The sequence below is a fragment of the Protobothrops mucrosquamatus genome, unplaced genomic scaffold (assembly GCF_001527695.2).
Source record: "Protobothrops mucrosquamatus isolate PMUCROS unplaced genomic scaffold, P.Mucros_1.0 scaffold315, whole genome shotgun sequence".
Taxonomy (NCBI): Eukaryota; Metazoa; Chordata; class Lepidosauria; order Squamata; family Viperidae; genus Protobothrops; species Protobothrops mucrosquamatus.
Window position 1 is genome coordinate 470794 of NW_015386655.1, and position 71618 is coordinate 542411.

Consider the following 71618-nt stretch of genomic DNA (forward strand, 5'->3'; position numbering starts at 1 on the left):
GCTTGTATTTAGTTTCTAGGTGCAGAGTGTCCACTAGCTACCTAGCTTGGTTGAGGAGTTCAGGGAACATTTTAACCACAAGTATACATCCCTGTCTTGAGTCTGAAAAAGTATAACCAACGCTAAACAGGATGGTGACTGCGGAATTCAGCTTTCTGAAGATGTTAAGTTGGAAATTCTTAATGCCTCTTATTGGGTGCTGGGAACTCCATGGAGCGGTGCTTGAGGTTGTCTCAGAAAATGAAATAGAGGCTTGACTAGATTACTAGCACCTCGGAGTCGCTCTGCAGTGGTGAATGGAGCACCGCAGTGGTTCCTCTTCCTTACTAAGAAAGACTGCAGAATAAACCATGCAAAATTTCAGCCTTAGATATCTTGAGTGCTGACCATCTGCACTAAACTAGGAGAAGGTCTTTCTTGCTCTAATCAATGTTTTGTCTTTCTTTTTTTCCCTTCAGGCAAGTTGTGAAGGCCAAAAGGATAAGAAGGATGAGTGATTCAATTGGATTGCCTAGTCTCCATCCTGTTCCTTCTTCTTGTACATTTGTCTCTTTCTGGCGGTGGGACCTAACTGAACCCTCTGTTTTATCCACTCCTGCCCCTGTCCCAAACATCCTCCCTCCCCCCCCACCAGATGCTGCTATAGCTTTTGAGCAGACAGTGGTCTTTATTGCGCCTGCTGGCAAGAGACGACTGATGCCTGTCACTGTATCCCTGGGAGACTTTCCAGGAGGTGGGGTGGGGTAGAGAAGGGGCAAGGGCAAAAGGAGAATCCATTGAGGCTGAACCAGCAGCATGTCTTGGTGCTCTGCTGGGGAGGCTACCTGGCTATTTCAGCATGCACTCTTAACAGAGTCTGCCTCTTTCAGCTGCATTTGTATTGCCATGCACTGGCCATTCCTCTGCACCATTCCAGGCTGAAGAGTTCATTTTGAGTTGAGTTTATGTGCCTGAATGAAAAGGGGAAAGATTGGCCGTATGTCCATACCTCTCTATTATTTTTTTTTAATATGCGAAATAAGGTGACTGTACAAAGCTTCTCATTAAATCTTTGGAACAGTATTCTTGGTGTGTTCTGTTGGGGGAGGGGGGGGAGTTGACTTTCCACTCCCTAAAAAGTGTTTTGCCTTGTGGGTATGAAGGTGTGTTTTGAGAGGAAAACTGTGGGGGCCACTGGGTTTTTGGCCTGCTCTTCCTGGCTAAACTCAAACCACCCCTGTTGACTGCCTTGGAGGTAAAAAGAGTCTGCCTTCCTCCTCCCTATCATTCCCGCAGCCTTGGCCACATTGTTTGTGTTGTCAACTTTAACTCAACATCTGGGTCTTGTCCAGGTTACATTTGTGGTTTGGTTCTTGATCCTTTGCTACTTGGCCTTCCAGCCGTTTATCATGCCCCAGAGCCACAAGGGCTACTGTGTATAGTCTTTGGCTAGGTGCCCTCCTAAGTGACAAGGTTGCCTGTATGCAAAGAAAAGCAGTTCAGTCCCAGACTAATAAGAGCAGAACTCTAGAAGTTCTGGCAAAGGGGGAATAAAAAGGGGGAACTGGCAAAATCTGGGGTGGGATGGGAGTGGAGATAATTGCTGTTGAGGGATTTAACTAAGGCCATAATAGAAAGAGTTTGAGGGAGAGGAAAAATACAAACTCACTCAGGAATACACTGTCTCCCATATAGGTGAGGTAGGACTTCAAGGCTTCTGAATGTGGCATGAAAGACCTGTAGAACTCCTTTACGGCAACAAACAACAAGGTGTGCTGGGAGGGTGGTATAAAACTTTTGTTCTGTTCCGCTTCCTGACAAGGACAAAACAAAGTACTGTTTGGCTGTTTCCCAGTAGTATTGCCTAAAGCAGTTTCTCAACCTTTGCAACTTTAAGAGGTGTGGACTTCAATTCCCAGAATTCCAAGATTGAGAAATACTGGCCTAGAGCAGGAACATGGTACACGGGACCACTTCCCCAATCTCATTCTCTTCAGCTAGCCAATCTGGAAGGCATCGGAATCTGTAGGATTTGTAAAAGAGAGCAATTCTCAACTTGTATAACTTAATGGGCAGAGACTTCCTATTGAAAGTTTGGAGCATTTTTGGAAGCATTTCTCTAAGATGTTCTCCCAAGAAGTGACTCCATTTATATAACCCTACGTAAATGATCTAATATAAAAAGTATGTTGTAGGAGGAACCTCAACTGAGTCTCTTATCAGGGTCAGAGAGAAATAAAAGGAAAGAGGGATGAGACTTGAGAAATAACTGGTGATGGGGTGAGTTGTAGGGAAATGAAAAAGCCTGCTGGAAAAAGTATATGGTCATGATGCTAAAATTTAGTGGCAACCTGCTTTTCCAACCATTTTGAGCAAACACATGAAACAAAAGTAATAGCACAGTAACATTTACTCTTCCACAGTTCCCAATAGTTAGGCTGAACATTCTGCTTTTGCCTTGCCTAATGCTAGGCCCTCCAGGGACTTCTGCTGCTGAAGATGATAAAAGATATCCCCCAAGGGCTACTAAAAGTTGTCCATCTTCGTTTTAGATGAGTATGATAGATCCACTGATTGCCCTGATGAATCACTTGGACGGCCATATATTCAGATTCCTCCTACCCAAAAAGCAAGGGAAAATATGAAAGCTTTTTCCTAACTGTTTCCCTTCTGCATTTATGGGTCCGCCCAGGCAGGTTGAGGGCTTGAAGCCATATATAACTGTAACTCCTCCAGGATGAACGGTTTTATTTTTGTCCCATCCAATTCTGGAAGCTTTTATGATGAGGGGTCCTTGATGCTCTCTGAGCTTTTGTGATGACTTTAAAAGTACAGTCATAATCATGCCTTCAGCTGCGTCTTTGGGGGAAAACCCCCGCTCTCCCATAGAGTTTTTATGGTACAGAAGTTCTAGAGCTATGATTCCCCGAGAGTGCCGTTTATGTTTGGCATGCTTCATTCTGCAATATTTCAGATGGTATTTTCAAAAATCAGTAGATGGGATGCATTTATTCATAGCAAATATGTAAGGCAACAGCTGTACTGCCTGGGGATTTGGAGGTATGTAGGTAGGTCCTAATACATCTGGAGTTTCAGTAAGGCTAAAGTTAAGAATTAAGATACAAGAAGTCAAAGGGCTGCCCTTGACTTTAAGCCCAAGGGGGTTGTAGTTGACGTCTGAAACAAGTGACAGAAGATTAGTTTGACTTGTCTTCTTTAAAGGGATATTATTCTACCTCTATATAGAAGTCAAGTATTAACCATGTTGACTTGTAAGGGGGTGTACTGGTATCTCCTAGACGTCATCTGAACCTAAGCATCTTGAGGGCAGTTGGTCAGGATTCCTGAGTGCTAGTCCTCATTGTCTTTGTTTTGTGTTGTCGAACCTCCGTCGCAGGAGGATTTCGGCAGAAAGGAATTTCCCTACCTTTGCTGCATTTTCATAATACCAAGTGCCCCAAGGACCTGTTCTAATTCACTCTCCTGCAAACGCAGGGTTGGTTTAACGAGTAACTTCCACTTGCAGGAGGTGGTAGCCCTAAGGCTGAGCACAGCAGCACTGCAGGAGAGCTACCTAGTCTTCCAAAACATACAACTCCAGTGGAAAGTTTTGGGGACTCTCTCCTCGTTCTGACTCCATCTGTGTGCAAGTTGATCTGTTTTCCCAGGCTCTGCCAGGTGATTTATCATGGCACAAGCAATAGCCCAGCCAGAAGTCACAAACCTTAAAATCTCTTCCTGGCGAAACAGGAGAGTATTCTCAATTGCATGCTTGTTCTTTCTCTGTAAGAGGAGGATCCTGGCTTGCAGCCCTGGGAACAAGGAGATTCACTCTGCTTTTTCACACCACAGGAGGTGTGTTTTGCCCTCTCTGAGGAATGGATGTATTAAGGAGCATATTCTATGGGAGTGGACATTTAAAAAATAATCCTGTTTCTGTTTACCTTTGGCCCTTCCTGCCCTCAAAATAACTGGTCTGCAATTATGGCTTCTGAGCTCTCTTCGTTCTTTTTGTCTCCTCATTTTTGCATCCACAAGGGTGACCTTAGCCTGCCTTTTCCTCCATCCATCCCCATTGCTGCTTTCTCCATTTGTTTTGCAGTTACCTCTTCTCCCCTTACTGATTCACAAACATAAACCACATGATGTTTACGGCAAAAACATGCTAAGGAACAAACTGATCGGTCCTGCTTCTTTGTCCCAATATTAGAAATAGGAGGAGGGACTCCACATCTGCAACTCCTGGAAGGCCAGAAGATTGAACCCTGGCTCATTGTGTGTTGAAGAGCTGGAGAAGCTGCCTTTCTGTTGGAACAGTTTGTGCCTGGCACAAAGACTGCAAGCAGCAAAGGGGCTGGGGATTGATACCAGCCTGGGTCAGCAGCTGCAGATCTCTTAGTGCTGGCAGCTCCCTTGGCCTTCAGCAAGAATGTCTGCAGGCTTCTGTTGCGCTCTCCCTGGGTGGTAGGTTGTGGGTGACCTGCGTGATCAGCTCGAGCACCAAACTGAAGAATGGCACAATGTGGAGCTGGGAGATGTAGTTTTTGTGACATGGATCCAGTGCTTTTTTTCTTTAAAAAAAAAAAAAAAGGTGCCGGAACTCACACACGTCATACAACCTGCCTTGCCTACCCTACAGGGTTCCATCCAAAAAAGGTGCCGGAACTCCGTTCTGGGTGTTCTATGAGAAAAAAAGCCCTGCATAGATCTGTTGGGAAAGTTACAGAATCAGCTACCCCCTACTAAATAATGGAGAAAAACTATGGGCTTTATCTTGTGCTCAAACTTGAGACTGCACTATGTTGGAAGAAAAAGGTAGAAGGCATTCGGTTTAAGATCTTCATCACAGTAGTAGGCAAAGCAATGGAGCTTACATTTCAGTGTGCAATTGATTTCGCTTTGCAAGAGAACGATGTAAGACCCATTTACCACGATCTGGGCATATAATGATTTTAAAACAAAAAGATGGGAATAAAATGCAAGATCTAAACATCATTCTAAACCCCACATGACCAAGAAGCTAAAGCTAGCACAATTTTAAAAAGTGCCATTAGAATGAAAAATTAAAAACTAGAAAAATGGCAGGAATTTAATTAATAAAAACAAGTTGGAGCATTGCAAGAAGTAGTGATTAGAATATATTAATGTCTTGACTAAACTGGTAAGGGTTCCAACCTTGCAACAAAGCCAAGAATTCAAACTTGTCATGCTTCTGGGTCTCCAGCTAAGATGTTGATGCTGATTTATAAATCTGGCTAGGCACAGACAAGAAAAATTCCCTGGGAAGTGCATTCAGAAATAGAGGAACACCATGGCGCCAACTCCTGTTTCACAACTTGAAAATGAAGGATGCCCTGAAGTCAAGCTGTTGAAGCAGAACCAAGACTTGGGTAAAGGCAACCAAATCAAAGGGGAGGAATAAATGTTGGCGGTCCAAGATCTGTTCCAAACATGGAAGTTTTGTTGTAAATCCAAACTAGCCTCAGTTGTTTTTCTACCTGCCATATTAGTGGGCTGTATGTCAGGGCTATTATTAGACTTGCATTTAGACTATTGCATAAACAGATTATGTTAGGGTTGGAAGGATAATTCTTAAATAGCTATGAAGTCACACTTCATGTGACCTAAGCCCTAAGAACACACATTCTTCATGCATGGATTTGTTACTGCCTCATCACAGTTCTGGCAATATCTTAGATTTCTCTGGAGTTTCCCCCCCCCTCCCCTTTGCCTGATCTGGAGGAAAATGGGTGAAATAGCAATAAAACTAGTCAGAGGTTCTCTTATTGAACAAATGGAGTATGACTCTGAATGTTTCTTATAAATCAAACATATTTCTGGGAAGCTGGAGTAAAGGAAGACCGGAAAGCTCTGGGATCAGAAATTCCTTGGGTACTAGTGGATAAATATTGATGCTTTTTGGAGATTCAAAATAACTATGACATGGTGAACAAACAGTTATACTGGATCTCTTTCCAAAAGTTTCTACCTGTGTTTTTTTTTAAAAAAGTATGCAAACATTCGACAAATTTTGTTTCTATTTCATAAAGGGGTTTATATTCTCGTCCCCAAGCCTCCAAAACCAGAATTCTCTAGATCAGCGTTTCCCAACCTTTTCTATACCCCGCACCCCTAGAACACTTCTGATATATTCTCGCACCCCTTACAAAAATAATACCCGGTTATGCATTTGCACTATAATTTTGAAACTTCTAAACCCAAGTTTTCGCACCCTCTGGAATATTGTCTTGCACCCCCCAGCGGGTGCAAGGACCCCTGGTTGGGAACCCCTACTCTAGATCCAAATGTGACACTCACAAATACCTTGGATTTCAACTCCACGGTCACAGATTGCGGAAGTTGAAGTCCAAGACATCTGGAGCACCTGAGTCTGGCAGAAGTTGGTCTGTCTTATATTCTGAACAGCTCAACCTGTGAGCATTCCAAGACATGATGGCTGATCAGCGTTGGTTTCCTAGGTAAATGCAGAAGGAATGAACAAGAGTTAGCTAAGATGCAGCCTGTGTGCAGTCACCAAGAGCCATTGTTTAATGTCTAACCTAATAAACAGCCTTCAACACATTGATTATCTCTGTATTTATGGCGAATATTTTTAAAATCCAAGCTAGTGCCTATCATATCTTACAGTTTTACAGCTTAATGATATGCCAAGTGACTTTTGCCCTTTGACAGTCGTGATCCTTCTGAACGATATTTCGTAGGCCAAGTGTTAGATAATTTTATCTCTTAAACCAGGATCCCCTGGTGGGGAGGGCCGAGGATTTTGCACAATATCTGAATGATAAAAGTCGCTCGGATCCGGGAGGGGTTGGACTCCGACTGGGTGCCCCAGGGGGAGGTGGAGAGAGCAGGTCCTGAGATGATTATATGGGAGGAGTTTGACTCTGTGGCTCCCGAGGATGTGGACAGGATCCTGGGGAGGCTGAATGCGACCACATGTTTATTGGATCCGTGCCCCTCCTGGCTGGTACTGGCAGCTCGGGAGGGTACACGAGCCTGGCTCCAGGGAATTATAAACGCTTCTTTACGGGAGGGTGTCTTCCCCGCGACCTTAAAGGAGGCGGTGNACATCCCTACATATACGTAGCAATAAATATTAAATATTGTCCATCTTGAATATATAACGGAAGGAGGAAGCTTGAGAGTTCGCAAGGTTAATGCTGTATGGAATGAAACTCTGGCTGAATCTGGATGTTCTGCTTCGGATACCACGAAGCCTCCTCCCAGAAGGTAACAAGGAAAACAAGTCGTGAAGAGGATGTGTAGTGTCCCAGATAATCTTACGGACCCTGCTCAAGCAGCGCTTCCGTGCTATGTCCTGGATGGGAGGGAGGGAACTGCCAATGATCTTTTCGGCCATTCCCACCACTCTCTGCACCGCCTTCCTGTCTGAAGCAGTGATGCCTCCAAACCAGACTGTGATGCTGTATGACAGGATGCTCTCGATTGTCCCCCTGTAGAAAGTGGTCAAGACAAGGGAAGGAAGATGTGCTTTTCTTATGCGGCGCAGAAAATGCAGGCGCTGCTGGGCCCGCTTCACCAGTTTCTCACTGTTGAGCGACCAAGTCATCCTACTCATTAGCTGCACACCCAGGAATTTGATGCTGGTAACCATCTCCACAGGTGAATCATTTATGCACAGAGAAGTGTGGCTGTGCCTGCCTTTTCTGAAATCAACAATGATCTCTTTGTTTTTTCCGGTATTTAAAACTAGGCTGTTTTCCTTACACCAGTTCACCAACCCTTCAACCTCCTTGCGGTAAGCTTCCACCTTGTCAAGAAAAGCAAGCTGGTGAACCGGGCAAACTGCAAAACGTCTTATCAAAATGTTACATCCAACTAAGATCACTATTTGAAAGTGTGGGAGAACTGTCAGGTCTTCAAGGCCCTTCAAAACTTCAGCAGATTGAGGCCTGTCTGGATCTCAGAGGGAACCTCATTCCGCAGGGCAGACAAGCAAAAGAAGATGATAGATGACCCAGTTTAATTGAAGGAATCCAGAGCGTGTCAACCCTGTCAGCTCAAGTCAGCCAAGTAGATCCACGGAAGATAGGTGGTCCCTCAACTAACTGGGTCCTATGCCATGTAGGGCCTTATAGGTCATAAACAATACCTTGAATTGCACCTGGAAACAAATGTGTGATCAGCTTGTGAAGCAGAGATGTCATGCAAGCAACCAAAGGGATGCCCATAATTGCCTTTACCAATATATTTTGGACCAGTTGAAGCTTCCAGGTGATCTCCAAAGGCAGCTTCATGTAGAATGTACTGTATTGCAGTTTCTGAGTTGTGAAGTAACCAGGACATGAGTGACCGAAAGGCCTCCTGATCCAGAAAAGGTGTGCATCAGAATAAGCTGGAGGTTTTTAAGAAGAGACTGGACAGTCACTTATCTGAAACAGTATAGGTTCTCCTGCTTGAGCAGGGGGCTGGACTTGAAGACCTCCAAGGTCCCTTCCAGCTCTATTCTAATTCAAAGCTGTGAGAAGGCTGTCCTGGCCATAGCTGCCACTTGCTCATTAAGCAGAAAGAGTGAGCCCAGGAAGATCCTCAGACTCTGCATTACTCTTGAATGGGGAATTCAACCCCATCCAATGTCAAAGATGGAATGTCCAGCCAAGCCCACGTAGCCTCTAGGCACTAGGACGGGATCTTGATAGTCTCATTTGACACCAACTAAGGAAGAACGAAAAATTGGTTGCTATCATGGTATATTAGCTTTTTACATGTGCTGTTTTGTCATTCACATTCAATGGCATCTCCTTTCCACCCCACCCTTGGAGCGGAGATGTTTAAGATGGAACCTCTAGAATCGGACAAGTGCACTATTTGCCATTTATGCTGCAGAGTTTTTATTATGTAGAAAATGGAGTCTGATTACTCAAACAAAAATATGAGTCACCCTGGATGGTACTGAATGGCTCTGAAAACATTTATTGTTCCAAATTTTAAAATGCCTTCTTGTATAATTACGATCAATTACTTAGGCTTGCCACCAAATAAAAATGCTAGCTTTTTCATGTTGTGCTTTATATTCTGAGCCCCAAGGTATGCCAAAATTAAAAAAAGAAAGAAATCAAAACTCTCAAAGCTCCTATCTAAGCAGGACATCCTCTGTTGCCTCCAAAAACCACACCGTATTGAGTGCTGCCTTCAAAATAAAAGTGAAAAAATGGACATAAAAAAATTGTCCCACTTAAATCTTCGATAGTTTATGGGAAGGGAAATTGTGTCTCCCCTGACGTTGCTGAGCTGCAAATGTCAATGCTATTCACCAGCGGCTGCCAAAATTGAAGATTAGCATTAGATTTTCCAAGGCGCCTGAAGGCAGGACAAGAAGCAACGGATGTAAACTAATCAAGGAGAGAAGCAACCTAGAACTAAGGAAAAACTTCCTGACAGTTAGAACAATTAACCAGTGGAATAACCTGCCTCCAGAAGCAGTGAATGCTCCAACACTGGAGGTTTTTAAGAAGAGACTGGACAGCCATTTGTCTGAAATGGTATAGGGTTTCCTGCCTGAGCAGGGGGTTGGACTAGATGACCTCCAAGGTCCCTTCCAACTTTTTTNTGGGCTGGGCCAGCTGGTGGCCGGCCTGCTCCGTCTCTGCCGCTTGCCAGCTACGCCTCGGCCGGCGCAGGGGGCGGAACCACGCATGCGCGGCGCTCCCGGGCAGGGAAAGTCCTCGACTTACGACCGGTTGGGTAGTCCTCGACTTACGACCGGTTTAGTCCTCGACTTACGACCGGTTTAGTCCTCGACTTACGACTGGTTTAGTCCTCGACTTACGACCGGTTGGGGTCGCGGCATTAAAAAGGTTGAGAACCACTAACATAGCTAGTAATTCCAAGGATGTGGCTTGGTAGAGACAGATGGTTTGTCACTAGCCAGGTTTGTCTAGAAAGTTTGTCTTCACTGACACTTGGGGATGTTTATTCCTCCTTGAGGTTCTGCTAAATTCTGAAGCGAAAACCCAGGTGGTTTTGTCTGGCTTTGCAGGGTAGCAACCTAAATATATATGCTCTATGGAGATATTATTTGGGCCGTATACTGTGTATATACACATGTGCACATGTTCCGCTCCTTAGTTCTGTTTCCTCTCAAGGAGGGCACCAACCCACGGGGATCTGCTCTAACACTCTGTGCCTTTGTTTGCAGAACAGACAGCCATTTGGAACCAGAACTGATCTGATCTCTGCTTGCTTTTTCTCGCTCCATGCTGAGCCATAAATTTAACTCCACTGGCTGAGGTCGGTGAGCCACCAGCTAGTCAGCTTCATTTTGTGCAAAGCCATCCAATTTTGCTCATTTTGCACCAGCTCCCACCAAGCATGCTGTTTGGTAAGCCCCAATATTCCTGTGAAGGAAATGCCAGCGTTCAAATTTTTAGGTAGGAGCCAAAGGGCCAGTCCTGAGGCTTATATATGTCACACATGTAATAGGACCTGCCAGTTTCTAAAGCAAGTGGATCTTGATATTATATACTGGTAACAATAATCAGTCATGCTGTGGGATGATCCTCCTATACGGATAGGTCGCAATTAGTGCAAGTTCAAATAATATAATATTTGGTTTAGTGCAAATTGTAAATTGATATCAGGTCATGTTTAACGTGACCCCAAATTCAGTTAACATGAGGCTAGTGTGTGTGCATTTGATAATGCATGCACAGTCATACTGGGAGTTCAATTCAATTCAATTTATTACAGCCAAAGGCCACACATAGATATTGGGAGTTTAAGATGCTGCTAATCTTGGTGTGTGCAAAAGGGAGAAAAGAAAGATTCCATCAGAGGAAAACAGTACGAGTTTAAAATAGAAGAATACTTGTTATTACATTAGAGCAAAAATTTGATGATACTGAATGACATGAATGTGGTCATGGCAACACAAGAAAAGGAGATGTAGGACTGCCTGAGTCTACGATAGATTTTTTTTTTATTTTGCTCTCTGTGATTTCATTAAACATACATTTATATTATTTTTATCCTTATTATAATATTTAATAAACAAAATGTATGTTTAAAAATTTTTCATTGTCTATTTCTGTTAAGCTGGAACCAGTTGCCCTATTTTCCATAGAAATATCACTTCAACTAGCTTTAATTGGAATAATGCATTCCTTTCACAGGATTCATTAACTACACTAACTGAAACCTACTTGTGTTCCAGAGACAACCCTTTGGGGGCAACATTTCTTATCCTGCCAGGTACTTAATTTTTCAAGTTTTCACCTTGGTTTGGGAACAGACTGCAGGACTGTTTTACTGACTTTGCAGATAAAAGAAGAGCAAGTTCCTCTCAGCCGATCTCTAGCACAGACTACTTCTCTGCCCTGGGCATAAGATCCCCTTCTCTTTGCATTAGTATCTGGCTGCATCTGTCAGAAACAGAGGCAGGTAAAGTGGGTTGTGACTCTACCATCCATTTTTTGGCTTCTGTCTGCTACTTTTAAGAGCAAAACAAAGATGGCGCTGACTGTTAAGACAATGTCGAGGCATTGTTAGCTAGGTTACTTTTGAGTAGAAAAATATTGAGTAAATTATGCAAAATATAAAAGTGAGTTCATGACGTTTTAGCAGGAGCCTTGAAATCTAAAGGTCAGTAGTGAAAACTAACTTCTCATGATAGCCTGATTTCACCATGGAAACCATGATGCAATTTTAGTTCTATAATATTTGGTGTAAGAGTTTTGCATTAGTGGTTTTGCATTAGGGACCCTTTGCTCAGCTGGGTTGCTGGCAAAGCACCACATGTGATCAAATGTTTATAGTTTTCAACTGCAAAAGAAATCCTGGTTGTTTCCTGTCATTCTCAGGTAAATTGTAATGGCAAACAAATATTTGGAATTATTATTTCTGTGACAATGTCAATCCACAAACAGAAACAGGAAAACGTGGACCTCCCATGCCTACCTCATAGAGAGGTTGTGAAGTTAAGGATATTCACTGTACCTGAAGTTAGTCGCACCTCCAGTTTCTCAACAATAGCTGGGTTTCGTTTTCAACACGTCCAGGATCCTTCCAGGAAATGTTGTGATGGCTGCAGGTCTGTGCCTGCCCATCGTTGCACATATTCATTTCCATAATGAACTATTGCTGTAGAACTTGGCGGCTTTAAGGTATGTGGACTTCAACTCCCAGAATTCCCCAGCCAGCCTGTGTTGCCAAGGTTGAGAGGAAGAGAAGCCGAAATTGCCCTTTCCTTCTGCCCTTCTCCCAGCCCAGCCACGCTTCATAAACAAAGACACATTCTTCTGGGTGGAAGGTCAAGGTGGCTCCTTTTATTGCTATGTTCCATGATACAGCGACCATACCCATACGCACACGCGCACACATACTGTACATGAAAAGTAATTACAGACAATATATAACCCGCAGTTGATTACAGAGGAATGGGATTTGAAGATGTTTTGCAACATCACCTGGCACTGAGCTAATACTGGCAATTGGGATTAAAGCTGCAATGTTGGAAGACTGGGACATGTGTGTGTATGTGTGTGTACGTGTATGCATGCCCTGATGTGTGTGATGCATGTAATCTTCCAGGGCACATTTGGCCTTGAGCAGAGGCTGATGATTGCATTTCTCCCTCCATTTGCAAAGTGGAGAAAAGAATGCAGCAATGTGTTTGAATGGCAGCAGCTGGTGGTCTGGAAATCCTTTGCTTTGGACCAGTGACTATGGGGCAAGTCTTTTGCACATGGATGCTGGTGGAAGTGGTCAGAAATCTCCAAGTTACATTTTATTTTACTGCTGGAACTAATATTTCTTGAGTGCCTTTCATCGGAATGTTCTATGCTGTTTCATTTCTTCTATCCAAATTGAAGATTCGACGGTACTGGATTCTTGGCTATGTTTTCCAGCCCTGGCTGGCAAATTAATACAGGGAAGATGAAAAAGGTGTAGAAATCTGTACCAAGATGATCTGTACCAATCACTGCCTGAGAAATCACCCAGGCAGTGATTTCTCAGGCAAAGGCAACAAACAGAAGACTACTGAGATCACTGACCGAGGCCTACAAATTCCTTGTCAATCATTATTTGAAGAAGGCAACTAAGGGTATGGGCTCATCAGGGTTTGTTTTGCTCTGGGACAAAACCGTCATGGCCTCGTTTTGGCAAACTCTGTCAGTAGCCAACGGCCTTTGATAAATCAATTGAAATCTTGCTGGCTTTCATTTCTCCATCAGTATTGTAACCTAGGACACCATTCTGGTTTGTGGCTTGTTTGGGATGAGACGTGTGTACTGACTGCCTCTGGGCGAGGTGGCCAGGCAGTGCTACTTGGGGAGGCAAATGTGGGGATGAGATGAGGGAGGAGGAAAGGACTGGTCAGAGATGTGAACAACCCAGTGAAAAATCTGAGCCTCACAATCTAGAGCCTCACTGCTAACTCAGCTGGATGGAAAGATGAAAAATGGAGCAGGAAAAGGTGGTGGGTGGTGGGAGAAGCCCTGCATGAAGGCAAAGTTTTCTGGGCAGGCACAGGTCGAAATCATTAAGCAGCATCCATTGCTCCCTCCTCCTGCTTCTTCCCACCCTCCTTTCCTAGAAATGCCTAGTTGCTGCAGGCAGCAAAGGTGTTAGAAAGGGCAAAGATTTGTGAACTACGACACTTAGCAAATCAGCACCCAAAGCAATCTCTGCCATCGAGCTGACACATTCACAATGGGACTAGAGTCTGCGGGGCAGAAATGTCCAAGGAAGCAGTTAAGGTGTGAACAGCTGGTCTTGGACACTGATTATTATTATTATTTCTGTCGAGGCAACATGGCCTCATCTTGTGGACACTTCGTGGGTCTTCCTATCATCTCTTTCCTGCAGAGCCCCTTCATCAATTAATATTTTCTTTAGCACACAATGTGCCTCGTTGTCAATATTTTAAAAAATGTTTTTAAGGATGAAGGCAAATTCTAAAAAAAAAAAAAAAAGGATGGCAAAGGAGACAGTAGCTCTTGTGTGCAAAAGGATGAAAGAGGCTTTTTGTTACTGAGTCAACAAGAAGGAGAAATAGTCCTGCAAAGGTTAACTTCGGGGAGGGATGTGAAACTGGCTGACAACAACATGCTTTTTAAAGAGGATTTTAGTTACTGTGTTCTATATTAATAGGAAATGGAAGGAAAATGTACTGAAAAATGGCCTCCCAGTCTTAATACTGAGTCACAAATTTATTTTTGCTTACAAGGTAATGCGGTTCTCAAAAACGACACCTATATGGAGATCTTGGTAATAGCACACTATATTTAAATCGAATCAATCAAAAGAGTCAGTGATCTGTTGGAGGCAGCTGGAAGAAACTTGGGCAAGAACTCCAATGAAAATGCCCATTTTCTCAAAGGGATAAACTGAGGAAGAATTCAGATGGAATAGACATGTCTAATACATTAGCTACATAGCCCCAAAATGACCAAAGGAGTATAAAAACCCCCACAATGCAATTTTTTTTTTAAAAAAAGAAAACAATGTGAAAGAAACACATGCAGCTTGCTTGCAGATTGTCACATTTAACAACTGCATGTGATGCACTAAACTCTGAACAAAGCATTATAAAAAATAGGTTTGTTTATTAGATGTGATGCTATACCGGCATCTTGCATAGTGTTTCTGACTTGCAAATAAACAAAATTAATTTAAGGAGTTCTGCTGAATTTGATCTGGTATCCATGCAGCCCAAGCATTTTGTTTGTAATGGCAACCAGCTCAGAAGCTTTCTAGGGACTCACAAATCAAGCATGAGAGTCTTCCTCCATAGGTTTCCACGGCAGATGATATTCAAAGATACACAATAACTGGCTATGGAGGCTCTATTTAGCTTTTCAGGCAGGCATTTTGTCATGCCTGGCTTGGTGATTGACAGTTGTTCTGTGAAGCAGCAGGTAAACACATCAGAAGCCTTAAAACTGATCACACCAGAAAACAGTATTAGGTACAGACAATACAAACTACATGCAGCGGATGAAATGAATCACACAATTCTTAAGTTAATGCAGATCAGTTCAACCCTCCCTGCCAGATCTTGTTCATTTTTCCCAAATCGCTGCTTATTTGTTATATGATCATCCCATATACTAATCCTACAGTTTCAAAAACATCCAATTCCCTATTTCATGAGGTTGGATTGTTATTTTAAACAAATATAGACAAAATATTCATATCTTTTGTCACAAAATAAAATTCTGTAATTTCTTTCTTATTCATCCTTTTTTGTACAATCTGCAGAAATATATGAAAATTAAATATTTCTATTTCCTGTATAAGTGCTTCTTTTTAAAAATAGACAAGTACGAAGCTCTCTACAACAGTTAAGGATCTGTTTCTTTTGGATATTTAGATATGTGAATAAATGTATATTTACACAACACATTTTTTCTTTCTTAGAAAATGTGCAAATAAAAAAACTAGTGAAGATTTATTGGGAGTTGCATAAAGCATTACAACAGCCTTCCTGAATTTGGTGCTTTCAACAAAGAGGCTGTTCCCAGCCAGCACAATTGTTGACTGTAGTGGCTTAGAAACTTGGGGTGATGTCCATCACATCTGTCAAAGGGCACCAAGTTGGCAAAGGATGGCATAAAGCAATGTTTTTAAACTTGGCATCTTTAAGAGGTGTGGACTTCAACTTCCTGAATTCCACAGTCAGAATGGGTCAACATCTCCTAAAATGGCCAAATTTGAAAAACACTGGCACAGAGGGGCACCAATGATTTGATGCCAAAGAAAGGTGGGGGATCCGTGGCCTTTCAAATGTTCTTAGACTTCAAATTCCATCAGTTTCACAATATACTGTCAAGGATGATGGGAACTGTAGTCTAATAACACCTGCATATCCATGGCTGTTCTGCTTTTGACATGGAAGCAGACTTTGGCAAGATTTATTCAGGCAGCCAAGGCCGTTGGGTTCTAATTCTGGCTACAGACCCCACAGGACCCCTGGACTCTTTTCCTAATACATCTATGGAGAAATATTATGAGCCTTCTCTCCCCAACGCCCCCCAATCCAGAAGGTAATTCCTGCAAATTTTAAGTGCCGCTGCTGCACCATTTCACAAAGTAGGTTTTAATGCTTTTGGAAGCTATGGGTTGATGAGGCAGCACAATGGCAACACAGGAGGCACTTTAAACATTGGAACCAAATAGTGTTGTCTATCTCGGTGGGGAGGGGGAGAGAGGATCTGTAAAATGAAAGACATATCAGGGAAGGGCTATGTGTTTTCTCCAGAAGCAGGGCCTGGGTTACAGTACATGATCCCTCTCCTGTATTCTCATTTGGGGCAAATTTGTAATACTATGAAACTCATAACACTGCAAAACTCATTATGTATTCTTAACACAAAGGGTTCCTGTGGTTCAAGTTATTTGGTTGGTTTGACACCTGGTTTGGCAAGGGATGGGAAGGTTAGGGAGAGAAAGGCTTTTAGTCCCATTGCCCAGTATTGATAAAGACAGGCCAAGAAGGCTGCCATTTTGGCATGAGGGTGGTGGTATCACCCTCCTAGATCTGGGGGGGCAGGAAAAAGGAGAGATGCTGCTTTAGTGTAAGAGGGACAGAGCTGAGAACAGAGTCCCCAATGCTAATTGCAATTGCTCTTTATGTCTCCCTGCTGGCTGTTGTAGTAGGCACCCAGGGATCTGGGTTTTGAGCAGCTCCCTTTTAAAGCCTTCCTATTTCTGCTAAGTGCCAGACTCTGCTTCCTTGACAAAACCAGAGACAGGGGCCAGATACATAGCCCTCTCTAACCTGATCAAGCCTCCTCCCCACACTTAAGCAAGGAATAAAAGTGCAGTGCTCTGGATCCCAAAGCAGTCGTCCACTGAATGGGAAGGAATCTGTGTTCCATGCTTTTGGCTAAAGATATATATATATATACACAACGAGATATATATATATATATATATATCGTTGTGTATGTGTGTGTGTGTATATACATATATATACACATACACACACACACACACATATATATAATTTATAATGTATATAGAAATTTAAAATATTTCATCTTTTAAAAAACAACTTTTTTTATAAAATGTAAATCTAAGGCTCTCTTTCCCCCCTCCCCCCTTCCCCCCCCCCCCCCCTTATGGCCTTTAGTACTCCAACTAGTTAATCCACCTCTCAGCCGTTCTGGTGCTTGAGAGGAAAAAGGTGGAGATGGATAAAGAATCCCTAATACCTTTTCCCCACAGGTAGGGAGCACTTCCCCCCCCCCCAACTTCACAGATGGCATCCTTTCCCTGCCTCCTACATTGGCAGACCAGGGCAGAGTGGCACGGAGACAGGGCCTCTCTTGCAGCGGGGGGAGCATTGGTCACATGACACTCTCAAAGATGACAATTTTCGCACCCCCATCCAGGACAGGGGAGAGGCTGGTCAGAGCATCCGTTTCGGGCACCTTGTACTCTAGATGATGCAATCCCCAGATTGGCTGAGTGAGATGGTGCCAGCGCTGTAAAGGAGCAGAGGAAGAGAAGTGGGGATCAGACCAAACTTTAAAAATACCATTTTCCTCCAACTCAATTTTGCTTTCACCTCCTCCCAGCATACGAGACACACCTCATCCTTGTGATTCATTCGTTATCAACCCCACATTCTCTTTCTTTCCCTCTCTTTTTCAAACACACTCAAGGATTAATGCTTTCAGCTATATTGCTGATATCTTTTTATATTTAATGTCCCCCCCCCATATAGTAGCCCATTATTTTCCCAGTTGCAATGTATGGCTGTGAAAGTTGGACCATAAGAAAGGCTGAGCGACAAAGAACTGAGGCCTTTGAACTATGGTGCTGGAGAAAACTCCTGCGAGTCCCCTGGACTGCAAGGCGATCAAACCGGTCAGTCCTAGAGGAGATCAACCCTGACTGCTCTTTAGAAGGCCAGATCCTGAAGTTGAAACTCAAGTACTTTGGCCACCTAATGAGAAGGAAGGACTCACTGGAGAAGGGCCTAATGCTGGGAAAGATTGAGGGCAATAGAAGAAGGGGACGACAGAGAATGAGGTGGCTGGATGGAGTCACTGAAGCAGTAGGCATGAGCTTAAATGGACAGGAAGGCCTGGAGGAATGTTGTCCATGGGGTTGCGATGGGTCGGACACGACTTCGCAACTAAAAACAACAACAAATTATTTTTAAAATGCACTATTGATAAATTTCTTTCAAGGCAATCCTACTCATCTTCTCAGAATCTGTGATGGCCCCAAATCCCTGCCAAGATCACCTGGGCTGGAGGGAAAGGACAGCATCCAGCCTGTTGTAGGGGGTCAGAGAAGGTTCTCCCATTTCTACCCATAGAGAGAAACGAGAGGAAAAGCATTCTTGTCAACTGAGAGATTTTCCACCCTGTCAAGAATGGGATGGATGACAGTATTGGACTCCTCCTCCAGATCACTGCCTCCCTTTTCCTCAGTGCTGCTGAGACAGGCAATTTTGTGGGGGAAAGGGAAAGGGGAGCCAATATTTCAGCAGGGCAGAAATGTCTCCCCCCCACACACACACACAACACTTCTGTCCATAAAACAAGTACTTAACTTACACCCATTCATTTAGTGACCATTTACACCCATTCATTTAGTGACCATTCAAAGTTAAAACAACACTGAAAAAAGTGACATGATAGGTTTTCACTTATGACCATTACAGCATCCCCATGGTCACATGATCAAAATTTATGCGCTTGGCAACTGGCATGTATTTATCACAGTTGCCGTGTCCTGGGGTCATGTGATCACCAGTTGTAACCTTCTCAGTCAGCTTCCAACAAGCCAAGTCAATGGGGGAAGCCGGATTTGCTTAACGACCACATGATTCACTTAACAACTTCAGTGATTCGCTTAACAACTGTGGCAAAATTGGTCATAAAATGAGGCACAACTCAACTGCCTCGCTTAGCAAGAGAAATTTGGGGACCAACTGTGGTTGTAAGTTTAGAACTAGCTGTAAAAGATGGCCTGGAGGGCCCTCACACCTAGAAACAGAGCCCCAGCAGCCCAACTAACAACGGCAACAGTCAAAGAGGGTCTGGGCACCAGGGGACTACGCCAAGGGAGAGAAGAGGTGGCTGCTACCTAGCTTCCTTGTGGTCAGCTTGGGCAAATGCTAGTGTAAGCATTGCAATGCCTGCCACATTCTCAGCTCTGACAGGTGGGAATGCCAAGGCTGAGGGTCCTAGGTGCGGTGTCAGCACACATGCCTACAATCCTGCCGTTCCTAATGCTCCCATCCATATGTCTGGTGCAGATGACAGCCAGGGGGCAGCAGTAGCAAACTCTGCTTCCTGCTATTGTTTCCTGGAAGACCCTTTGAGGTAGAAAGGGTCTCCCCAGCCATGCATAGAGGTTCAGCCCCAGGATCTACATCCCATCCTTCTGTTCTTGTGATGTGGGGGAGAGCCTCACCTCAGCCAGCGTTCCCTTGGCACGGATGAATTTGTAGAGGGCAATAAGAGGGACACACAGCATGGAAGATAGTGCAAAGCCCCAGCCAATGGCTTCTCCCCACCAGGGGTAGACATAGCTGTTGTTGTAGATCAATGGCTTGTAGTAGGCAACGTTGAAGAAAAAAATACCCTGGAAAAGAGTTACCAATGGGTTAAAATATACTAGTTCTTCCTCTTCCCCATTTGTAGCCCTACAGCAGTTGAATCCCAGATATGAAAAAGTGACTTATACTTGCTTAACCTCTTTTTCTTTTTTTGCTTCCTTTGAAGAGAAAGAACCTCTCTCTTTGGTCCTTTTGGGACATCTTAAGCCAGGGATGTCAAACTCGCCACATCACATGACGCGTCACGACATATCGTGACTTTTCCCCCCTTGCTGGAGCTGGGGTGGGTGCGGCTTCTGGGTGACGCATCTGGCCCATGGGCCGGCAGTTTGACACCCCTGTCTTAAACATTCTCAGAGAAACAATATTTCTACAGCTGTCTTCCCCCAACTTTGTGCCCTCTAAGTGTGCTGAATTCCAATCCCCAGAAGTCCTAGTAAGCCTGACAAAAATAATCCACACTGTTCGACTTCTTTATTTTGTAGGCCATGCTGCCTGCCATCATCACAGCTATTTCTACCTCAGCAGCTGCTTCTGACAGCAGCAGCATTTTTTTGGAAATGAGGGAGGAACAGGATGCTGGCAGATGCTCTCTGGAGAGGCTAGTAGCGCATGCGTGCTGGCATTTTGAATGAGAATGCATCTGGATATGTAGGCCCACTTTGGTATTCTGGGGAAAGCAATGGGCCTTATACCTGATTTGCAGGGCAGCTTGCAGGCTGAGTAGGCACTGGGCTAAGATACCAAAGTTTAGGAGGTATCAATGCTTGCCATTCCTTCTGAATGGTTCTAAAAAAGCACATCTTCACATCGGTGGTTAGTCAAAGGGGCCTAGGGGCACCATATACCTTTGAGCTGGCACATCTGTTTTAATTATTATTATTATTAGCAAGCCAAAGGAAGGGAAATAGCCCCAAGAGCTTTTTTTAGCTTTAAAGGGGCATGGATGTGGTCATTAAAGAAAAGCCATGTAAAGGAATTAAGAATGATCTTGGGAAAGATAGGAGGAAGCCATTAAGGGGAAAGGAAGGAATGAGTAATTAAAGGGGGTGAGGTGGGGGTTTGGAGAAGAGATTACACAATCCTGGGACAGATGACTGGGCCCAACCTTGAGAGGCTTCAGAAAGGCAGTAAAATAGTGTAAAAGAAATGGCTCTTTCCCCAGCATCTGGGGTCAGACTAGGTAGATTCCCACTTGTTGAAAAGTGGTATATTTTAATCTTGATTCCTTTATTTATCTATCAAATTTATGTAGCTGGCCATCTCCCCAAAAGTAACTTTGGGCAGTGCACAACTATAGTCCTGTTCACCATTTAATGGTTTTAGTTTATTTCAGGGGTATGTATTATTTTCCTTCTGTATTTTTCAAGATTTTAGATGCTGCCCAGTGTCTTGATTTGCACGTCCTAAATAAATAAATAATTGGAAGCATGGGGAAAAAAATCACAAGTAACTTTGCCTTGATTTTGTTTAGTATACAATAGGACAGAGAGAACTTAGGACAGACTTGTAAGATTTTGTTCTTCTACCTCACTACAATAACAATATTAAATCCCTGCCATGCCAATTTCTCAACCTGATCTGCCTTGGAAGGCTCACTGGCAGCCCCCAATCCTAAGACTTTGGCTATGATTCTGGTTCTTTTTGCTGATCCGTCCCAGTTATCTTGCCCCACGGTCCAGCTGACCCAGAGATAGAGCAGATTTTTCCCTACTGAATTTCTGCCTGTTACATACTTGGATGGAGTTAGGAACATGAACAGCTTTTCTTTTTCTTTTTTCTGGAAAACTTGTGGATTTGAGAGCCAATCTGGTCCAGTGATTAAGGCACCAGGCTAGAAACAGGAGACTGTAAGTTCTCACACACGCCTTAGGCATGAAAGCCAGATGGGTGATTTGGGGCCAGTCACTCTCTCAGTCCAGGTTGTCAGGCTTGGGCAGCAAGCTGGTCGGTTAATTCCAGTTGCAACCAATGGATCAACACTTAGCTGATCCCAAAAAAGTGGGCCCTGCACTGGTGGGAAAACTCCAAGAACTAAACAATAATGTACCAAATGTCTAGCTTTTTCTCCCACTAAGAATCCTCAAGAACTCCACCCCAAAATTACCAGGCAGATGAGCGGGGTCACGACCATCCAACACCATTTCATCCAAGGAAAGGGCCGGTACCCAATCATGCAGGCAATGTCATCCATGAAACGGTCAGCCCCTGGAAGGAGATGGGAAGCAGTGGAAGAGTGAGAGGCTTCTAAGAATGTAAGAGGAGCTTTGCTGGATCAGACCAGAGAGGGATATCAGAACGGCTGGGCCTGCTTCGAACATTAGTGCCTTGTATTTTGCATGATCACGGGACTTTTGGGGTGTTTAATGAATACAGTCTCCATGCTTGCCCTACATGCAAAGCCACTCTTATGAATGATTTCTGAGGTCTGAAGAAGTATAATATCCATTCAGCTTCTTATTTCTGACAGTGCCCGACTGGGGCTAAACGAGGTACTAGAATCTCTGTGAGACAAGGCCAAAAGGGTCCTTAGTGTCTTTAGCTGAAGCTTTCTGCATACCTCTGCCTCACCTCAGCAGCCCAGCCGGTCTGCTCCTCCTCTCCTAATGACTGCAGATCTTTCAAGGACACAACTATGCCTCAGCAGCCCAGAAAGGAAGGGGGAAAACAGAGGTGCCCTTGATTGAGGATGGTGTGTAACAGAATGTCCAAAGTCCAGCCTTTGACCACATTAGTTACGTATACAAGCTCACACCTCTTTTTTTTTTTTTTTTTTTTTTACTCCTGACAAATTAAACTGCAATAACACCTTCTGTTGGCTTTGAGCACTGCAGTCAGAGAAGGAACATGGCTAGGAGGCTTTTAAATGCTGCTGTGTTCTCACTTATTAGGGTAAAAGAATGGCATAATGGGAGGATCCTCTGCCCCTTCCAAGTTCCAATATCTGCTATGAGTGGAATCTAAACTGTATTACTATTGTCAGCTCCAAGCTGGAAAGTGATAATTAAAAATGAGGTGTGTGTGTCATGCTGGGTAGGGTTTGCCTCCCCGCTGGAGCATGTACTGACAGGGTGAAGGGAAAAAAAAAACCACCCTTTAATTACTCTTTGGCCATGCGAGGGAGGGTGAGTGGGACAGGGATCTCAGATGCTAAGCAAGGCCACGCTTGATTGCTATTTGGAGGGGAGATCTGAGAACTGCTGGTTAGACCGGGTAGAAAAATCTCAGAAAAAGGCAACAGCATATTACTTTTCTAATGTTGCAAGAATATTCCAGGGATTTATTCCCAAAAGTCATGTTCGACTTAAGGGGGTCTTTTGCTTAAAGCTAAAAGGTCTGAGCAACTGATCACAAGGCAGATTTGTTCCTAGACTTTCCTATCTCAGACTGCAAACGTGCATGTATGAATGGTGGTAAATGCAATTCTCTGTTTTTTCTTAAATTTCTCTAGGGTAGAATAATCTGGCGGACTACTTTTTCACATGAATTTCTCTACAATAAAGGAGAATATTTGTAGCTGACGGTTGAAATGAGGGGTCCTTGGTGCTCTCTGGGCTTGTCAAGAAAACAACCAAGCTCAGAAAGCACCAAGAATTGTGTTTTCCATATGGGAATATGGAGAAATTTCCCACTTCCCCCATGCATCACTAGGAATTTAAAATGGCAACTCCAGGACTGTTTTGTCACATCACATGCCCTTAAAGTAATCATCTATGCTTAGTGACCTTGTCCCTCAGGCCCGCTAATGAGATGCATTACTCAGCTATACAATTTGTACGGTAGTTCCAGATTGTTGTGAGGTTTAAAGACCTTTGGCGTCTCTTCAGCAGGCAGTGTAGAAAAACTGAGGCACTTGTAATAGAAATGGGCATTTGGGTTGACACAGTTATTTCATATGGACACCTGAAGCCGAATAAATCAGAGCAGCTTTCAAGGCCATGAGACGAAGTATCTCAAGACAGATGGAACTTGGACTAAGGTGTTTCCAAATTGGCTCCAGTACTCATAAACCAGATGGGTCCCATCCCATAGCCCAGTACTCATAATCATCAAGAACAAGAGAAATTGTAACCAACGTTTAAAAAGACATTATAGAATATTAATTCTGTGTGTGTGTGTGTGTGTGCGCGCGCGCGCGTGCGCAACACACACACACACACATCTGCTGCTGCTGGTTTATCTGCAGAGGAGGTGTGCCATTGCCTGAAGCCCAGTCAAGGCAGCACGGGCAGGGCCAAGCTAGAAACCTTTCACTCCCTGTAAAGAAGAGCTATGATTGCCTTGTCCTTTGCCCTTTCCACATAAATCAAGGCAGGTACGAGAGAAGCTCTTATCATTTACCTCTTTGTTACTTACATTCCACTCATACCTACATTAAGGAAAGTGTAGAGCTGCCAAAAAAAGCAGTTCAGGCTGTTAGCAAGGTGAGTGCCCTGGAGACTGCTAGGGCCAGGCAAGGAGCCTGGATCCTTTTCATCTCTGCCCTACTATTTTATGATATATAGATAGAGTGATTGGGAGGTAAGATGATACCGGCAGCCCAATCGGTCTTGCAAGGTAAAATACCACACTGAATTGGTGTGGAGGAATAATTTTTTGGTCCCTGGAATGCCAATTTTCAATGTAAGGAATCAGGTCTCAGTGGGCGGAAGTCCTCTGTCTTTGATCATCTTCTGACTTGTAAAGGACAATGAAATCTGATGTGTGATTTACTGTAGATCTCCAAATATGTGATTTAGATCTCCAAATCATACTTTTGCCTCTCACCCAGGTCCTAAACTCACTCCATCCACTCTCTCCATGGAGAGGATAGGGAGGAGAGCTCAGTCCATATAGCCCTTTTTCCTTTAACCATGATCTCATCCTACTTTAAATGTGAAAAAGGCAAGCCAGTGTGATGTGGGAAAGCCATAAGGTTCCAGACAAGATGGCTGCTTTTACGTCTCCTCTTTCATGCTACTGCTTAATCTCTAAGCGACTTCTGAGCTGCTCACATTAACAAGAGAGCCATCTTCTCTAAATGGCACCCACTAGAAGCACTAGAGATAGGTTGTGCTTCTTGGCTACGAGCCCAATACATCTAGATTAGAACAGAGTCTTAAAACTTTTAGGAAGGCTTAACCCAAGCACCTTTCTTGCTAAAACATAAACATGGGACTGCCTGTTTTACAGTGTTGCCTGTCTGCAAGCATATGTACATATGCAAGTCAGTTACTAAATGTTATACAGTAAATGATTCACCCTCAGAAGCAGGTTAAATGTCAATTTACTCCATTTGTGCTTTTGAGAATTAGAAACGTGTTTTTTTTTGTCTTGCTTGCTCTACTGATTTGTGCCAAACGGCTAACATGCTGGTTGATCTGTATGTAGTGTCAACATTTGGGGCAAAACACCTCTTGTTTTGCCAGCTTTGTTTCAGGTGATTCCTTAATCTGCATGCAACTCTTTCTTACCATAAACCCAGGCGACGACCACGCACTCCCAGAAGGCCTGCCACAGTAGTGTTGTGCCACTCGCTGAATAGTAATCGAAGAGCTGGAAGACATACATGCCCCCCTAGGAGAGGGGCTGGCTGTAAGACAGCAGGATGCAACAGGGCATTTTCAAAATGGCCTCCCTTGCCGGCTCTAGGTTCCTCCTCTTTCCTACTCAGGACACCTCCATAAAATTAGTTCTCCTAACCCAGGTTGGCCATATCACAAAACAATTGCTAAGCACAGCACCTTTTTTTTCACAAGAGACAGTAGGAGCAACATTCCTTCCTTAAACCTGCTTTATTGAACCCACTTCTGCTTGAGAAAGAGAGAAAGAAAGAGAAGGAAGAGAAAATGGGAGGTTCCTTGCCACAAAGGGTAGAGTTGACAAAGCCACTTCCCACACTCTTCGCTGGAGTGAAAGAACAGGAGTACGTGGCAACTCCTAAACCGTGATCTTTTGCCTTGTTGAGCAGGTTATTACGGAAGGCAGTGGCTAAAAAATCTGGGAGCTTTACTTCCTGAGTAGGCAGCAGCACCTGGCTGGATGGGAAACTACGGTATGCAGCGCGAAGCTCAGTGAAGGCCTAGATGGGAGACCATTAGAGAACCCCATGGTTGTAAAAACAAAACCCAGAAGAACAGAAACCACTTTGATAACTGAGTTTAAACATTCTTGGGACAAACACATCATTGACAAAAATTATTATTATTATTATTATTATTATTATTATTATTATTATTATTATTATTATTATTATTATTATTATTATTATTATTATTATTATTATTATTATTATTATTATTATTATTATAAAGGAAAACAAAAACCAAAAATATTCAAAAGGCAGACTTGATGGACTACAAGGTCTTTTTCTGCCTTTATGCTTTTTCTATAATGTGGTTTTTCTATAATGAGTCAAGCTCAGGAGGCAGAAAAAAGATTGGAAGAAAAATCTGAAGGTTTCAAGAAGATTGGGACAGCAGGGAAGGGAAGGCTGAGCAAAGTTAGTGAGCTTAGCCCTGAAGAATTCCTCAAACTTCTTGGCAGCATTACCATAAAATGGAAGAGTAAGAACCTTTCATCACACATAAATCAACATATACCTTCTCTATAAGCCAACCCATACCACAACAATTCCTAACAAATAGCTGGGTGAGTAACCCAAAAATGTCTGACGGTTCCTGAGAATGCCAGGAGTAGAAAGAAAAGAGGGAGGTCTGACTGCACGGCAAAAAGCTTTCTCATTCTGCTGGCCAAAGCGGAGAGATTCTGCAGAGAAAGTTAGGCTACCTCAGGAGTATTTCAATTCTTCTAATCCAAATCCTTCTTACTGCCTGGACACACATTCAAAACAGCAGAAAGAGGCTTGTCTCAATACAGATGGAGCTCAAAAAAGAATGGCAAAAAAGAAAAAAGAAAAAGGAGAAATCCCCCACCACAAACATTCACATCCTTCTTTGCCAAAGGGCATCTGAAAGTCTTAAGGGATGGCCCTTCCCCATCTTTGCAACAGGGGTGCTGGGCCCGAAGCAGAAGGGGAAAGAGAGATGGGAGTTTCTGTGTATGGGTAGTGGCATGTAGAGCCGAGTAACTGGGGATTAGCCATAGGAGGAACTATCACCTGGAAGTTCTAGTACGTTAAATACCCAAATGAGATAAAGTAGGCGCACAGTCACTCTTATTAAAAACAGTCCTTTCTGTTTGGGATTCCACGTATCAGAAACATTGCAAGAGATGACCTGCCCCTCCCCAGATTACAACTGGAGATAACATTTCACAGCATGTTCTCCCTCAGCTCTCAGAAGGGAGGGCAGGTATTCTCCAGCCAGGGAAGAGCAGGAGCTTGGTTCAGATTGTCTCTCTGTGTCCCCCTCTCTGCTTGCTCAACCAATCAGGGATTGGTTCAGGCACTTTCTAGGCCATGGCAAGGCTTCAGGGATTCCCTTACACCTGTCAGCTGCTGCAAAGCAGGCTGCTGCATCTGGGAATCCCAACGAGTCTTTTCCTCTTTCTTCGGGATGATGTCACAGCTCAAATACTGGCAGAGGGAGAGAGGAGTTTCAGTAAGGGCAGAGAGGTCTCCCTGCCCTAGAAACACAACGGTTGTGGCATTCGCCCTGATTAATGAACTCTTCAAGGCACACTTCAGGCTCAGTCATGTGCTGTGATTACAGTTACAGTCCTCTGATAAATGAATTTCTGGTTGGAAATCACCCAGTAAAGGCACTTATCTAAACAGAAGAGGCCCTGCCCCAATTGTCTTCTTTCACACAAGGGACCCAATTGCATCTGCCTCAAACTGTAAGTTCCCCAGCAGTCTTAAATCACTGCTTCTTGCTGGTTGGTTTAATGAATACCAGTTCTTCAATTAAAAGCTCATATAGCATATTCTTTGGATACTAACCATTCCCCTCCCCTACATCAAACCGTTCCCCACCCTATCAAGACAAGAGGGGAAGCACAATTATGACATAACAGCCTCAGGCCAATCAATGCTGTGTAGAACCTGCTCCTATATCTACTTCACTGAAGAGTTTCTCTGAGGTTGGCGCTGAAAGGAGACAGTCGGTCCAGCAGTCACTACTCTGTGGATGTTTTAGCAGAGGACATCTGATTAATGTAAACTCAGTGGTCAGGACATAAAGGGAGCACATTACAAAGAAATCCTTAGTAAAAAAAGATGAGGAACAGCTAAATGGCATAAAGCTCCAGAATCTTGGATGGGAATCTATAAAAGAGAAATTGTAGGATTTTATTTGGAACAGAAATAGGAAATCTAAGGCCTCCAAATACTGCTGCCAGCAGCCTGCTCTGCTAATGAAGTTGAAACCCCATTCCTGATCTAGGGTGCTTCAGTAGGTATTGTGCCAAATAGAACCAGAAATATTGGTCTACACCAGGGGTAGGCAACCTTGGCTCTTTTATGACTCGTGGACTTCAACTCCCAGAATTCCTGAGCCAGCACAGCTGGCTCAGGAATTCTGGGAGTTGAAGTCCACGAGTCATAAAAGAGCCAAGGTTGCCTACCCCTGGTGTACTACACTATATAAGTGGGAGCTCCCTGAATACAAAAACACAATGTCAAAAAGAGTTTAATCTTAATCCAGAGAGAAGGATATAACTATCTCAACTGCAACTTGAAGCAATACAGGTCATCCTCATTTAGTGACCACAGTTATTTAGGAACTGGTAATCTGGTTGTCACTCAGTGAAACCGCAACTGTGCTTATGATCTTACTTCAGTTTTCCTTTGCTTTGAGACCTGTGAAGGTCATAAATGAGAGGATTGATTGTAAAGTTATTTTTTTCATCACTGTCATAACTGCAAATGGTTGCTAAATGATACAGTCACAATGAGAACTACTTGTAAGTAACCAAGTCTTTTCAAATAAGTTTCCATTAGCAATTACAGCTCTTACGAATGCTTTGTTTTCCTCTATCTGTATTGTTCAGCTTTTGCACTGTGTGGATACTGTATATAAATAGTTTCACATTATGTAACTATTATCAGGTGTACTTGCCAATTTCATGCAGTGTAAGTAACAGTGAGTAATTTACAATTATCCCTGAAAGGAAAGGACTTTAGGATCACAGCATTCATTTCATAGAAAACCTTTCTCTCTTTTCCCAAAAGTTAACAATGAAATCCTATGTGTTTGAGTAAACACATAGTCTGAGAGTTCTCATGCTAACAGATAAATTGTACATGGCATTGCAGCCTACACTTTGATGAATGCCTGATGCTTGGGAAACCTGTACATTTATACACTTTACAGTTTTGCAAGAAACGGCCAAGAAAAAATACTCTGGCTAAACCATGCTAAATCTAAGCCGTTACATCAGCAGGATCTGAAATTTTATAAGGAGACTTGCAGCTGATTTACTAACATGTGAAAACATGAATGTCTAGATTGGAACCGACTAATCAAAGGGACAAAAGCTTAATATGTGTTGCCTGCATATAGTGGAATATGAAGTGTGCTTTTGTTTTAAGCCTATGTTTCGTGCTTTTGTTTTAAGCCTATGTTTAAGAGCAGATTCTCTCTGCCCACAATGAAAAGATTGACATTATTTATCAGTTGGCTTTTTATCATAGTTCTAGAACTAAGGATGGAGGATTAGAGATATCTGCTGTTTTTTAAGCAGTCTGAACAATGCTGGGACAGTGCATTTGGTGTGCCATGAAGGACAGCATTGTGATCCACCGCAGAAATCCCTCTTACCAAACCCACAAGCACGACTTCCCCATTCATTACAATATTTATGTAGGGATTGTCAACATGGGATTAATCCTGTCTCAGAAGGAGATCTGAATCTACTGCCTTGGCTGGTCACCTCCAGAATGTCCCAAAGCTCTCTCTTTTTGGCTTGTTCAGACCTGTACAAACTCTCCTTTTCACCCGCCTTCCTCTCATTCTCTCCCCTTCCGTTCCTCTAAGGGTGCTTCAGTGGTGGTCATACCTCAGTCACCATGGACAGCTCAATGAAGAAGCAGATGACACAGGAGATGGCCACGGTGATCTCTCTCTGGAATCGGAAGCCGTGGGAGGATGGGAAGAAGTCCAGGATCCCAGTTATAAAGCCTTCAACGCCCACAAACTGGTGTGGAAGGGGAAGAGAAGCAAAGTATTGGAGACTGGAGAACTCCATGCGAAGATGTTGAAGGCAGGATAATGAATCTCCTGCCATTCTCAGTATTGTATTGACAACTCATTCGCTTCCAGCTTTCTGCCCCTCCCCCTTAAACTCTCACCTGGCTGTCTAAGCCCAGAAGCAGCAGCATGAAGAAAAAGAGGGCAGCCCAGAGAGGAGCAACTGGCATCAGAGTGACAGCTCTTGGATATGCAATAAAAGCCAGCCCAGGTCCTGCAGAGGAGAAAAAAAAGAGGAACAAAATGAGGTTATCTTAACACAGAGACACTCTTGCTTCAGGGAAGAAGGGAGGGCTTCTCTGGATTTCCAGTTCGGTAAAAAGTAATTAATCCAGTGGTTCTCAACCTTTTTAATGCTGCGAGCCCAACCGGTCTTAAGTCGAGGACTAAACCGGTCATAAGTCGAGGACTAAACCGGTCATAAGTCGAGGACTAAACCGGTCATAAGTTGAGGACTTTCCCTGCCCGGGAGCACCGTGCATGCGTGGTTCCGCCCCCTGCGCCGGCCGAGGCGTAGCTGGCAAGCGGCAGACGGAGCAGACCGACCACCAGCTGGCCCAGCTCAAGGGAGGTAAGGCACCCGCCGGAAAAGGGAAAAAAAATGGCAGACAGCCTTGCTTGGCGACCCCCGTGAAATGGTCGATCGACCCCAAATGGGGTCGCGACCCATAGGTTGAGAACCGCTGAATTAATCAAATCGTCACTTATTACTTATTTCTAGCCAGCTTTTCCCCTATCCCGAAAGGCATGGTGCTGTCTCAAACAGAATGTCCCAAAATGCTTAGCAACATATATTTCCTTTATTTTGTAAACTCGTGCTTTCAAAGGCATTGGACTTTTATTTTATTTTTGCATTGGGATGGAGCACTGAGACAGCCTCAAGATTTCATTTAGTATCTCAAGAGCTGTTTCGGATGGATTGGAATACAATTTTTCTTTGAATGAAAGCCAAGACTCTTCTTCATTCTGGCAAAACCACACTGCTAATAGGAAAACCTCACAATGTACACACATACAACCCTATGTATACCCTGTTCAGTGTTACAAATCTGATTTCAATTGTATGCGTAAAATTACGTGTTGTGCCTTTGCAGTAGTCTGGAAATACCGGATGCACAGGGGTAGTTCTAATTATGCTGATCATCTTCTTGATAGGAAGGAATGATAAAAATTCAGGTAGAGCAGCTGCAGGAGAAGGTGTGGTTGCAGGTGTAATTTTAAGAACCAAGGCAACTAATCTATTTTCTGCACACGACCATCAATGCGTTTATTTCCTCCTAAAATTGTACTTCTCCCAGAACTGGAGAACAGCCAAGCATTTCATCCAGCCTGCTTTGCCATCCCTGAATTCAGGAGCACTCACCAGATTCTGCCACTTTGGAGATATCAACTCCCTGTTCTGCAGCCATGAAGCCTAGGATGGAGAAGACTACAAAACCAGAGAAGAAGCTGGTCCCACTATTGATCAGTGCCAGAATGATGGCATCTCTGCAGGGGAGAAAAGGCAAAGGATGGCAACTGTGAAAGAGTGATCTGACCAAAGGGGGTTTGTTGCGGTTATCCCTCAGCATAAACCATACCAAGCGCAGCTTCCTAGCTGATCAGAAATCGATACAATGGGCAAGTGTTGGCCAACGTGCTCTCTATGTTCCGTTTGACATTCCGGGTCACAGAGGCCAAGTGCAGAGCTCAATCTTACAGAATCTTGCACAGTGAAATCAGACATAAACATGTTTTATCCTGCATAGGATTGGGCTCTAACGAAACAGCGGCAAGATATGGTGGCCTGTTTGCTATGCACTTCCACCCATTGTTAGGAAAAGAGTTTGTGCTGAGCTGTGGAAGGAAGCAAGAGCACCAGAGATGTTTTCACTATGGAGGCGAAAGCAGGGCAAAGTGGGAGGAAGATTAGTTGCTGTTTTTGCAGGATGAGCGGGCTTACAAGACAGGCCGTGTCTTGGAGCCCAGCAGAAGCAGCAGCTGAAGGGAGGCCTGGGGGGGGGGGCCAAGGACATTTCACATTCCACGCATGCATCTTAGAGACAGATTAAAGGAGATGTTATGGACTAGCAGCAGGAAAAGTTGGGCAAGGAAGCCACAGAGCATTCTGAACAAGCAATAGGAACTGAGCTCGGGAAGGGGAGAAGGGAAAGCAACTTCCAATCAAAGCAGCTCTCCACCCTTTTTCTCAACGACCCCCATGATCTTGGGGCAGAAGGAATATCCCCAACATTATTAGGGGCTTACTATTTCTCTTTGCTGCTATCTCCTTAGAGATATTTGATGAACTTTATATGTACAGTAAAAAGGTGAACCAATTCTTAAATCAAGACATATCATGAGATATTGTTCTTCTTTAAATAGATCTCTTCCATCACATTTTCCCCTTAACAATGCAAGTTCTAAATCCCAGTGCATTCAGTGTGATTTATCCCCAGACAAATATGTATAGGGCAATAGTTTAGATTTTCCAAGATGTACAGCATGTGGCAGCCTTTGAAAAGTAGCTGCTAAAGAAATGTCCTACTATACTGTACTGTTTGACTTAGTCAGCAATATGATATAATCGGTGAGCGCCCTTAAGCAGTTCCAGGCAGAATCAGGTCCATACTGAGTGTCTTTCTGCTGTAGCTTATTAAGAGATTTCAAGATACCCCTGGAATCCCAGATTACCAGCTATCTTTTCCAACACTGCTAATAAGACACACCCTTATGCTAATGTGTATGAAAGGTTTCCATGAGAAAAAAAAATACGTCAGTGTCCTGCAAACGTCAAATACTCTGGGACTTCAGCTTCCAATAAGTAATAAATTATATGTTTTACCAAAAAGAATTTTTTTAAAAATGTTTTTCCCTTCTACAGTTACAAGTTCCAATTTGTTGCGCGTGATCTCAGTGTCACCGGTATGCAGTGCTGTGTAGGATTGGACTTTACAGCTGGCTAGAAGAGCAACAATGGCATTGTGAGAGATTGTGGTTCCCCAGCTAATGAGACAGGTATCCTGCAGGGTTTCTGCTTTCCCTAGATGCCTGCTTTTCAGGCCACAGTTCACGAACACAACTCATCTTCCTAGGAATAAAATCTCTTAGGATATCCTTGACGTTCCCCCAGAAATGGGGATAACTGTTGAACTAGTAAAGTTATTAGCTATTAGAAATTAAGATCCCCAGAGTGATGAGATGACTGAAAAAGGCACTCTACAATATTTCGCCTCTGCTTTCCCGAAATTGGAGCCCCTCACCCAGATATGTTGGACTATAAACCCCATCGACGCAGGACAGCATGGTCTATTGTTGGCGATACATGTGGCCGTTCAGTGGGTTCTGTGTATATGTGGGGTAGGGAGAGATTCTTTATCTTTTAAAATAGACCTGAGTGTAACAAGGGCAGAGTGAAAAGGGGGAAAAACATTGCTTTTCCAAGCCCTGCCCTGCCCTGCTTTTCCTGATTATCATTCATCTGCAGACTGGAAAAATCACCAGGCAGAAAAGCTTACTCCTGACAACCCAGCAGAACAAAATAAGACAGAGAACCTGGTTCTTTCCTAGCCAACAACTTTTGGAGATGCAGCAATCCGCTGTCATCTTTCTACTGTTTGGCAGAGCCCCACAGCTGCCACTGTGTGAACGCCCAGCTTTGCGGCCATCGTGGTTCATCAGGCAAATCTCCTATCGGACTGAAGCGATGCACAGAGCTTTGCCTGTTGAGTGTCTTCCTGCCATGCAGGCACTTAAAAAAGAGAGAATCCCTGCCAGGGGGAGAAAGAGGGAGATGGTGGCAATTCTACAAGGCATAGCCTCTTCTTCCTATGCTGTGCCTGCTTGCCATGCCCCCTGATGGTGATGTAGGAAATGGGGTCTCACTTATAACAATTGTTGTTGAATCGGTTATAGCTGCCCAGGGCAGTGAGTGCCCCCAGTCCTATGGCATAGGAGAAAAAGATTTGGGTCCCAGCATCAATCCACACCTGAGAGGGAAGAAGAAAAAAAAAGAGAGAGAAAGATTGAAATACGACGGGCCAGAACTCAAGAGTCTTTCCTCTGTCCCTTCACATACAACTGCCAACTTTTCAACCGCCCCTTGCACCCTGGGCAGCCACTCACTGCTGCCATTAACAAGGGGTGTAGTTGATATCTATGTGGTGAAGAGCTTTAGCTACTGCTGCTAACAAGTCCTTTAACATAGGGGTTCCCAACCTTGGCAACTTTAAGACCTGTGGACTTCAACTCCCAGAATTCCCCAGCCAGCATAGCTGGCTGGGGAATTCTGGGAGTTGAAGTCCACAGGTCTTAAAGTTGCCAAGGTTGGGGACCCCTGCTTTAACAAATAAAAACCCAGTTCACTGAAGCTGAACCCTTTGCAGAACTGCACTGAGATTTTGCAGCTGAAATCTTGACGATTTATATTTCGTCCCTATTCACTTTTTCGCTTGTTTTCTATTTCACAAATGTAGTGCTTCTCCTTTGTGCGTCTCTGTGTTGTTAATGCCTAATGATACCGTAGTACAAAAGCTGGCTAACCGGTTGGCAGGTGTGTATTAAACCTTTCCCTCCCATATGCCTCTCACTTACTTGAGGGGAAGCCAGTTTGGACCAGTCGGGTTTGAGATAGTAAATTATCCCATCCTGAGCTCCAGGCAGCATCACCCCTCGAATAAACAGTATAATGAGCACCACGTAAGGGAATGTAGCAGTGAAGTAGACAATCTATGTTGGGGGGGAAAAAAAGAGAGAGCAAGAATTAAGCTTTTACGTGAAATGGTTTATTTTGTTGCTTTCTATTCAGTTTAGAAGGCCAAAGTAGGAGGCAATCTGTCATCTCACTGACTAACTCCCCCCAAAAAGGGTGAAATCAATTTTTAAAGAGTTTGCCTAAAGTGTTAAACTGAAATAACAGCCATTACGAATTGAGTTATCAAACTTAAAACATTAATTTAAAACCAGTAGCAGTCAAAATTGTTTTTGCAGCCTGGCCCAGCCATTAAAGCACACGCAGACGGCAACATAAACATTTTCAACTTTCTTAAAAACAAGCAGTGAGGAAGACTCATCAATTTCCTTGGTGGACTTTTAGTAGCCTCTGTGGTTGAAAACTGTCCATGTGCCTGCCCCTTTGCTGTGTGCGTGCTTGTCATGTCACTATTAAACAAAACTTCCTCTTGCTTATGCCAGGAATTGCTTCACGTGCATGCCTGCTGTCACTGTAAAAGATACAAGGCCAGAACCCCCCCCCCCCGAGAGTATCATATTTTTAAGAAACCAAGTGACAAATAGCACATTCTCTGCAAAGCCAGATCTTCCTTTCACTTTGGACATAACTTTTTTTTTTTAACTTTGCAGGCATAGGAGGGGGTTAATGGGTCAGGGGAGTGGCTTTCTATTCCTATAGTGCGGAAAGCCTTGGCGCTCCTCTAAAGTTTATTGCAGAATTCCCATTGAAGAGACATCTGACCTGCTCCTTGGACAATTGCTGTGGATTTTCCCACACTAGGGTGCATCTCAAGGAGCATTCAATGTGTTCTAAGGTGTGCGCTTCTCCTTTTAGCTAAGCAAACTTCCTGGCCGATCCCTTCTGGGAACCGTGCCCTGTGCTTATAATATTCCCCCAATTCCTTTGAATACAGGTTTACATAAAATAAGTTCTAAGATGTAGAAAAATTCAGAATGTCTTCCCTTAGAAAAATTTAGTGACTAAAGGAAATTGCATAGAATTAGCACAAACTTTTGAAATTAGCGGCACCAGCTTGGCTTTTTTTTTCATCAAGCACCATTATTCTTATGGCACACACAGCCCTGCACCAGCTAGCCCATCTACTGATACCTCTTGGAAAGTTTGAGTAGGAGACAGCGCATGGATGGAGAAAGCAATGTCAGCTCTTCTGTTATCAGAAGGAGGTAACCGACAGGGAATCTAGATGTCTTGAAAGGACATTCAAAGAAGAAGAAAGACTCTTATGGGAAGTTCTGACTCAGATAGTCTAATGATCTGGACTGCCTTTGGATGTCATGTTCCATAATTTAACTCAGAGGCAGTCAAACTATAGACTGCCTAGTTCAGTGGTGGTGAACTTATGGCACGTGTGCCAGAGCCCTCTCTGTGGGCACCTGCACTGTCGCCCCAGCCCTGCCTCCCCCCACAGCCCCCTCACCAGCAGCCCCCCAGAGAATCGTCCCCGAGCGCGGTCCGCGCAGAGCAGCGCAGCCAAGGACATGGCAGCCAGGCAGTGGGGACAAGACTCCGCCCTTGTGCCCTGTCACACGCAAGTGATGCTGCGGCGCGTGGGCGGAGGGCGTGGCTGCCATGGCACTGCTGGGCTGCCTGGGTGATCTGCTGTGGCGGGCCATGGAGGTGGTGGGTGGCCCTGCGGGTGGGCAGGGCGCAGAGCGGGGGTGGGCGGGGAGGCGGGGGCGGTTTTGGGGCACTCGATCTCTAAAAGGTTTGCCATCACTGGCCTAGTTCATTTGTGAAGCCCCACAAAACAAGATAACCGAACTACTGACTTTCCACGGCCCAAATGTTTTGTCTGCAAACGATGCAAAGCTATTGGCAAGGTTTAATCCACCTCGTTTGCATCTTCCTTCCACCCACCTGAAAAAAATAAGAAAAAGGGGACCAAACATTTTCATTCACCCTCTCCACCCAAAAAGTCACAAATCATATTGGATATAATCCAGGCAGCTCTGTGAATCTAAAAACAATACATTTTTAAAAATATATACTCTAAGCAGAGAAATGCTGCTTACTGCTGATTTAGGAAGAAGCATTGACAATCTGCCTCAAGTGCAAAATATTTTGGGTGGGTAAATATAGGTAGTCCCCAGTTTAAGAATACGTTTCATTCCCCAAGTCTCTCCTTAAGTGTATCTAAGCTGGAATAGTATTATTGTACAATAGTATTGTGCAATGAACCATTGTGTATTTAACTTCAACCATTGTGTGTTTAACTTGAATTTTGCTATAGTAGGCTCCATTCTTAATGATGGGTCATCCTTAAACCAGGGCGTTCTTAACCTGGGGACTTGCTGTACACATAGGTTATAAGAAATATGTATGTATGTATATATGTTACTTCTTTCTTTAATCAACATCAGGGTCTCCAAAACACTTGCTGGATATCTCTCCAAGAGATATGCTCATGGGGGGGGGGCAGCAAGGAGCAGAAGACAAAGGTTAAAGAATCAGCAGCTGACTCATCTCCTGCAGCATCAGAAAATTTAAAGCTACAGATATGTTCTCAGAATGCTGACCTGAAGGTCCTTAACATTTATGAGCTCAGAGGCAGAGAGCTACGGGACCACTGAGTGATATCAGGATTATAGGGCAACTTCTGTTGTCAATGGAAAGAATATACAGATATTGAGACTGTATATATAAGATAAAAGCTTCAAGGAGCTGAACTTAATTTTAATTGTATTCAACGATATAAAAAGACCCATGAATGGATGACTGATGGCTTGTCCCTGAAAAAGTATTCAGGCACGACTTCAAGAACCGTCTTCCAACACAGATCATGAGAAATCTTTAAGAGCTTTTGGCTGCCTCTGGAAGCTTTCCCGTCCTTCCTAAGGGACCTTCTGGTCTTGTGCAGCCAGAAGGGGAAGAATGCTAATCTGGACAGGCAGCCTAACTGACCTTCAGCACTGCTTTCCCCACTAAGGCCACAGGAACTGCAAGCGTGACCAGCTGTGAGAGGCTGCACCACGTGCAAGTGCCTGTCTGCTGAGGCCTGGGGGCTGTGGCCCCTCAACTCCAATGGATGTCTGGTGAAAATGCCAGCCTTTTTTAGGCGTGGAACTTGCTGACAAGTGGGATTTTAGATGCACTGGCTATGCACTGGAAAAAAGAGAAGTAGGCATTAGGTATCTGGGTGGGTGGAACATATGACTCAGTGAGAAATTTTGATGTGTGCAAAGGAAGGCCCCTATTTACATTCAGAAAGAATAGATTGTGGGCCATACTGTTCATGTCTAAGAACTGAATTCATTCCTTGGCTGCATTTGTATTTGGAGAATCAGGAATGGCAGACCTGATAATATAGAGGTCTCTTGTCTCCCCTGCAATCCAGGAGAATTGCTTCTAGTCAGAGAACACACTATTGACAATCTAACTAGACAAGGCAATTTTATATATCCAACCACTATACATTTTCTCCAGAGTTGGAGAACAAATTCAAGGCATGGATCTGTTTAATTTTAAGAAGTCAAATCACAAGGCTGATGTCTCGGCTGTAGTGGACACATCTGACTACCTCTTTAGAAACTGAGGCTTTCTGCCCACTTTGCAGAAGTTCTGTTTTGCTCTTTTCACAAACAGGAATCCTGAAATGTGCCTAATTTTTCTCCCTCACAGAGGGACTCTGGATGGTGTGCAAATAAAATGTCAAAAACATACCTACTACGTGGCAGAGATTTCCCTCAGGAAGTCTCAGTTGAGATGGGGACTAGGATCTCTTACAAAGGATAATACTCAGTAAATCAGGATCCACTGGAGTCTAAGGAATGGTGTTTAGACATCTTTTCCCCCCTACCCTAACTGTAATTTTAACTTGAGTCCTCCTCTTTCTCCATTTCCTGACTGACCTTTGTTGTTCTATGCTTAGCAGCCACCATTCTTCTTTGCCTTAGTTGAAAACACTTTGCCTCCAGAGGTTTGCTTATGGCTTATTCACTGCCTGCATGTCTCACAGCTTTCCAAAGATCAATCCAATCCTTCTAGCTGCAGGCACCCATCAGACACATGTACCTCCCCTCATCCATAGTCGTTTCCAAAATGCACTTTTCTCCATGTATTTATTTTCATGTCATCATTTCATTCAATGTTCTCTTCTCATTTCACTCCCCGGGACTGTGTATATACCTGTTTCCATTCACCCTCCACCTGGCCCTCCTTGCCCCTTCTTCAAGAGCCACATCATCTCCACAGGTAAGAGCCTTCAGAGTGGGCTGCTGAACACTTGGCAGACAGGATTCAGGAAGCAGGCGACTGCCAGTGGGTGCTCTGAAGAGAAGGAATTTACCCATCTTCTGGAGTCTCGTGTGACTCTGCCACAATTCATTCACAATTTCTTCCCACCTTCTCCTCCCTCCCTTTCAGACCATCTCCCTACAGCTTCCTACCTTTCCTGCAGATTTGACGCCTTTCCAAACGCAGAAATAGACAAGGACCCAGCAAGATAGGAGGCACAGGGTCATTTCCCAATTGATAGCCCCAGGGTACTCCAGGCCTTTTGAAATATTCAACACCTTGTTCCTGCAAACAGAGGGAGAAAAGGTGACCACCCGAATGGGACGGCTTTGTGAGCAAAGTTCTTCATCTAGGCAGGTGAGCACGGCCCTGCTCAGAACAGAGAACTGGGAGGTCAGTTTAGGACAGAAGGGTAAAATGCCATAACTCACTCCCAAAATTCGATGACAGGTGACCGCTTGTCAGAAAGTTCATCACAGGTAAGATTGCTACTGGCAGTGCCATTGGCACAATCTTCATGTCGGAAGATTTCCACACACTCTGGGGAGTTCCAGGGATTCCCACAGGTTGCCCAGGGCAGGGTGGCTGTAAAAGACTTCACCAGATAGTAGAAGCCCCAGGCAAGTACCATGATGTAGTACGTGTTGCAGTAGAAGACAATCACCATGGAAGCAAATCCCAGTCCTGTTTGGAGAAATTCAGTTACTTGAAGAAAGAATGGGCTATTTTCTCTAAAGGGTGACAGAGATATGACACTGTTACACAGGGAAAATGAGTGATATGAAATATAAGTTGCATTTGCTAAATGTCCATATTTTAAATTCTGGAAACTGAACACTATTTTCATCAAACAGTAATTTAATTTGGCTTTGCATGCAGAAGGAAAGAGTAATGAAAAAGACCCATTTCTAATCATTAGTAAAAAAAAAAAAGTAGGACTTCTTTTCCTGGCTTCTAAGATTACAGTGTATAATTTTACACTACATACTGTCTGCTCAAGTAGATTTTCATTGACATATTGATTACAACCTTTTGGGGTATCAAAAGCTAGTGATCTCAGCCTGATTATTTCTGTACTGTACGTCACAAAGAGAATCATGTCTATATTTAAGCTCTTCTTCTCTATACATCCAAGTATGCCACATCTTTTTACTACCTCCTGACCAATCGTTGCCAACTTCACATATTCTTCTAATTTGGGCACATCTCAGAGATCAATCTATTGGATCTTTTGATATCTCCTTGGTTTTCACAGAAGATCCCACACTGATGTTCTGACTTGGGAAGTTGAGAGAAGATGCTATTAGAAGGTAGCTCAACTTTTTCCCACGAACAAACTCATAAGAGCAATAAAGAGAAGAAGGGGGGGGGTTAGTTGGAAAAAGAGACCTTACCTTTGAAAAGTGGCGCTATGTTCCATACTGCGATGCTTCCAGCCTTCATGAATTGCCCCAAAGAAATTTCCAAAAAGAAGATGGGAATCCCACCAAGGAGGGCAATAAGAATGTACGGGATGAGGAACACACCTGTAGCCAAGTGAGCAACACAAAGTAAGCAACAATGTCATTCTTCAATTCTAGACCACTTCAGCCTTTCCCATAGGTACAGATGATTTATAGGTTTGTTATGCTAAAAACATTTTTTAAAAACAGCATCTAAATCTAATCCAATTTAATCTAATCTAAATTGTGCACTAGGAAAAGCTGAGTCCTGCCCCATAAACTGTGAAAGCGGCATACCATTTTCATAATTTATTCTGCTTCAGTTTGTTGATTGAGAGGAGTGCAAGGGTGTCAACTGAAATCTTTCTCAGTGGAAACAGTATACAGTTGATTCGGGGTTCTGAGATACCATCAGATCCTGGCACACCTTGAAATTTAATCTCAGATGTCATAATGTTTAAAATATGCAAGAATTTCAGAAGGTTTTTGCAGATCGGGGAGGAGCCAATGAAATTACCGTAAATTAAGGTTAGAAGCTGGATTTTCTTTTCAATCAGTACCCTAATTTGTGGCTTCTGTGGTTACTTGGAATTGTAATATTTATTGTATTTTAATTTTTCCCAGTTCTGAGACCTCTTCATTTGTTGCCATCACTTAACTTAACTTTTTCCAACTTTCTAAATATTTTGAGATTGCACAATTGAGAATCGGCCTTGCTGGCTGGATCATCTTCCTCAAACGTGTTAAGGGGACTATGCTGGAGAAAGCTGACTGAACTGAAATGCATTCTTTGCTCTCCATTTAGAGATATTTTGCTGGCAAAAGTCTTTATGTATGAATGTCTGCAAAATATACAGAGGAAGACCAGATCCCTAAGGTAGCTGCTATGGAGCTGGAAAGGAGATAGATAAAAAGCAGACTCTGTTGTTCTCTATTATTATTCTTCTGACTTTTGTCTTCTAGTCATTTAATCATAGATGCTTCTTCAGGCTCCCAAGATCAAAAAAGATCTCTGCTCCTCCCTGCATTGTCCATATTGGTCACCGCCATGTGATCTTGATCTGTTTCCCTCTTTCCCCAAACAGTTCTCAACTTTCCTGTCACCATTGTTCACAAGTGTGCCAGCCTCACAGCTGTGATGGACAGGCTGGTGTGTTCCCAAATACGTGTGTGCACGTGGGCCTCAGTATGAATCGCCTCAAGGACTCTATTTATAGTACAGATCTCTGGGTTAAGGGAAGGATAATCTTGGGGATATAAACTCTTTCCCATGGGGATTAACAAGGCAATGGTTGGGGAATCCATTCATCGCTGCATATAGGCAGGGACATCTACCACCCAGGAAATGCAAATGGCGGTGAATATGTGCCTCTGCACATGGAGCAGCTAAGGCACATCATGCTGCAAGACAAGAGTGTGTGTGTGCTAAGGCTGATTCGAAGATGATATGGGATTTTGTGCTTCTGTTTACACATTTAATCAGATCAGTTGAAAAAAAAACAGAAGCAGACGCATTCCTGGAATGTGACTAGGTTTGATTAGTATTAAGCTTGGGATTTGGGTAGGTGAGCATGTTGCGGTTTTGGTTAGTCAATGGTTCAAAGGATTGTGCAAACTCAGGACATGAAATAATGCAATAACCGGATGGAGTATATCAAGTGAATGAAGCCTACGAGTGGGTGTTTGGGTGTGAGTATTGTGCGTGGCTTTATCTGAATGGCTATCTGAAATCCAGCATTTTCTCAGATGGTAAACCTGCATCTGAGATATTCATTTCCAAGTATTGGTGAGGCTTCATATGACTCAATATTTCATTTTCTTTTTTTGAATCCCTGCATGCAGAAAGCTAGCAATCCAGAGGAAACGATTCTGGCATGATTCTGGCATAATCTTGGTTTTGTTTTGCATAGAAACCCATGTCAGTCTCAAATTCTTCCTTTCAGTCTGATACCTACAACCAGGCACAAGTTTATCCCTATAAATCAGCCCAGAGTCAAAACTACCCTTTCTTGGAACAGCTTTTATAGAACGAATTAAGGTCTGAAATGTATGCTTTCCAATGGCAAGGGCTGCTTTTAGAAACACTCAAAGTGTATGTCTCATTCCATTAAATAAAGACACTAAAAATGGCTTCTTATCAGTTTTCATATTCTCTATTTCTGTTTTTCAATTATCGACTCCATAAGGCATGGTGAATGAATGGAAATATCAGGGTTAGATCATGAAATAAATTGGTTGGACAATCATTCCCTCTATGCAATAAACGTTAGAAATATTTGTCAAAGGAAACAGATTGCTAACAGAATTCTCAGCAATCTCTCCAAATTGTAGTTATCAGGCTTGAAAATTAATTTATGATGCAATTAATATAACAGCCTTCCCTCAGGAATTAAACTACAGCTCCCATCTTCCTCAGCCAATTAGGCCAGATGACCGTATACAAATAGTCACACATTGGGGGAAACTGTCACAGACATTTGCAGTATAAATATGTCTTCAGTGTTGCCTCTATGTATATAGCTCAGTGACCCCTTCAAGGTAGGAATGAGAGGCGATCAAAGCGCATTTCTGAATTCACCATATTTTCACAGACCAATGTTTACAAGGATGAGAAAGTGTTGACTGCTGCCTGAAGAGTGGGATGCTTTAATCTCTTGGAGAGTTAGAGGGAGAAGCAAGGGGATAACTGGAAAAATGAAATCTCATGAATTAAAGTGGTCACTGTTCTGTCCACAGCAATTTTTCACACCTGAAGCACTGACATTTTTCTCTTTCCAATCCTGGCCAGAAAGATTGAATCATTCATCCCTTGTGATCTCCTCACACTCCTTGAAAAACCCACAGATTTATTCTATTCTGGCTCTCCATCTCAGCTCGCCCATGCGAGCCTGCAGCTGCATGTCTAACAAATGCAGTGACCAGCAGCACTTGTGAATGGGCGGACTCAGGTACAATGCTCCAAGCACACCAGCTTGGGTACAACCTCTGAGAGTGGAGGCTTCCACCCCTCCACCCACACACCCCACTGAATGAGGCAACCGTCTTCTCCCGGAATTTGCCCCCCTCTGTGCCATGCTGTGGCTTTTACACAAAAGAAATTTTTCCCGGCTGTCAGCCGAGTAAAAGAGGAAAGTTCTCAGGGCCTCAAAAGGGGAGGCAGGAGATTATCTCAGCCTCAGCACAAGGCAACTGAGTCACTTTCCGCAGAAGAAAGGGAAACAAAATTGATTCTACTCCAGGAGGTTTGGAGAAATTGGAAGAATGCATCTCTATTTCAGCCCTGGACTATTCTCCAGCCATTCTCACAATATGCTTTATCATCAAACACTACCTTCTCCTACTTTCTCTTTCCTACCTAACTTTTCTGGCCACCCAGCCCCGCTGATTGTTTGGATCACTTTTTCTGCCCTTTCTAAGCTCTTTGTAAGCTTCAAAACTTTATTAGAGTAATTTAAACTCATGATCTGTAAGAGCTGATAGGCAACTAAGACATCCTGGTTATGAGATCGGGTCATATGCTTATCCTTGCTGGCCTAGAGGGTGGAAAGCAATATTTTCCCCATTTTTCCCCCCCAGCATCAGTTGCTTGATAAGATCTGGATCTCACTGGGGATTATTCAACTGTGGTGACAGAAGTCATGTGCCACTCCAAAAACATGTAAAACATAAACAGCATCTCTAACCCACTTGTCAAGTTCAAAGTTTTGGCAATCTCTTTGGCTATTAGCTCAGGCTGAATCCATTATTTATTAGCATAACAAGATTGACCAGTAATGCCAACACTTTCAGGAACAATAGCTCCCAGAACTTTTCAATGGAGAAAGAGGAAATAAAAGTATCTTTCTCAGAAAGTGCCTGTTTAAAACAGTAGGGTTGTCCAAATCCTGTCTTTTCAATTGTGCTTAATCAGTTTCCACTTCTTCATCTCAAGTCTGGATTGAGCAAGTGATTTGTTCTTTTCCTTTCACTTTCTGTCCCTCTATCTTGAAAAAGGAACAGCCAGGGCTTATAGTGACTGATACCTGCTAAATTTGTCCCATGCAAATATCAGATGAAAACTGGCTCCAGGGATGCAGCTGAGAGTTTTATCGTTCTTCTGTAGCCTGCCAAGGTACTTTTTTTTTTTTCATTTGCACGTACACCAGTCTTAACAGAAAGGGCAGATTACAAGGAAGCATTCTGAATCAATAAATGCAAGGAGAAAAAGGCAGAGTACCATCCGTAATGGAGGGCCTTGGACAGCAAGGTTTGCAAAAATAAATAAATAAATATTATAGGTCCTTTGCAAGGTTTGCTAAACCGAGACACTTGTCCTTGGCTATTAAAAGACTCCCTTTGCATGTTTTTTGCTTCGCTTTTCTTCCTACAAGCACAAAATGGTGAACATACCACTTAATTCTCACCACATTCTAATTTGACTTTTGAAGTTAGGTAAGGTTAAAAATAGGTACTAGTTCAAGATCACCAAACCGGAATGGAAATTGTATTCCAAGTCACCAGCTCAAGACTGCAAGTATCACTAACAGCACTTGTCAGAGAGAAATAGTTGCAAAAGGGTCAGCTGGAGCTGGTTGTTTTACCCAAGAGTCAGGCAGCATGTGAGTGTGACGCAGTGTGCATCACATCAGCCGATGGCAGTCCTTCCAATATTATTGCTTTTCTGTTCTCTCCTAAAATCAGCAAGGAGAAAACCACCTACCCTTAAGGGAGAATGAGATACAATTTTGGCCTTGTTGCCTTACAGATAATGAATCAAAATGGGAGCAATAAGGAGACAGTGGGATCCCAACCCCCATTTACAAGGGTCATAAAATTCTAAAGGAGAAGGAGAAGAGCCCCTCCTCTTACTTCATTGCTAATGAAAGAGATGCTAGGGTAGGATTGGGGCAAACCTAAAAAGCTACGGACTTTGAATGTGCAAGGATTGGCCATGGTAATCTGACAGAGGGGGCAGGGCCCCTGAACACACGCACTTAAGAGTATTCTACTACTCACTTCCTTTTCCTATGTTTTATGGGATTAAGCTCCATTTTGGTAGAAAGAATTTAGCTTAAGCCTAGGAGACGTGGGTCTCCTCTCTTCGCCAATCCAGTCCCCAGTAGATTTGTCCTTCCCATGGCCTTTGGCAAAGTACTCAGGCATGGTGTCGCACCAGTTAAACACATCAGAGAGGAAATGCGCTCTTCTTGGCTTCTCACTCACTTTGCCCTCTGCATCCCTCCTCAGATTCATAGATTGAAAAGGGACAGATCCCAGAATGGTTCACATGCGCTGTGGCCTGGAGAATGCCAGAGAAGCCCTCTTGGAGACGGGACGGTGGAAGCAGGCCTGGTGAAAAGATCATGTTTTCTGGCATTCTCTGCAGTTCTCCGGCAGCAATCCCTGTGCCAAGTGCACCTTGGCTCCTGCCAGAGCACAACTGCTTTCCAATATAACGTTTATGACTTATTAAACCACAGATGGCCTCACTGCTTTTCTTCAGGGCCAGTAGGTTATTGAGACAACATGGGAAAAAATGACACCCATATTTTTAAGGAAGCCAGCTAAGTGTGGTATTCAAAGGCAGTGCCAGATGAGGGCCCAGTAAATCCAGGTTCCATGGGGTTCACTGGATGCTTTTCAGCCAGGCATTTTCTCTTAACCTGTTCTACCCTTCAGGGTCGTGAGGGTAAAGTGGGAGAAGGGCAACAACCATGTATGCCACAAGGAATTATTTGGAAAGAAGGCAAGAAATAATGTAATAAGCATGTAAACAGTCTCCTCCCCCAGCCCGCATGCTCTGTCACATTTAAATATTCAAGCTGGATGCTGTCCAAATATGTTATATTGTGAAACGTGATTAAGTACATGCTTTCTGCAATTACGTTTCCCAATATACAGAAAATAGAAGGACAAAGCAGTTGCTGGGGAGGATTGGAAAGGAACCAAAAGGTGCTAGAAGTTTCTGTTCTGACCAATTCACGCATAAAATGCCCTTTCACAATTTGTTCTAAATTTATTTCGCATTATTTGAATAAAATTTGAGGAAGGCAAGATTTGCCACGGAGACTCAGTCATCCAGGAAGGACTACCATGGCCCTCCTTTCAGCCAGCTATGCCTTCTCTTTGCCCCCCTGGTGTTCCCACATGGTCCCGTCCTCCTCTGTAATTATTCCCCCAACTCCGATCTCCAGATGAAGCAGCCCAAATTTGAAATAGGTGAGGCACCTGACTTGGGGTGTCCTGAAAGAAGATGCAACTCTGGAGGCTCGCTTGTTGCATAAGGGGGAAGTGAATGAGAGATTTGGAAGAATCTAACCATGGAATCTGCAGGATAACTCAGGATGGGCCCAGGAGAAATGCCCTGTGAGTGTGGCTCATTGTTTATCAGTGTATGTGTGTGAGAGCCTGGGCAAGCACACATGGGTATATGTGCATATATGCAACATCTTTCTAGGTTTTCAACTAAGCACCAAAATAATCTCAAAGATGCTTGGGTCTTCATTTCACCATGTGGCCCGCTTAGCGTGTTGCAGTGGGAAAGAGACAAGAGTAAGTTCTTTCTTAAGTCCCTCTATGGTAGGAGATGCCAAGTGATAAAAGAGCCCCAAAACATTGGAAGGAGGCGAGTCCCCACAGTCAAACTGGGTTAGGAAAACGTTCCTGCTTCCCTTCAATGTGCTCCCTCTTGAGGGACTTTGGGATCCACAAGTAGCAGGATGGGGAGGTGTTTATATTGTATCCCTCTTCAGCGCAGCAGCCATGACTCTCTCCCAACTTTGGTGGGGAGAAGGCAATCCTCTGTCCAGAGGGCACTCCTTTCTGTAAGCTGGCAGCTGCCCTTTGCTCCCTGCCTAGCCACGGGATGTGTGTGGTGACAACCACGGTGCCAACTACTTGTATCCTTCTCTGCCTCTCAACATTCCCACTGAACGCAGGATTTCTCCCCTATCTGATCACAGCTCTATCTTCACCCTTGCTCATATTTCAGCCTGGGTAAATTCCCTGCATCTTCCAAGGAGCTTAACCTTCTCTTGTGGGATTTTTTTTTTTTTTTTGTAATGCCCCTGGTGGATTCTTGCAGGACATCTCCCACAAAGATTTATTTTCCCTTTCCAATCTCACTTCTGGATTCCATCTGTTGTGCCCAAGATTTCAGCCAACAAAAATTTCCTAAGTGATGATCTGACTCATTTTCAAGTCTTGTTTTTAAATTGTGTGGTCCGGGCCTGAGGCTTTTAGATTCCAGGTAGGCGTGGGACTGAATGCGCCTATTGAAGAAGACAGGGAAGGCCCTCCGTGCAGAGCATATTAACCCCCATTCCCAGATCCAGCCCTAACTTTTGAAAAACCCTGGAGGCAGTGGTGGGATTCAAATATGTGAACAACCGGTTTTATGTGTGAATGCCGCTTCCGGAAGTCCATTCTGGGCCTGGGCAACAAAAAAATTAGCTACCGGTTCTGCTGAACTGGTGTGAACTAGCTGAATCCCACCACTGCCTGGAGGCTAAGCCAAAGGGTCGTAATTCCACTCTGGGAAGAGAGCCGGCTAGATCGTTTTCCTTTCCAGGGCACCTTTAATCATCTGCTCTTGCTGCTGCCAGCTCTAGGTCCTGGATAGCCTTACAAAGTACTCTTGAGTTTAGGATGTCAGCCCAGAAAGCCACTGTTCCAAGGCTTTCTCAGGTCCCTGTTCTTCCCAATGGGCCTGGACCTTGAAGCTTCCTTAGGGCGAAAGAAAGCTGCAGGCTCCAGATCGTAAAAGGTTCCCATGCGATTCTGGAGAATCGCTGACCCTCGCCCCCTTTCAGATTATAAGGATCCTGGCGACCCCTGCGCACCCCCCCCCGGACCTCACGGCCGCAGGTTGCTCACCTCCCCCGTTCTTGTAACACAGGTAGGGAAAGCGCCACACGTTGCCCAGCCCCACGGCGAAGCCCACGCAGGACATGATGAAATCCATCTGCCGGGTCCAAGTCTCTCTCTCGCGGGGCGGCAGGGCCAGGGTCGGCTTGCAGGAGTCCACGGCCTCCCCTTTGCTCCCGACGGAGGCTCCTTGGCACATGGCGGCTGCGGGGGATCCCGTCTTTTTGTCCTGCGGTTCGACCGAGACGCTGTAAATGCCGCCGCCGCCGCCGCCTCCACCGCCGCCTCCGCCGCTCTCCGACGAAGCCCCCTTGGCCATGGTGCCTGGGGGTATTCTCGAGTCCCGGTCGCCCCCTTCCAGACGGATCGAGACGATGCTCAAAAGAGAAAAGAAGAGAAGGGCTGCGAAGGGGGGGGGTGCAGTCAGAAGCCCCTTCGCGAGAGGCGAGCGGCAGACGGTGGAGAGTGGAGTCTGAGCTGGGGCTGGGGCTCGCTGGGGCAGGTAGCCGGCTCGGAGGGGAGGGCTGGGATTTTGCAGGGACTCAGAAACAATCCACGAAGCACTTGAAGGTCAACCTGAAAAACCTCATGTGTTCAGTGGACTCGGGGAAGGGGGTTGCTCGAGGGCGAAGGTCGGCGAAATCCGCCGCGGGGGGAACACCCCCACAATACCCCGCCCGGAGTCACGGCAGGGCACGGGGTAGGGGCCGGAGGGGACGCGCCGATCCCTTCGCGTCCGTCGCCTTCGCGCTGCTCTGGTCGCTTCTGGGCTTGCCGCTCCGGGTGCTGCCGCTGTCTGCTCGCAATCGCCGCCCCTCCGAGGCTGCTGGAGGAGAGAGCCCGTGTGACGTCAGCCGGCCCGGCCCCTTTGCTCCCTCCCTCCCCTCCCCTCCCCTCCCCTCCCTGCCTCTCCGCCGCCGTCGCCGGGATTCGCCGATTGCTCCCCCTCCCCCCTCCTTCCTCCTCCTTCGCGCTCCAGCACTGCCAGCCGCAGGGAAAGACGGCAGTCCGCGGGCAGCGGAGCGAGACGGGTGTGTGTGTATGTGGGGGGAGCAATTGCAGCGGCCGTTTTTTTTTCTTCCCATTCCGCCCCCCCCCCGCACCTGTTCCCTCCCAGAGTGCTACTCTATAATAATGCTCCCGCCTTTCTGGACTTGACTTCGGAGTTTGCTGAGAAAAGGCACGCTTCCACTCACGCGGTTTGCAGTCAGAGCGTCGTTTCGGCTGCAGTTCCTCCCGCCTCGGTGAGCCGCTGTATGCGCGCACTTAAACGGAAGTGTCAGCGGCGCTGCGCGTTTTTCTGTTACGTGTTCAGCTGGGAAGGAGCGAGCTGGGAAGATCTCCTCTCCCCGCCCCCCCAAATTAACAAGAGCCCCCCACAAATATGGCTATCATATTCCTGCATTTGGAAGTCCAGAAGTTGTAAGGTAGAATTTATCCTGGAGGGAAGGGGAGATTCCCTTTGAAAAGTCCAGCAACAGTATAAGTGTCCCGTGTTTCAGTTCAAGATTCTGCATTTAACTCATAAAATACTTAACGTTTTGGAACCAGGAAAGCACCTTCTTTAATAAAGTCCTCTATATTTGTTCCAGTTTCAATTAGGGACCCTCTGAGAAGACAGGGAGCGGGGCCTTTTTAGTGATGGCACCCACTGAAGGAATATTCTTCTAGCCACCCACTGTTTTCTCAGAACATTTCATTCTTTCACTGCCAGTTTCAAAACAAAGTTTTTTGAGGGAGAAGGCCTTTGGCTATATGGGGGGGGGGGTTTGCTGCTTTGTTCCTAATGCTGCTTTGTTACATGATACCCCCTGCTAAAGTGTAACATTTGGGGATACATTCTTCATCTGGATTGAAAGATGTGCCCTTTAAAGTGTGGCAACCTTTTAAATGAATACATTTAGAAGCTTTATCTCTTGAAACTTGGGTCTTGTCAACATACCCTTCTCCTTTGAATTTATCTAGGCATATTTATGTGTATATAAACAAGTATAGGAGTTTGTGGCATTAAACACACAGATGTAGAAAGTGGGCTACTCCTTATAATGATTTGTCCCACAGCCAGCCTATAGTGGGATATTCTATACATATTTCCTCAGAAGTAAATTCTCAGGAACTCAACCAGAGGACTGCCGTAGCTCCAGAAGTAAACATTGGTTATTGTTGGTGATGTGAATGGAAAAATATTCAGCCCGTGGCCAGCATTTCTTCCTTTTTTATTATTACCTAAGAACTTGTTGATACCTCTTACACACCCTGTACCTTCCAACATGGACTAAGCCAGCCTATGCCCATCTCTCTGCCCTTACCCCTGCAGTAAACACTCAGGACAGATAATATAACTGATTAAATAGCAATAAGGAAATGAATGCTTACTTATTTATTTAAACAATTTATAAGACTGCCCATCTCAAAGCAGGGACTCTGGGCAGCACAAAGTAGATTAAGCCAACAAAAGATAATGCAACTATTAGTAATACCTAATCCATACAGAATAAACAACAAATCCGCCAACAGCTGGTTTAACTTCTTGGTTCCAGTGAATATATGTATGTTGGCAATATAACAGAACTAATGTTTATAAGATTTATAAATGTTTACACCAATTAAATAACGTGTGGACTTCAACTCCCAGAATCCCCCAGCCAGCCAAGATTGCCAAGGTTGAAAAACACTGTTTTAGCTGATATATCAAGAATGCCTAAATACATGTTTTACAGTCCCAGATATGTTTAGCCAGAAATCTGTTCTGTTCAATTTTTAGGGACCTCACTTTTTAGCTAATATTGGCAGAGCTTAGCAGGGGCGGGGGGGAAAGGCAGAGTGGGACTGGATAGCATATTGATGGGGGAAATCAGCTGAAATGACAGACAGGATTGTGCTATAATCAATATTTAGTGGCATAAACTTTTATAAGCCAGAGTTCACATATTGCCATAATCATATATATAGTGGAACCCACAGTAACAGATGCTTCTTTATAGTCTGTGTGGCTTATAAATTCTTTTACTACTAATGCATTACAAGTAGTCCTCAATTTACAACCATTCATTTAGCGGCCTTTCAAAATTTCAACATCACTGAAAAAAGTGACATGACCAGTCCTCACACTTACGACCATCACAGCATCCCCGTGGTCAGAATTTGGTCGCTTGGCAACTGGCATGTGTTTACGATGGTTACAGTGTCCTGAGAACATGTGATCACCCTTTGCAACCTTCTTAGCTGTCTTCCAGCAAACAATGCCACATTTGCTTAACGACTGTGTCATTCAGTTAACAAACATGGCAAAAATGGTCATAAAATTGGGCATGTCTCACTTAACAACCTCCTTGCTTAGTCATGGAAATTCTGGTCCCAATTGCGGTTGTCAGTTGAGGTCTACTTGTTTCCCCAAACTCTTCTGTTGTTTTGTTATTTGCGCTTAACTGGCATAACTTCCCTTCTGGGTTTTGCAAATGGCTAGTGGTTTTATTTTTCTTCAGTTTCATTTCGCTCCCTCAAGGTTTGAGCCTAATTACCAGAAAGGTTCTCATGTCGTGGCAATTTTGGATCCCTTCATGTTTGATGAGAACAGGACGAGATGACGAGGGCTGGAAAGCACAAACATTATTCAATGGCTTGATACTTTATGCCTGTGCAAGACTATTACTTGCTGGCATGTGGTGATAGCCCAGATTTCTAGCCTTTAACAATGCTGGCTGAGCTAAGTAGGAAAAGGAACTGAAATGCTAAAATGAACCGAATGCCTTCGTTAGGAGAGACAGCAAGAAACAGCACAAGAGCTTTCCAAAGGCAAAGGGTTCTGTTCTTGATCTCATAAGCAGCAACCGCAGTTTAGAATCTAATTTAGAAAGACATTGTTTCTGTACTCTAATGAAAGACATATGCCTGTGCATTTTTAACCATATTTCTCTTCTATCGTACTGAAAAGAGAGGAAATACCAGCAACACAAAATATGTTTAGCTCTTTTGCCCAAGCTATCCATCCCCTTCCCCTTAATTGCCAATACCTCTGACCTTCTGCAGGTCTTTAGTCCCTGTGTTGAGCTTGCCTACATTCCCTCTTCTAGCCACCCCAAAACTACATGACCCTTCTGATGCCAATAGGTGGACTGAGCCCATGAGCTCCAGTTCTACTTTGGGCAAAAAGCCAACCGGGTGACCTTGGGTCAGCCTCTTTTTTCTTAGCCCTAGGAAGAAAGCGATGGCAAACCATTTCTGAAAAACATCGCCAAACAAATTGCAGGCACTTGTCCAGGTAGTCTTTGAGATGTGGACATGAGTGAATGAAGAAAAAAAAAATGTTTGAATTGTCTGGCCTGGAATTGTTAAGTCTTTTCCCATCATCATTGAAATTGCTTGTAATAATACTGTAAAATCATTCTTCATAATATTCTTTCTTTGCGATATTCAAAACCCAAGCTCTGGCACTGAAAATAAGTCTCTAGAGCCATGCTGGCTCAGGAATTCTGGGAGTTGAAGTCCACGAGTCATAAAAGAGCCAAGGTTGGCTACCCCTGGACTAGACTAAGTCTTAAGGTACACCGTGCTCAGCTCTGATGGTCTAATATTTGGTGCCTTCTAACTCCTGATACTAAAGAACAATACAGAAGTCCCCGACTTACGACTACAATTGGGACCAGAATTTCTGTTCTAAGCAGGGCAATTGTTAAGTGAATTGTTTTATGACTTTAGCCACAGTTGTTAAGTGAATCACTGCAGTTATTAAATGAATCACATGATCATTAAACGAATCTGGCTTCCCCCACTGATTTTGCTTCTCAGACGCTGGCTAGGAAGGTCACAAATGGCAATCACATGACCCTGGGATGCTGCAAAAGTTGCAATTACTTGTGGTTGCCAAGTATCCAAATTTTGATCATGTGACCTTGGGGAGTCCGTGATGGTCGTAAGTGTGAGGAATGGTCATAAGTTACCTTTTTTCAGTGCTGTTGTAACTTCAGATGGTCACTAAACCAATGGTTGTAAGTCAAGGACTACCTGTAATCACCTTCATCAACAATAATCATGATCAAAATAATAGCAACAATAATTGAACTTTTTACCTAACATTCTGAGTAATGTTGGAATTATTCTTAGTAATACCTTTGCCAGCATTTCCACATATTGCACATTCTGATTGCCTAAAGTCCCTCTGGCCAAACAAAGTTCATGAAATTGTTGATGACATAATCAGTTTTCTTTAACCAGTAGGCTGCTATGAGTGTACAGCATTCACTATTCTATTGAACTTTTCAGTCTTTCACTTCCTCTCCCCATGAACCAGGCTGCCTTACTCAGCACCATACAGTGAGACACCATACAGTAGGAAGTTGCATGAAAAATAGCAGGGCATGCTTCCTTTGATGCTTCTTTTCTACACGTCCTCTTCCACCAGAATTGGCCACCCCCTGTTCACTTGGCTGGGGAGCTTTGGAAAATGCTCCCTCGTTCACTTGTGCTCCCCTGACATCCCGTTCAGTCCAGATTTAAACTGGGTCTGCCAAGACCAGCCACAGAAGCCGAGCAAAGACTATCTTTAATCAGTCAGAGTTGGAAGGGACCTTGGAGTCTTCTAGTCCAAATCCCTGCTCAAGCAGGAGACGCTATTCCATTTCAGACAAGTGACTGTCCAGTCTTCTCTTAAAAACCTACAGTGATGGAGCACCCACAGTGTCTGGAGGGAAGCTGTCCCACTGGTTAATTGTCCTCACTGTTAGGAAGTTTCTCCTTAATTCCAGGTTGCTTCTCTCCTTGATTAGTTTCCATCCATTGTTTCTTGTCCTTTCCCTCCCCAGGGCCACCCTCTGAGATCTGGGTTCCAGAAAGCTGGCCATCTGGGTAAGAGCAGCAGTGAGATGTTTTGATGTTCTGCCCTCTTCAACTCAGTTTCCTTGCACCAGATTGGATAAAGATAGTACTCAGCTTACAACCAGTCGTTTAGTGACTGTTTGAAGTTGCAAACGGCACTGAAAAAAGTGGCTTATGACTGTTTTTCACACTTATGACCGTTGCAGCATCCCCACGGTCCATGTGATCCAAATTCGGACGCTTGGCAACTGACTCACATTTAGGGTGGTTGCGTTTGCTCGGGGTCACGTGATCCCCTTTTGTGACCTTCTGGCAAGCAAAGTCAATGGGGAAGCCAGATTCCCTTATCAACTGTGTTACTAATACTGTACCTGCAGCGATTCACTTAACAACTGTGGCGAGAAAGGTTGTAAAATGTAAAACTCATTTAAATGTTTCACTTGGCAGCATAAAGTTTGGGCTGAACTGGGATCACAAGTCAAGGACCACCTGTATTTTATGTCAGCTTTTGCCACATACACAAAGTTCCAGTTGCTAATAGGTTTAATCTGCCTGAATGTGTCCAATCCTATTTTTTTTTAAAGCTATTTAAACTAGGGGCCATTATGACATTTCAGGGAAGTAATCTGTAGAAATGAATATATTGCATAAATAAGTATTTTGTTTTATTTGCTCTGGATTGTGTTACTCATGCCCATCAATTTCATTTTGAAAACCTGCATTCCACTCACCTGACAGCATGAAGTATTTACTTTCTGCCTCCTTCTACACCACTCATAAACCTCTACTGTGTGTTCTTTTCTTAGTACTTTCTTCCCTAAATAAATGAGACTTTGGTTTAAGTAGCCCAATCAGTCTTCCATTTGTTTGCGTTGTGGCTGAATTCACGAGGCACGTTGATCATAGATGAACCAAACAGATTTTCACCTCATCTCTGTGCAGATCAGCCAATAAATGTATCTTAGAGTTCAGTGTTTCATACAATCTCAGGGATAAAGGAATCTATGTGTAAGTATATTGTCTGAAAATAGTCTGGGTTATACATAATCAAAACAGTTAATCAGTCACATACCAGCAAAAATCCATCAGCTCTAACTCACAACTTTTCTCAAAAGCGTATCTTGGGGAAAAAAACACAACCTAGGGCAGCAGTCCTAATCACCCCAAAAGAGTTTTCCCCCTAATCTGGTCTTTTATTGGCCTGTTAGGCTGCCCCTTAAATCATTCCCAGCAAACAATCCAGTAAGCTCTTTATTCTGGAAGTTGTCCGGATGGAAAGTCCAGTTCCTCAGTTAACAACCACAGCTGGGAGCAGAATTTCCATTGCTAAGCAAGACGGTTAAATGAATCGTGCCCGATTTTGTGATTTTTTTTTGCCATGGTTGATAAAGTGAATCACTGCAGTTAAGTGAAGCATGTGGTCGTTAAGCGAATAATCAACTTTGCTTGTTGGAAGCTGGCTGGGAAGGTCGCACATGGTGATCACATGTGACTTATGTTGCATGTTGCAGTTGCATGCTGCAACTGCTGTAAATATATGCCTGTTGCCAAGCCCCTGAATTTTGATCATGTGATCATGGGGATGCTGTGATGATCAAGAGGACTTGTCATAAGTCCCTTTTTTTAGTGACGTAACTTCGAATGATCGCTAAATATAATAGGTATAAGCTGAGGATACTTGTATAGTATGGCTTACTGTTTGTAGGCATGCACCAGACTATTCTATGAAATTATATTGTTCATTCATTAATTCTACATATGTATAATTAATAAATACAAATTCTTGGTGGTTTGCAAAACAATTGACAAAACAATCCATAAAACATTTGTGTTAACAATAAATAAATATAAACATTTTAATGAAAGTTTAAAAAGGGTTTCTCAGTCTTACTATTGCTACCATTCAAATACCATTTCAAAAAATTTAACTGTTTCCAAGGGAGTTTAGCAAAGTGACAATACATTTGATGGATGGGTCCTATCCATTAAGCAGTGAGCAGGAGTTTAAGAAGTGCACGTTGTTAGTGACAGTGCCGGCCCTGTTGAATAATATTATATTGTTCCCATCCTTCTTACTTTCTGCACACTGTTTAAAACCTGGTTGTTCTCATGGGCCCTGGGCTAGGATATAGGTTGAAGTCCTTTGGTTGGTTTTCTGCTGTTTGGCTTTTGAGGGTTTGGTCTCCAGTCTTTGGCCTCCTTTATTCTTTATATATTTTGTTTTCTTTTTTTAAACCTATGCTGTAAACCAGTGGTTCTCAACCTTTTCTAATGCCGCGACCCCAACTGGTCGTAAATCGAGGACTAAACCAGTCGTAAGTCGAGGACTAAACCGGTCGTAAGTCGAGGACTACCCAACCGGTCGTAAGTCGAGGACTTTGCCTGCCTGGGAGCGCCGCGCATGTGTGGTTCCGCCCAGTGCGCCGGCCAAGGCGTAGCTGGCAAGCGGCAGAGATGGAGCAGGCCGACCACCAGCTGGCCCAGCCCAAGGGAGGTAAGGCACCCGCCGGAAAAGGGGGGAAAAATGGCGGACAAAAAAATGGCGGACAAAAAAAATGGTGGACAGCCTTGCTTGGCAACCCCCGTGAAATGGTCGATCAACCCCAAATGGGGTCCCGACACACAGGTTGAGAACCACTGCTGTAAACCATCAGACTTGCTATAGCGTTGTTAAAAGATAAAATATTGGAATGAAAGTGCATGCACATATGCAGGATGTCATCTCCCTTTCACATTCAAAGCTCAATTTGTCCCCTTCCCCATTTTCAGAGAAGATGAAAACAAAACACACTGCCATTCAAATTAAACTCAGTACATCCATTTATGACCCTGCTTCACTGATCAGGACCAGTTCTAATTTTTCTTTCTTAGGTCTGGTAGGAAAGATACAAAAGACCGTAAAGCCTTACAGGTTGTGTAGGAGAAGCCAATTCACAAACTGAGTAATTTTCCTGATCAGACTGATTTACTTTTTGTGTGTGTATTATTATGACTGCTCGCAAGCTGGGAGGAATGTAAGCCTGTGTGTTGTGCCATGGTATGTGTGGGTGTATGGAGATAATGGGGTTGTTGGTTCTTCTCTAGTCTCTTTCCCAACCATGGTGGCCTTCAGTCTGAGATAAACGATGCCTCTAATCACTGTTTTCCCCACACAGCTGACAAAGTTACCAATCTCTTTGAATAGGCAAAATCGCTTCTCAACCTTGCCTGGGAGAATTTGCTTTAAGCATGAAATCCAAACTTAGGCACATGATGCCATGGAAGGAAGCCAACTGGGCAGAAGATGTCCCTTGCTGTCAATTCCTAGGGTAGGGGAAGCTTCGCCCTCTGGGATGCCCACAGTGTGTCTTTCCTAGCCAAGACATTTTTCCCTACCTCCCACCTACTGGGGAGGAAGACAGTGGCTTATTCATGAATAGTTGCCAACTGACTGGGAAACTAAACTGTGCTTGCTTTGTTTGCTTTCCTTGTGGTTGTCATAACATGGTGGTGGTGGTGGTGGTGGTGCAGGGACAGGATGTTAACTCTTCTCTGATTAAAGCTTCTCATTTAATTGACAACTTTGTTGTGGGTTCTGCCCCAGGCCGTTACAGTACCACCCTCTAAATGCAAGTGGACTCTAACTCCATGCGAGGAAACCTCAAAATCATTCTCCCATCCATACAAAGTTCAGCTCCACACAGATGTGGCATCTGGCGCAGGCAGCCTAGGGGGTTGGTCTTATGCCTATGAAGCTCACTGCCATCAAGCAACTCTTTCCATTTTAATTCTCTTCCATTTTTACCCTTCCCATTGTCTTCAGGTGTGCAGGGTTTAATCATCCCACCCAACCATCATCCTGGGATGATGCTGTTAGGAGACCTCTGGGTGTACCGCGGGGAGTTTAAATGGCAGCTCCCAGTTACCAAGGGTGGGTGGATAAATCACTGCCATCTGGATCATAACAATGTTAGTGAACACTATAGTAACAGAATAATAGTGTTACTATTACCTCGGGGTAATAATAATGTCTCTTGCTCAAGCCTCCCTCAAATTGGGAGTATCTCCCAGCCCATCGAAGTCCTGAAAGCATTGCGTCATTGAAGAACTTGCTAGATGATCACATATAAAATAATGACAACAGTGCATGCAAGAGAAGGATCCCTCTCTCTCTTCCTTCTTCCTCTCATACACGCACATGTGAGCCTGTCATACGAAGAAGAATTTCTATTTACTCTTCCCCATCTCCTCACATTGTTTTCTCCTTCCTTAATGAAGAGCATTGATAGCAAACATTTCACAGTGCTGTGAAAGCCTGCCTCTTGCTGAAGTCTCTCTCTCTCTCTCTCTCTCTGATGGTACCATGTGGATTGATGGTCTTTGCAGAAATAATAAAATAGGAATCAGTTACAGGTGTGCTTTCAAAAGAGTGGCCAGTATGATTTTGTCTCTTGCCATCCCAAGAAAAGAAAATCTCTTTTCTCCTTGGAGCTTATTCTATTCTTATGGTTTTACTACCGTAGGTATAAAAAGAAAAGGTCATGGCCTCTGTGTGTCACTGTTTTGTGTGCCCGAAGACAGATCTTTCTCAGCTGACAGATACTCACCACCTATTGCACATGGAGGAAAAAAAAATCACCAGATGGTGAGTCGGATTGCGCTCACTCGGTTGCAGAGCCAATGGGATGAGCAATTCCAATGGCAAGTTTTCTGGAGTTTGGGGTTGACCAGCAAACCTTCTGGGCTGGGAAGAAACTTTTGGCAATGTCCTTTTGGTTTGCTTTTGATTGTATTGAGCAAAGTATATTACTCCAGAGCTTTTTAAGGGAAGGAAATGAATGAAGGGAGCATGGCAGGAAGGAAGGAAGGAAGGGAGGAAGGAAGGAAGGGGAGATATTGCAAGTTTTACCATTTATTGCTTGCCTGACCTTGGCCATGTCACTTGATCTCTCCAGCTTTGTCACCTTTCATGAAGTTTAAATCTCATGGGGCTCACTCACGGCTGAGTGCATTGCTTATCAGGTTTCAGCCCCTAGCTAGCACAATTTCATACAACCTCTCTCTCTCTCCTTTCTTTCAGTTTTCTTGCTGATTATCAAGAACAGAATTCTCTTTAGCTCCTTTGGTCATTTCCTTCCCTTTCCCTTTTTATCTTGCATCGATTTCCCATTGAAAAGGAACACAGAAAATTAAACCCAGATTCTGGAGTTCTTTGGGGATCCAAAGACTTATCAAGAGGCTTACATCATTTTATTTCCAGCTCTGAAGGGAGAATAAGCACTTTATTAGAATGGATATACATAACTATAGGATATTCATTGCCAATAGAGGTATAATTCACCTAAAAAGGAGAGACTGGGGCTGTTAGTAGTATGGAGGCAAAGGATTATTCAGCTAAAGATTTTTTTCACACGTGACATTTGATTCATCCCTGGAACAAATCTCACAGTATGGCTGTGCTATGGTTCCCAAGGGCTCTTTACCACTTAACCTCATGCTTCTCTAGCCTTTTAATTCTACAGAAAAGATCTATCATGACACAAGGGGGCTGTCTCAAGCAGTTGACTTTGGCAGTCATAGAAGGGTGGAACATTGTTTTTATACAATTTTATTATTTTTCTATTTTACTGCCAAAGATAGGCACTTGCTGAATTTGGTTTGACTCAGGTACCAGTGTAATTTGGCTGGCCCAGATGCTTTTCTCTCTCTCCCTCCCCCTTCCCTCTCTTCCTCTCCCCCCTCTTCCTCTCTCTCTCTCTCTTTCTTTCTCTCTCTCATGCACCATGCACAGCTTGTCTGTTTCAGATCCCACTTGCTGCAGAGTGGAAAATTTTATGCTGTATTGATTAGATTTATATCATGCCTTTCATAGAGGAGTGAAATGGCATACGTAGCACTTGGTCACCACAATAAAAGATGCTGAAGTCCTAGAAAGAGTGCGGAGAAGGGTAACAAATATGATTAGTGGTCTGAAGGCTAAATCACACAATGGATGGCTAAGGGAACTGAATACGTTTAACCTAAAGAAGGGAAGGCTTAGGGTAGCCATCTTCCAATACTTGAAGGATTGTCACAGGGAAGAGGATGTCAATTTATTCCCCATAGGACCTGAGGGCAGGACAAGAAGAAATGGATGGAAGCTCATTAAAGAGCGATCCAACCTGGAACTAAGGAGAAATTTCCTGACAGTAAGAACAATTAATCTATAGCACAGCATGCCTCCTGGAGCTGTGGTCCTCCATTGTTGAGGTATTCAAGAAAAGATTGGACAACCCTTTGTCTGGGATGGTATAAGGATTCCTGCCTTGGGCAGGGGGTTAGACCTCCAAGGTCCCTTCCAGCCCTATGACTCTATGATTTTTCCCATCTGAGAAGGAAGTTGGGCTGATAGTGAATGACTGGCCTAAAGTCACCTTATTAGATTGAGGGTGGACTAGAACCAGGGTTTCCCCACTTCCAATTAAGTACCTTAACCATGATACCATACTTGTTCTCATATAACATAGTATTTTAGTGCTTATTCATGCACATGCCTATATACAGATCTGTGTTTCTCGATTCTGGCAACTTTTAAGATGTGTGGACTCCAGCTCCCAGAATTCTGCAGCCTGCCTTACAGTTCTTAAAGTTGCTAAAGTTAAGAAACACTGATATAGATATTTTTTGGTTGTTAGGCATGAGGCTGATAGGATCCTGGAGATATAAAGATTGTAGTTCTCATGATCTTATTTTGGAAAAAATACCCACTTGCAGAGGGTCTGAATCAGAATATAGCTACAGCATGAAGGGCTTTTGACTATTTCCTCTGCCAACTGGCCAATAAAACCCATCCCCCATTTTTGATTCCTCCTGACCTACACTATCGATAGCAAGTGGAACTTTTCACAGGAGATAGATTAATAATTGTTTAATGAATTGATAGATAAAGGGACTGAGAGAAGGGAGACCTAAAGTCCAAGTATGACTTGACTATGAAACTCTGGCTGAGACAATAACCCTATCTCCTAAATTACATCTCAAAGCTACTGTGAGAATGCAATGCAGGAAATACAATACCTAACATGCTTTATAAATGTGATAAAACAAGGAAAAAAATTGAATGATTCACATAAACCCTCCCATCCCATCCATGAAACCCTCCCATCCATGAAAATGGATGGGGAGAGGTGATTAGCTATGTCCTTGCCATGGTCATGACTTGCATCCCTGGTGGGAATTCTGCCGTGCAATCCATATTTCAGACAATGAGAAAAAAAAATGTTTAGGTGGGAATGTTTCTCCACGTGAGGGGGAAGCCTGAAAGGTCCAGAATCTTCACGCAAAGGAGCTGAAGGTCCACTTTCCCTGCATGTGGCATCCTACACGTGTTTTGTACTGCAAATCTCAGGATATTTGCCTGGTTGGGAATTGGGGGAAGTAAAAGACCGACACATCTAGAGGGAAGACAAATTAGGGATGGCTGGCCTTGAGCAATATCCTCGGAGTACCTTCCCTCCTGCAATCCGGCCACAAGGATATCTAATAGAAAGGAGAATAAGCCAATTATCTATGCTTCAGCAACAGGCAGATTCTGTCCAAGATGTTTTATTTATGATGGTATCCCATCTGCCCATAGAAATCAGGTGATATCATCATCGTCATCATTATCATCATCTCTCTGTGTTTACATAGTCTGCCTGACTCGTCAGTATGTACTGCAATGTACTCTTATCTAGTGTAATTGCCTGCCTCTGTGAGGCAAATGTGCCATCTAGTGTTCTTTTGTTATAAACTCACCTTCTCTTTATGACTACAGAACCACAAATATCCTTTCCCTCATCATCCTTCCTTAAGGGGGAGAGCAATGTCTCAACTAGGATGTTTCAGAGGTCCCCCCCCCACTTAATTACCATTCTGTATGAGCTATGACAAATCTAGTGGACCCAGTATAATTAGAAGCCGCGTATCATATCTGGATGCTAGGACTGTTGTCATGACACCCTGTCTGCACCTTCTTAGCATATATTGTTAGACCTTCGAAATTTCTGTATCATTTAATTCATCTTCAATATATATCACCCTTGTTTTTTTTTAAATGTCAAATTTTCTCACTTAATCCTAATTCTTTTAAATAGGTAGATGCCGTGCTTCCAAAATTTGCTGACATGGCTTTGACAGCAAATGTTGGTAGTGAATAAAAAGGTCTTTTGATAGAAAGTCACGGTGATGTAGTACTCAATGTAAGAGACTACAATTGGGGAGATTTGGGTTTAAGTTTACCCTCAATCCTGGAATTAGTGTATGATTTTGGGCTAGTCATTTTTTTCTTAGGCCAATTTGTCTGACAAGATTGATGTTGTGGAAATATTGGAGAGGAAGTATTTCTGCATGCTGGGATTGATCTCAAAGAAAAGCAGAATATTAGTTAAGCCAACAAATAAATGCAACTGAAGACACACAGAAACTTTGTGGAACTGGGTGCAGATTGTGGACTGTGGCTTATCTAGCTCAGCTGATGGTTCCTTGTAGTCCCATAAGTGCAAATGATTTGCAGGGTCTAATAATGAAAGTCAAAGACTTCAGTGAAAAATGGGAGTAAGACTAAAGTATTAGTCTTATTAGTATTAGACTCAAAGTAATAGTACTGCTTTATATAGCCCTAGTAAGACCACACCTGGAATACTGCAGCCAATTCTGGTCACCATATCACAAAAAGGATGTTGAGAGTTTGGAGAAAGTTCAGAGAAGAGCAACTAAGATGATCCAAAGTCTGGAGACTAAAACATACGAAGAACGGCAGTAGGACTTGGGTTTGGCTAGTCTAAAGAAAAGAAGAAATAGGTAAGACATGATAGCAGTATTCCAGTATTTGAGGGGCTGCCACAAAGAAGAGGGGGTCACATTATTCTTCAAAGCACCAGAGGGAAGGGCAAGAAACAATGGTTGGAAACTGATCAAAGAGAGAAGCAACCTGGAATTAAGGAGAAACTTCCTAACAGTGAGGACAATTAACCAGTGGAACAGCCTGCCTTCAGAAATCGTGGACGCTCCATCACTGGTGATTTTTAAGAAGAGATTGGACAACCATTTGTCTGAAATGGGTTTTCTGCTTGAGCAGGGGGCTGGTCTAGAAGACCTCCAAGGTCCCTTCCAGCTCTATTCTATTCTAAATGTAAAGAAGACCAAACTAATGATAATAAGTACAGTAGCCAGCCTTAGAATTGGAGTGGTGGGTACCTTCTGCTTTTTATGATCAACCTTCACTAATAAAGAAAGCAGCAGTCAAGAAAAAGCTGCAGACTAGCAATTGGTGGAGCAGCCTTGAAGCCCTTGGAAAAGCTATTCAGGTGCTGGGATGTATCTATATTTACAAAGATCAGAATTGGGCAGGCAATGGTGTTAAGGCATTAAGACGCCTGTGATACTTAATGGAAATGTAAGTTGGACTTTGAAAAAGCTGGATAGAAAGAATATTGACACTTTTGAACCTTAGTGTTGGAGAAGACAACTGAGAAAATTGTAAATAACAAACAAATGGATCATCGAACAAATCAACTCGAATTCTCATTCAAAGCACAAATGACCAGGCTCATTCTTCAAACACATTATGCAAAGACCTAGCTCTCTGAAGAAGGAAGGTATCTTAGAAGGAAAGAGAAGAAGAAGATGACCAGTCACAAGGTGGATGGGCTTAGTTATAGCAATATTGGGTGCACTATTAGAAGACTAAAGGACTAGCTTGGGGACAGGAGAAAGTATATCATGATGGCACATAATTATTTAAAAGTTTCCTAAAAGATAAGGATGAAATTTTTAAATAATTGAAAAGTCATATAAGGAAAAATCACACTAACATTTACAGTGCCAGGTCCATATAGCATTTCTACATTTCATTCTATCAATTGCTTTAACATGTATTGATGATTTGCATCCAGTCTAATACTTTATTTGATCTCCAGGAGACAATCAAGCATGTTACCCTCTTTATTGCTGAGCAGAAATGAGCAGGAAATTTGACTTTTCTGTCTTCCCACTAAGGGTTGCGCTCTTGTAATGTTGGAAATTTTCTTGGGGTCTAAATGACAATTTGGCAGAGTGCAATTTGATGACATCCAACAAGACTGTCTTGGAAATGGGAGAATATGGTTTTGTATGGCTCATAACTTACTGAGGAGCGTTCATCCCCCCTTTCTTTTTCAGTTTCTACATATATTGCCTTGATTGCCCCTCCACATTTTCAAGATGACTACATCAGATCCCACGTCAATTGGAATTTCAGAAATCAGAGCTTTCTGCTCTTTCTGCTCCAAGTAGCCTCCATTAAGACCAATAGTAAATTGAATATAAAAAAATCCCATGTTATTAAACCTCAGATTTAGTTCTTGAAGGCAGCAATTCTTGCATTTTGCTATTAGCAGACATAGGAACTATCAGAATATTTTATATATTTAATTATATTTTAGCAAAGGTTTCCTCAGAGTGGTGGTGTCCAGTTTAGCTGTGTAATTATAGGGAACTGAAATCTGGAGGGCACCAGGCTGCCCTAGAGTTGGCCAGTAGATTTATTCATTTAATTATAAATCACATTTATATGGCTGCCCATCTCCCAGAGGATGACACGATAGGGGGCTGTCTCCCATGCCTTGCTAGAATCTTGTAAAGTTGATCTGCGGTATTAGTCTCAATCACAGTATACTTGGAGAGGGAGAAAGCTTGAGTTAGCTGAAGGTAAGACCCAGGAATATTAGTTTCCCTCCTGATTTGTAAGCCAATCTCTTTATACCACCACACCACCTCATCTCCCACGATTCAGAGATAACACTGCTTCTGCTCTTAAGAGGTTTTACTTCAGGGACGTCCCTCAACCGCCTATCTGCGGTCCCTGCTGTCTTTCCCAGGCTGCAGATCTGAGAAGTCCAGCTGCGGGATGACCACTGGTGTCCCTCTTGGCTCGATTTCCAGCCGCTTTCCCAAGCCCACGTCTGCCTGTTATTGCCTTACAAGGCAGGAGCGAAGAGACGCCTAAGGAAGACGGAGTAGAAGGGTGGAGAGTAAGCCAGCAGGCGAGGTGTGGCGTGGCGAGGTGGGTCGGGCGGGCTGGCTGGCGGGAGAAGCAAAAGAGCGGGCTAGAGGATGGGAAGGGGACTGCCAGCAGCCGGTGGCATGGGCTAACTCCAAGGGGCTCAACGACTTTGAAGCAGGTAAGGGGGAGGGACGTGGGAGAGAGGACAAACCGGACTTGGGGGGGGGGAACGAGGTGCGGTCGCTCTCCGTTCCTCGCCCGCGCTTGCCCACGCACCCACACGCGCCTCGCTGGATCCTTTCCCCTCCCCACCCAGCCCCTCTCCTGCACCACCAGGCTGGGGACCGCGCGGGATGCAGAGGCGCCTCAGGAATGTAAAGGAGCCCGGATTGCAACGGATCCGGGCTGGGTGGTGGAGGAGTAGCAAGGAGTGGGAGAGGTAGAACTGGGAGGATCCGGGAAGGGGAGCCGGGGAAGCGGGGTCTCTGCGGGCGATTCAAAGGGAGGCGACGCAGCGAGGCACGCGGCCCTGTCTCCGCCTGACGCTGGGTTGATTTAATGCTCCCGGCAGGGCGCTTCTTCGTGGCTTCCCCTCCTAATAAAAGGGCAGCTGATGCTAAGGGCTGGGCTGCAACAACCGCACCCGCACGCCCGAAGCCGGGGTGGGCGGAAGGCCGGGGGATCTCTGTGAGGGTGCGTGAACGAAAGCGGAAAGCGATGCTGTAACCCTACGTCCGCCTGGCCGGCAGTTATTTTAGCGCAAAATTGTTTCGGGTTGCCCCGTCTGTAAAGTTGAGCTAGACCTGGTGCCGCTGCGAGCCGTTCTTTCGGCAGGAAAACAACGGAGGCCTGTTGCACCTTTTTTTTTTTTTTTTTGCCTATCAGCGTGGAAAGCGCTCGTTTTGGTTGCGCTGGGCTTCCAAACAGGTGGCCGTACCATTTGCTGAAAAAGGGGTGGGTGGGTCGTGCGAATCTGAAATACTTCGTTTTAAGCTGTGTTACTGGAAGCCTTACGTGTTGCGGTTCTAAAGCGGAGGCCCTAGTAAGCTTTCTCTCTGTTCCATCAGTCCTGTTTACTCAACTAAGTATGTATATCCTTTTTTTTTTACTCTTTCTATCCAACATAGCCTTCTTCCATTCTTGTATCCATGCTGTATCTCCACAGCATTCGCAAAATTATCTCCATAACGTTCCCTCTTTTGTGAATGCCCCACTATCTTAAACGTGTCCCTCTTTCCCCAACTCTCCTCCCTCCCTTCTTTTCATCTGTCACCAAATTTTCTTTCTGCACCTCGGTTCTTTTCATCCTATTTCATTCCTCATCAGTTCCCTTTTCATACCTGTATTTGTGCACAAACAGCAACAGGTTGTCAACCATTTATGCAGGCTCAGAGCTTATCGTCACAAAGTGTGTGCATGCATGAGCAAGCACACATATGGTTTATTTTTATCTTGCATGGAAACATTTGTTGTTCCATCGGAGATTTAGGAAGACACATAGCACCGTTTACAAGGATTGATGGGTAATTGCCCTTACTGCACATATTTTTTCAACATATTATAAAAATCATGTATTGTCAACAACAACAAAAGAAATGCTTGCATGTTTATATGTGTTTTTGCATTCATCAGACACTATAGCTTTTGTAATTTTCACCTACTTCTTCCCATTCTCTAAAGACAATAACATTTTTGACATCATGTATACATACCATGTCATTGGAATATGAAGCACAGTGCAATGCATTGTACACTTTATATGGATTCAGACATTTTCACCTTGGGCCAAAGGAATAAACATTACATATGGCACACAAACAACCTTCTTTCCTTCCTAGACTATCTGAACCTAGTCAAAACACACTGATATGTGTGAGCATGCGCACACACACACACACACAGAGAGATATATGTACATACATTATATACACACACGCACATAGTATGTATGCATGTATATGTATAGATGTATATAGGTGTATGTATAGGTATATGTGTGTATGTGTGTATGTATATGTGTATGTATGTATGTATGTATGTATATATGTGTGTGTGTGTGTGTGTGTATGTGTGTATGTATGTATGTATATATATATTTTATATATATATGACTCTGCCTTTAAATGTAGAAATTCTCCAGGACCAATAAGCAGTTCCAAATAACCACATATATCACTAGAAACTGAGCACAAAACTTTATAATTACTTGAAGAATATAAGAGTATAAGAAATGAGCTTGGACGATGAGTCCTAAAATTCTCTACCCAGCAAATCTGGAAGGAAGAATCCAAGTTGGGAAAAGCTGGATAGCAATTGGACTTGGTGGAGGAAGACCTGCCATTTGTATGGCTGGTTCATCAGGTCTTCTGGTTATCAGTGAGCAACTAGTTTTTGTAAAAAAAAATTGTACAGGTAGTCCTTGAGCCCAAAATCTCTGTTACTAAGCGAGACACCTACTAAGTGAATTTTGCCCTATTTTACATCCTTTCTTGCCACAGCTGTTAAGTGAATCACTGCAGTTATGAAGTTAGAAACACTGTTGTTAAGTGAATCTGGTTTCCCCATTGACTTTGCTTGTCAGAAGATCGCCAAAGGTAATTGCATGACCTTTAGACACTGCAATCATGTAAATATGACGAGTGTCTGCATTTTGATCACATGACTCTGGGATGCTGCAATGGTTGTAAGTGTGAAAAATGGTAAGTCGTTTTTATTTTCAGTGCCGTTGTAACTTTGAAGGGTCACTATATGAACTGTTGTAAGTTGAGGACTAATTGTAGTCAGTTTCTTCTACAGTGAGCTACTCATCAGATTTATTGTCCCAAAGGCCACTAGTCCTCCATGTCTGTTTTGCATTCAGTGGGCAAATGGGAAAATCAAGTGGTATCTCTCAAAGAAGTGGATGTGGTTTCGTGATCTGATTACCAGTTCCTGCATTAAGTATCATTCTCTTTTTTTAATGCATGGCTCAATTTTCATGGCATATATTAATTGCCTGTCATCCATGCACACCCTGGCTATCTGAGGCACCAGTGGGGCAGCTTTCTAGTTTAGGGGTCCCCAACCTTGGCAACTTTAAGACCTATGGACTTGAACTCCCAGAATTCCCCAGCCAGACTGGCTGGGGAATTCTGGGAGTTGAAGTCCACAGGTCTTAAAGTTGCCAAGGTTGGGGACCCCTGTTCTAATTGACAGATGCACACATCCCATCTCCCAACTCCAAACTGAAATTACTTTGCTCCGGATTAAAAACAAAATGCATCCAGTTAGTGAGAGCATCAACTCCTTTAGGTAATACATTCATGTAGATTCAAAAGAAGTAATAGTAGCAGTGAAGGCTTATGAAAAAAGAGAATCTCTGCTTTATTAAGCTTGGAGCAACGTGGGGAAGGACTTCTGTAGCATAAGAACTCTGGGCTGGAAAGAAAAAGGCAGGTGGCATTTTCCAATCTTTGCCAGCTCAAGATCAGGACTGCAGCATGGCTCAAGGTGCCCTCTGCCAAGGGCACAAAAGCACACTTTGTCTTCAGAAAGACAGTGACTCTTACTGTCCTTTGGGGAAATTGAAAAGGGGGCATGGAAGGGTGAACCCCGTTGCTTGACTCAGGAACCCAAATAATTGAAGAGCAAACAAGATGGAGAGGGAGATAAATGTATCCACTGACCAGGCCGTTCTTTCCTTTCTTGCATTGAATTAATTTATCTCCTGCCCACCAAACTTCATTTACTCTGAAAGAGAGAGACCTATAGATGGGGGCATATGGAACAGGAGGGAGGTTTAATTCCCTTTTGACCCTAAGTGTTTTTATTTTCTTCCTGAAACTTCTCGAAAGAAGAGAATAAAAGGTGTCATAATGAGAGCTCCCCTCTTGTCTGTTTTTCTTTTCCCAGATTGGCCTTCTCCAACCTGGTGCCCTCTAAGGCATAGGGGATTATGTAATTTGGCACATGTAGAAGGATTCATTTTGGGGGAAGCTGATCTTTTTTCTTTACATTGGCTGTTTCAGACAGGGATACAAGAGATAAAAGAAGTACTGTATGTTGTCTCACCTTTTTTTTCCTTCCAGAAGTGATCACGGTTTATAATAAAGCTGGCTTAAGTAGCTGCAAAAAGCGCTTGCCATTATTTCTTTCTCTGTCTCTCACACATTCATAAAAATGCACACACAGAGAGTCTAAAAGCAAAAGTTTAATGTGGAAATAGAAATATAAAAGTGTGAAATACTGCTTGTTCTTATCACTTGAAAAGACGTGCTCTTCATTTGAAATGACAGCCTAGGCACACTTCTTAATAAATCTGTCCAGATCAATTTTTCTTCTGCTCAGTTGAGTGGACATCTCTCTGTTTCACTGGGAAATATGTACAAGAGAATTTATCAAGACTTGACCAGATTCTGTCTAATTCTGAAAACAAATACAAATGATCAGGCCATCTTGTCTAGTAGTGAATTACAGCTAGTCTTTGACTTACAATCTTTCGCTTAGCGATTGCTCGAAGTTATACAGCACTGAAAAAAAGAGACTTATGACTGTTTCCCACACTTACAACTGTTGTAGCATCATGTGATCAAAATTCAGACGCTTGGCAACTGCTGTGTATTTTATGACAATTGCATTGTCCTGGGGTCAGGTGGTCACCATTTGTAACCTTCCCAGCCAACTTTGGACAAGCAAAGTCAATGCCAGATTTGCTTAATGACCGCATGATTTATTTAACTGCAGTGGTTCTTTTAAACAACAGTGGCAGAAAAAGTTGTAAAATGGGTCACAACTCAGTGAACTGCCTTGCTTGGCAATGGAAATTTTGGGTTTAATTGTCGAGGATTACCTGTAATTCTTTTTGCTGGTCTATGACCGAATAAAAGTTGATTGATTGAATTACTTCTTACCCTAGGATCTCTGATGTGTAAATAGTAAGCTGGTTATTTTAATTTTTTTAGTAAATTATACTAAACAAACAGAATAATGATCTGTGATAATACAGTCAGAAATAATATAACTGATCAGCATTTACGGTATATAATCTTTCTGTAACTTTTTTTTAACCCTTGATTATCATTTGTTGCTGCTAATACAAAATTCTAGCTGTTGTTAATGGATCTAGCATTAGTTCCTCCTTTTTTGATACTTCTTAAATATTAGGGAGAAAAGTCAAAGATGCTAGATTTTCATAATCTTTGGGTTTCTGTAATTTTTTTTTACTCTCTAGCACAGCTCTTACTTAAGAGTTTATATTAAGGTTTTACTTGACAAAACAGCCTCTAGGCTGCTTTGTTCTCATGCTTTGAACTACAGCTGGATGTGCTGAAGTTGGCAAGGAAAACCTTTCATGCCACTGTGACAAATTTCCACTTCCCGTAGGCGCTGTTGACACTTGAACAAGAAATCCCCAAAGTTGCCAAAGTGGTCCAAATGTGGTGCTTTTTAAAAATTATTATTATTTTTTATTCCACTAGACTCCACAGGAACTCATGGCAGTTTACAGATCAAAATGATCTGGGATTGGGATTTTCTGATTTCCAAGTTCTTTAGGCTCCATATTTTCTACACCCCTAGTTAATGAGGCCCCAGGGGACATTTTCTTAATTATCAGGATGTGAACAGAACCTTTGTTCTGTTCAAATGTGCCTTTATAATCAAACCTTAAACCATTTGGACAGAAACACACCATAGGGTAACTGTAGCTTCTGACAGCCCGGTGCCCTCCGGTTGTGGTAAACTGCAATTTCCAGACATAGGGACAACTTCTTGGAAGGGGTTGCAGACCATGAGGTTGTAGCTCTAGAACTGCCCTAGCCATGAAACGGGGAGACCTCCTCAGGTATTATTAAGGACAGCAGGACATGGATCTTCAGAAAACTGCCTTTCCTTTTATTTCAAGAATATTTGGGACCAGAAATGAACTTTCTGGTGATGTGTAGCTCCAAATGTACTTGTGTGTTGCCTTTTAAATCTCCATTTCGGACCCAAAATTTCTTCTTCAGTATCTGACAGTAGAGAGGAGTGGCCAGGAAATTTCTGTCCCAAGGAGCCATGGGAACAGGCTGACCCCTTTCTAGATGTTTCCATTACAAAATTTCCCTGTCTCTGTGTAACATTTTTCTCCTCTTCTCTGCCTCCCTGTCCCCAGCTCTTTCTGGCCGGCCTGCTTTTAGCTGTTCATAATGCCTCTTGGGAAAGGCTGGAAGAAAACAGTCGAAGACATTGCCAGTGTCTACGACATCAAGGAGAAGCTGGGCGCGTGAGTAAAAAGGAAGGGCTGGCTGGAGATCTGCATATGGATGCTCTCCTGCTCTGGGAACCCTGCCCTGGCGGGCTTCATCTCCCCCTCTGTTTCTTGATATATTTACTTTCCAGGCTCTGGGATTAGCCCTTCTCTGTTTTTACACTCATCTTCCCCAACTTGTGATTTGTTGGGAATCTCATAGGCCACGTTGTGTGGGGGATTCTGAGTCTTGGAGTGCAAGGTTGAAGAAGGCTGTCATAGCTTCAGTCATTTTGCTTTTCCTCCACCCGCTTCCATTTCTCTTTTTTCTTTCCCAGTTGCATCTTACCCTCGCACATCTATCATGCAGCTAGACCACGCTTCCCTCCTTCCCCTTCCAGCATTAAAGCACTGGATTGATGTTAAAGATGGTGTGATTTTAAATAGGTGTCTAAAGATGCATTCCCCCTCCCGCCCCCCCCACCACATAGCAGATAATCTCACATGTGCAACGTGGGAGAATGTTTGCAGGTCTGAGATCTGCCTTCCACTCTCCTGTGCTCCATCCCTAGCATGATGCTGACTGCTTCTCCCTCCATCTGCTTTCCCTGCCCTGAGGTCCTCAGCCTGCCCCCCCTCCCAGCCAGCCAGCCAGCCTCTGCGGCTGGATGTGCTCCCCCCTCCTGGAAGAGCCTC

General features: G+C 43.7%; 3 protein-coding genes across 4 annotated transcripts in view; 2 read left to right on the top strand and 1 right to left on the bottom strand.

The window, feature by feature from the left end:
* The window catches only part of BCAP31 (B cell receptor associated protein 31), a 49314-nt gene extending 48252 nt beyond the window's left edge, over positions 1-1062 (top strand). The window contains exon 8 of the mRNA XM_015815110.1: positions 459-1062. Within this exon, the coding sequence (XP_015670596.1) occupies positions 459-497 (39 nt within the window). The 3' untranslated portion in view covers positions 498-1062. The remainder of the gene's footprint in view (positions 1-458) is intronic.
* A 16250-nt stretch (positions 1063-17312) lies between these two features.
* SLC6A8 (solute carrier family 6 member 8) lies at positions 17313-40093 on the bottom strand. 2 transcript variants are annotated; one of them, XM_015815112.1, is made up of 12 exons: positions 40030-40093; positions 39067-39319; positions 38788-38920; positions 34243-34377; positions 33535-33638; positions 31034-31128; positions 29772-29884; positions 29480-29617; positions 24994-25096; positions 21648-21748; positions 19396-19566; positions 17313-17450 (listed from the first exon to the last, which is right to left on the bottom strand). In XM_015815112.1, the coding sequence occupies exons 1-12, from the start codon at positions 40076-40078 to the stop codon at positions 17313-17315; spliced, it is 1533 nt and encodes a 510-aa protein (XP_015670598.1). In that variant the 5' UTR covers positions 40079-40093. The 2 variants fall into 2 exon arrangements, with proteins under 2 accessions (XP_015670598.1, XP_015670597.1); XM_015815111.1 differs by having other exon boundaries at positions 31034-31158.
* Positions 40094-70856: 30763 nt separating this feature from the next.
* Positions 70857-71618, top strand: part of PNCK (pregnancy up-regulated nonubiquitous CaM kinase) — an 18143-nt gene continuing 17381 nt past the window's right edge. Inside the window, exon 1 of the mRNA XM_015815126.1 lies at positions 70857-70958. Coding sequence (XP_015670612.1) covers positions 70882-70958 — 77 coding nt within the window. The 5' untranslated portion in view covers positions 70857-70881. The remainder of the gene's footprint in view (positions 70959-71618) is intronic.

What these genes read in the sequence shown, in the direction of transcription:
- SLC6A8 (XM_015815111.1), bottom strand. Translation starts at nt 40,078, where the DNA reads ATGAAGGCTGGAAGCATCGCAGTATGGAACATAGCGCCACTTTTCAAA. An exon ending in CCAAACTGGCTTCCCCTCAA is followed by an intron (nt 33,639 to 34,242) that starts GTAAGTGAGAGG and finishes CTTCCCTCTCAG; the next exon opens with GTGTGGATTGATGCTGGGAC. An exon ending in CTCCAAAGTGGCAGAATCTG is followed by an intron (nt 29,885 to 31,033) that starts GTGAGTGCTCCT and finishes TCTCCTCTGCAG; the next exon opens with GACCTGGGCTGGCTTTTATT.